Source organism: Peromyscus maniculatus, chromosome 13 (assembly GCF_049852395.1).
Source record: "Peromyscus maniculatus bairdii isolate BWxNUB_F1_BW_parent chromosome 13, HU_Pman_BW_mat_3.1, whole genome shotgun sequence".
In the NCBI taxonomy this organism is placed as follows: Eukaryota; Metazoa; Chordata; class Mammalia; order Rodentia; family Cricetidae; genus Peromyscus; species Peromyscus maniculatus.
This window is the reverse complement of record NC_134864.1, coordinates 66,367,923-66,440,011: the sequence shown is the minus strand read 5'-3', so window position 1 is coordinate 66,440,011 and position 72,089 is coordinate 66,367,923. Positions and strand designations below refer to the sequence as shown.

The following is a 72,089-nucleotide window of genomic DNA, read 5'->3' as shown; positions in this document are numbered from 1 at the left end:
GAGAGATGAGGGCTACAGTTCTCCTCTTGCAGGTTGTCTCACAGTCGTGTCTCCAGTTCTCCTCTGGTGCAGGTTGTCTCACAGTCGTGTCTCCAGTTCTGCTCTGGTGCAGGTTGTCTCACAGTCGTGTTCTCCAGTTCTCCTCTGGTGCAGGTTGTCTCACAGTCGTGTTCTCCAGTTCTCCTCTGGTGCAGGTTGTCTCACAGTCGTGTTCTCCAGTTCTCCTCTGGTGCAGGTTGTCTCACAGTCGTGTTCTCCAGTTCTCCTCTGGTGCAGGTTGTCTCACAGTCGTGTTCTCCAGTTCTCCTCTGGTGCAGGTTTTCTCATAGTCGTGTTCTCCAGTTCTGCTCTGGTGCGGGTTGCCTCATAGTCATGTTCTCCAGTTCTACTCTGGTGTGTGTTGTCTTACAGTCATGTCCTGTTACTACTGTTTTCTGCACGGTATTCTTCCCACAAAAGTGAGGCTTTCCTATCTTAACAAAGAGATCAAAGAAAATTCTTTGTGAATTTTCTCCATAGCATCAGATATGTGCCCCTAGATGTCATGGTCTCTCACTTTTGTCAACTTTTTTAAAACATTCAAATGCTTCTAACAAAAAAAAAAAAAAAACACAAAGAAAAGTCAGTTCTATCTGTGACGACATTTCATAAGTTTAAAAGCCCAATGATTTTTTTCCAGTCTTCAGATCTAATTATGTCTATTTTATTCTTTTAACATTTAAAAAAATAAGTATAAGATGCCTAAATAGGAGTAGATTTCACTCTGGAAATAGTTGGGAAAATTCATCCTGGAAGTAGCTGGAAAGACTCAATTTTTAGCAATTTTATTAACTCACATTTAATATTTCAATAAGCTCAAACACTGGCTAGAGGAATGGCAGTCTATCTGTTTGGATTCTATTTCACATCTCAACTTGGTTTTTATGTGACTCCCATTTACAACCAGAGATAAACAGGAGTCACTGTGACTTACTATCTGTCTGCTGTCTGCTGAGTTAAGGGAGCTTGGCAAGAAATGCTGTGTAACTGGAAAATCCAAAGTGGAGTCCCCTATACTATGCCAACACAAATAAGCTCCTAATCTACAAAGAAGGATTAGCCAGAGACTAAGAACTGGACCCTTCAATAAGTAGTCCTTATTCTTCTAGCCCTGGAACTTCACTTTGCTCTGCTATTTCTAGCCCAAAGATAGTATAGTTTCTACGTGCTATTGCTATATTGAAGGATCCTCTCAATGTTTCTGTTACATCCTAATCTCTGACTCCTCATGAAATGCAGGACTCTCACCACAGCACAAGCTCCCTGATGCCCACCTGCCCTTACAACCTTAAAAGACATTCTATTCTATATGCTGAATTTTTACTCTTTTCCAGCCATATCTGCTACATTCCCTATCTTTGAAGGCCATTTCTCTGCATTCTGTATTGCTAGTCAGAATTGCCCTTCTTGAGCATATTCCTAATGACAAGTTCCCATGACAAGCAATCCTATATAATTGTTTAAATCCTTACTGATTATTACTGTATTCTCTTCTCAAGGGCAAATCCTGTAGCAAAACATTAAGATGTTCCTGAACAATGAATGTAGACCACCAATATGGTGGCTTGTAACCAGCCCAATTCCAGTTCCAGGGTATCTGATGCCCTCTTCTGAACTCTGAGGGATTTCAGGCACATACATCCTGCACATACATAAGTGCAGGTAAAACAATCATAACACATACAATAAAAATAATAATAATAAATTTTAAGGGCAAACAAGACTGAACATGTATTAACTAGCCAAGTCTGTGTTGGTGAAGGTCATATTCAGCAGAAAAAAACATGTTTGGAGATTCAGTAATGTCTACATTAAAAGAGTGTTTTCAGCCACTCCAACATTCTTAAGAGGTTAATGTTTCCCGACCATCTTTAGGCTATTGGTCTTAAGTGTAAATTGAAATTCATTTTCTTTAAAAGTGCTGGTTGGCTGGAAAGGTAATGGCCGTGAACGTGCATGACAAGAAGATACTACTAAGTTTTTTAATCCTTTGCCCTGAGTCTGGAAAGTGTAAGAAGACAGGGAGGGAGGTGGGGGCAATGTCTATGTCACTCAAAACAGGGCTGCAGCTGTTTCACATCAGAGAAATGGGTTTTAAAACTGTACAAACCTTAGTTCAAAATACCTAAAAACTGGCTCCCTGTGCACTGAGAAGGAGCATCCACCTTCTTAAAACTGGTTTAAGTTATTTACTGACCAATTTTTTATTGTGGCCATGATCTAAAGTTTTAGTCACTAAAGATAAGGCTCTTGATGCCTTTGAAAAAAGTCCAAAATCCTCCAGCAACTGAGCAGCTGGATATGATTAAAAATGTAAATAGGCTCAAGAGATGGATTCCATTTCCAGGTCCTCTGTTTATGAATCACCCACCCAGAGACATAATTTAGTGGAAAGAGAATTTCCTTCTAAAGCAAAAAATAAATTAAGTCCCAGGAATACTGCACAGTCCCCAGCCCTCGGCTGCACTGTTCTGTGGCACAACCAGGCTCAGCCTTCTTTGCCATAAGACATTTGTAATGTTGATGTGTAATCAGCAAATGTGGGTTTCTCTGGCTTTCATTTTCATGAGAAAGGAAAATATTAAGGCTGCCTTTCCAGTAATTGCAACTTAAGCTCCAGATCTTGTTTGGCAGATGAAAGATCATTTACCCAGGAAGCAATATGCTTGGTGGTAAAATTGAGCACGTTACTTATGGGTGCTCAAAGCAAGAGTAAGCCAGCCAGCTGTTTACTTGACCTCTGTGACCCAGATGCAAGTGTTTGCTTTAAGGATCAAGATAGAATCCACTTTGATCTGGGTGGCACAGAGACTGCACAGGGTGGTACAGGAGTCACCCAAGTCACCTACCACCAGTCACCAACCCTTAATCTTTCTACCTGATGAGAACAAAGATAAGTGAATATTAACCCAGATGAAACTGAGTTTCCTGAAACCAGGGGCTCTGGTTGAAGCTGAAGAGAAAGTTACTTCAAACACAAACAGTACCTCAAATACACTGCCAAATATATACCTGCCAAACATACACACACACACACACACACACACACACACACACACACATACACGCTACTGTCCTGGCCATGACTGTTTTTCCTTACCCTCTCAGATAGTGTAGTGTTGAGAAAAGCAAATACTTAGATAGTATTAATATGTAAAAAGAATTGACATTCAAATCAGACTTGAAAGATCTGTTAACTATTAATTCCTTAAACTACTATGAATAACATATTATATGAAACATAAAAAGAATAAACTCTAGTGACTACAGTGGTCTTTATTGATCATACCTGAATTGAAATAACATGACTTATATTACTTCATCTTTTTATTGCCACCCTTGCTATGCATCATCTTTCTGGACAATGAGTAGGAGCCATGAAGGATAGGCAAGCCATCACCATCCCCACCACTTCACTGACCTCCTATAGAACAAGATCACAACTGTACACGTGACACAGCCAGCTACTCAGACTGTCCTGAGATATCCAGGTATATCTGTGAGTCAGCAGTGTGTTTTGATATAAAAAATTGAATTATTTATTTAGCTGGTCCTTTTAAATTTTGTTGCAGAAACCTAACCTAGAAATAACAAAGCAAAGTAGAGTAACTGAGCAGAGTCACAACCAAATACCCTGCAAAGTTAGTTTTCACAACTGCAGTCATTTACCTGGAAACCTTCTTCTTTGAAGTCTTATGTATAAACTTTTACTTCATGGTGTCTTTTCTTACCCAGAGATATACTTTCCTTGTTTTTCGGTCTTGATGTTGTGTTTGCTTCAAGACAAAATTATGATAACAAAGTGACACCAGATGGATTCTGCTGCGGTGGAATTATAGAGGCACCTCACACGTTGACTTACTGGGCTACCTTTGCTACTAAGCCATGAGCCCTAGCCATTGGGAAATATATGCCCAATTGCCCAACTAAAATTGAAAGATTAAAGAAGCAAAAGGTCATTGCTGATTGGGTAATACTAGCTCTGAGAAGTCACTAAAATGAGAGGTAAATTTCTACTCCTATTGGGAAGGAGAGTAGCAAGCTAATAATTGTAAAAATTCAGATTTAACTACCCCTTAATTGCTTTAAACTTTTCCCTTACTGCTAAAATGTAAAATTATTTTCATGAAAAAGTAAAACGTAAGTTTTAAAATACCTTTTTACAGGACTGAATTTGTACAAGATGACTTAATTAACCAATTACTTTTTAAGAGGCTTTCATAAATTAATTGGAGCTTTGGTGGTTATGAAATCACTGAAACAGATTAGAAAACCTAAAGAATTTTAAAATCATTTTCTCTCCACTCCAAACCACAGTTTTATGGAAACTTGAAACTTTGAAATGGCAAGGGTGTATAGAGTAGGTTTATTTTGTAATTATAATTCAAGCAGAAAATACAAAAGCTAAACCACATTCACTATCAGGCACAAAATGAAGCTGAGCAAATGCATGCTTCCTTTCCTGTCTTAGGAGTGACTATATACAATAACATAAGGATGGGTTCCCAGTGCTTTTAAAGATGCTCAGACGGATCCCAAACAATAACTTGTTTTTCTTTCATGCATTCAAGACCAAAAGATACGTGATTTGAGACTGAAATAAATACAAAACAAGCAATACAAAACCTAAGTTTAAATTTAGCAAATGGTACATTCCATTGGTGAATCTAAAATCTAACCAAATTAATACAATTTATTTTTGAACATTTTTAACTTGGTTTTACTTTGCAAGGAACATTGTGTCTGAGTAATCAAAATGTTCCTCAGTTGTGTAGCAAGCACTACCATGCACTCATCAAACCGGACATTTAGAAAGGCCAAATGGTCAATTAATCACTAATAGAGCATTATCACTGAGTACCTGCAACATCTTTTACTAAAGCTTAGCTTCTTGATTAAGATAAATATGAATGTGAATGACTAATTATAAATGAATGTTGTTTTCAATGTTTATATAACAAAGCAGCCATTTCTCAGACTTTGGGATATGATGAAGTGTATAACAACACAAAACTTCTGTTAATACACATGATAATGTCTAAATCAGAAAGTAACTCCTTATTGATAAAAAATATTTAAATTTTCATTCTGGAAAACCCTACATTATCATCTTAAAATAATATAAATCAAAGTACTTCAAAGTCATAGTTCTTTGTTTTTAATTAAAGAAAGTTTTATCTTCCTATTTCCAATCTTTTTCAGCACGACTCTTGGCCTCGTCTGTCTTTCCGCTCTTATCACCCAATCTCTATGGAGCCCTCAGAGCTTTAGGGAACGAAATCAGAGCTCCATCTGTGTTCCACAAGCTCCTGCACATTCCATTCGTCTACCTGGAAAATATGCTGCCCTTTCAGCTCCCAAGGCAGCATCAACCTCTTCCAAAGCCTGACCACAGCATCACTTGCTCTGTTCACGCTTCTCAGTCCCTCAGAACATGGGCTGCTGCTTCTTTGCTGTCCGAGATTTGAACTGTAGTCCATTGCCTGTGTTTCATAATTGCTACATTTAATATTCTTTAAGAATGAGAAACTTTTCTCCAACCCAAGGGTCAGCCCTAAGCACGCATACATTGGAGCAACACTGAAGGTCACACACACACTCACACATACACATACATACAGACACACATACATGCATATACCCATATATAACAATAATAATTGCAGAAGATGTTATGGATGTTCAAGGGAATGAGTGGACATTTTGGAGTGGAGGGGACAGAGGGAGTGTGGAAATAACACAAATATAGTACTCATGTATGAAATTCTCAAAAAATACAAAAATTTTAAAAAGAGTAAGAACCTTTAATTACCTTTCTTATACCAGAACTGAAGACTGACCCTAGGATTTCCAATTTGTAGGCAAATATCCTACCACTGAGTATCCTTATTTAAGACAGAGTTTCATTACATTGTTCAAATAGGTTTTGAACTCACATTGTTGGCAGCCTCCCAAAAAGCTTCTACCAACATAGTCCATGAGGTGCATATCTCAACAAATATCTCTGAAAAGAGAATGGAATGGGGGGGGGGGCAGGAAGAAGAGAAGGAAACCAAGAGAAAAGAAGATAGGTAGGTAGTCAAGCTAGTGGCTCAGGTCTGCCATCCCAGCTCTTCAGAGGCTGAGTCAAGCAGGTCCTAAGGCTGGCAGATCACAAGTTCTAGGCCCACCTGGGCACCAGCATCAGTTAAGATGAACCTAGTTACCTCAGTGAGACCTTGCCTCAGAGCAAAGGCAAAGAAGGGGCCGAGGATAGAGCTCAGTGGTGGAGCTCCTGCTAAGCGTGCCCATGACCCTCCTTCATTCTCCAGTACCCTAACATACTAGTTCCAATAATTTTTCTTTTGGGGGAAAATTACTGGAAATATAAATCATCACAAGATTAGAAATGTATTTATATTGATCATCAGCAAAGTATAGACACCGGAAGACACTTAAAATACACATACCAATATAAGTCCTTAATATTTGCAATGGGAGCAATTAAGTCATGTACATATTGATAAACACCTATTCAAACTAAGCATTGGGAAATAGGAATCAGAGCTCTTAAAAGTGACAAAATCAGAAAGATTCAGTTTGTGTTTTAATAAAACTTGCATTACTAGGCTTCCTAAATAAAAACTAGATACAGCCAAAAGTTTATGGAGATGGAAAGAAAGCCATATTAGTATTAAGGATGTTCCAAACAGATTCCAACATTTATTTGGGGCAACTGTTTCCCAGGGATGAATTGCTTCACAATAATGAGGTCAAACACACTAGATGGTTCTCTAGAGGCCTTTTCTATTCAAAAGGTCTTTCAAAATGAAGTGGGAGTGGAGGAAGAGGCTAGGGAATGATTCCTTCATGAGCCAAATGCATTCTCAGAGCACTAACATCTGTTTCAGTTTACATAGTTGAAGTATGACATTGCACATGGAAATTAAACCCAGGCACCATGCCGAAAACTCAGCCTGTCTGCAGAAGAGATGCATCTACAGCTGGAATTGGTATGTCCACCTCCTACAGAGCATAATATCCTGTGAGCCACCAATGACCCCACTCTAAAAACTCCAAATGTCACAAAACATCTTCCTAACTCTCATGAAATTTTTATAGTAGAGAAAGAAAAGGAGAGGAATATGGTTACAATATGGAGGCATAGAATTTAAGATACTTTTCTCTAGAAAGAGGATTTTAAAACAAAATATCTTTACTCATTACTTTAGACTAAGAAATTCCCAGTCTATTTCATTTCATCAAGTTTGTTTATAAATTGGGTAAATAATCATACTTTTCAGCTTGATAATCAGATCATTTCCGGTAGATACAGATATGCAAACCTTCCAACACAATGATGTGCCTCTACTGCCCCCATGTGGTAGTCTTATATTTCTACAGTTGTAGTTCAAGTTTTTTAAACAATAGCTTCATATTTGATTCACATTTTTGTCACCTCAGACTTCAGATAGGAAAGGACTGCTAAGGACTTGAAGAACATAGGATCTATTCACAGATAATTTTATAGTAAAAAATAATTAATAAATTAATAGTAAATAGGAGTCAACAGCACATATTATCTTGTCTCAAAACATGAGCAAATAGAGTATTAATGTGTAGCAATTCAATATTTACTGTCAAATTGGATGGCAATGGGTTACCACTCATTGAAAGTATTTCAATGTTGTGAGCAGAAACTAGGAAGGTTCATGGAAACATTCACAGAAGAGAACTGAGAAGCCATGCACATACTGGAAAGCTGAAGAGAGCACTACAAGTTGCTAAATAAAGGTAGACATCTTGAATCATCATAGAAACTCATTAATCAAGAAAAAGAAAAGATATTACAAAGGTAAATCAAAATAGTTTATGGCAGGCTCTTATCGCCAAGGCAATGGGCCTTAATTAAGTCTATTACCCTAGTCATAGTCAAGCAGCATGCATTTGTTCCAAGGTAGACCTTCTCCCTCATCCACATGGGTATGAATTTGCATGAAAATAATTTATCTCCAAAACTAGAAATAACCTAGTAGGCCATGTCCTCTAACATTTTACTCTGGCGAGATAACTTAAAACTACAGAGCCCTGGAATCAAAACCAGCCAATGACCATGTCTCCAGGAGAAAAATTAAATAGACATCTAGAAGAACAAAATGGAGTTTGCACGGATGAGAAGCCTTCTCTTGGTGTTTTGCTGAGGCATTCTGTTCTGATGAAGCGCACTTTGAGAGTGAGAACTTCACAGAAAGCAAAGAAACTCAGCCTCACACAGTTTCAACACAAGCTCTACTGTAATCATCAGGGAAATGCAGGGTTATGCAAAGGGCTGAAGACTCCGGCCTGCTGCCAGGGGAGTGAGTCTCAGAGGCAAACATGAACCTCCAAAACTTTATCTCTGTTCTCAAAAAAATGATTGATAATTTTAATCACTTAATGTGAGCTGGATTTTATTGGATGCCATTTTTTTTTTAATGGAGTCATGGAACACCACAAAGAATAAAGAATCTGTAAAGTGAGGCTTAATAACAAACAGCTCCTCAGTCCTCACACACATGGAGTGACCGGAAATTTACACATGAGAAAATGACAATTCTAAAACGAGCAGTAAAGGCTCACACTGTCATTGAACTTGTTTTCCTCATTCTAATGCTGTAGGCCCAGAGTTTACTAATCGTGATGAAAGCAGAGCTCCCATCCATCGCTCTTCAGAAGGGCACAGAGCCCTCCGACTAACTGCTTCCTGCCACCTTAAAGATCCCTAAGAGCGATTCAATGGCCTCCGCGTCTGCACCAGCCGTGGGAACAAGGCTGCAGAGCCTGTCCGGAGAGGTCATGTGGGAGCTGTGTTCTGCCACTGGGCAAGTGCTCGCAGGCCGAGTGGGCCGCAGTGCCCCAGCTGGGTTGCAGGAAGCCTTAAACACAGCCGGGGTGTCCCAAGTCTGGGAGGCCAGCCAGCTCTTGGAGGAGTCAGGGTCAGCGCGCTCACTGAGAGCTTGCTTCAATTTTGGACCCCAGACGAGTTAGCGGGCAAGTCAGTCGCAAGAGTACCAGTTAGTGACCAGGGTCACGGATGAATGTCAGACCCAAGTGTCTTTGAGGCGTTAAAGACGGAGAATGGGGTGACCCAATATCCCTTGAGCTTCTCTTGTGAAATGATGGAAGGAAGATGCAGGACTGAGGAGGGTGCGGATTGATAGTCAGAACGGTCAGAGGAGACGTGCTTAGTTAAAACTGGCTGGTGAGGGTCAGCCGGCTCTATGGCCTTCACCTCGTCCTGTCTATGATCAGTCATCGATCTAGTCGTCTGATCTAGAGCTGTTCCTCCTGCAGTCGTGTGGAGCTCAGGCCCAGTGCCTGGCACTGAACCAGGCCCTTAAATGTCTTCTCATACCAACCAATACGTCCATTTCACAGACAGGGAAACAGTACACAGAAGTGAACTATAATAACTTGTCTACGGTCCTGCAGGAAGTGAGGAGGCTGAGAAGGGTGTTGAGCCACTGGTCCAGTGCTAGGAAGACTAAACATTCCCAGTGCCTTCCCAGCTTCCGGGAGAGTCATACTGATTATCCCATGTTCACAGGGGACACAACAGTTCTCCAGCTGGGACTGCTGCCAGAGTCTTCCCCGAGGAAGACACAGTGTTCTCCAAGACACCATGCTCCAGTGCAAGCCTCTGATAGCTGCAGAAAGTTGGGGATGGACCACAGGGAAGGTTTCCAAATGGGTGCAAAGGATGACAAGAAGCCAAAGGCCTCCCTGCCCCTGGAGAACCTCATAAGACCCCGGGACTCTCTGTCACCTGAGCTCCAGCCTCCCAGAAACTGCTATATGAGTGCTAACTGTGTGTGTAGATTATGCAGAAGCTCTGCTGAGGCATTACCAGGATGATGGGGAGAAGGCCCTGGCCATTGTAGAGGACCATGTGACTGATGAGAACCTCAAGGCCCTCCTCAGAATGGAGATCTGGCTCTGCACACAAAGTAGAGGCTGAGCCAGTTTACCAGGGACCCCTTCCGTGGATAGGCACCACCCTTTAGAAGCAGAAGGGCCACTTTTTTCTTGAGTCTAGAAGACTCCACATGTCTGCCTGGAATAGGAATTATTGTGTAACAACTTCACCTCCGAATAAATTCTCTGTTAAAACTAGAAAAAAAAAATAAATAAAAGGTCTCTAAGAGCCTAAATGGGTTCAATCCAGACAGAGCCCTGAGGAGCTATTTGCGATTGATAGCTACTTTTCAATTTTCCCCAACTGCTTGTCTCTGGGTGTATCAACCACACTCCAGGGTGGGGCCCATGCCCAGGAATAATTTGCCAACATAAACTGAAATGAATGTTTTTGGGGGAGAGGAGTTGTTTGGTTGGGGGGGGGGTATTTGTTTTCAAGGGTGCTTTCTGTTTGTATATTTTTTGTCTTACTGGGTTTTCGTTTTGATTTCCATTTTTTGTTCTGTTTTGGGATTTTTTTTGTGGAGGAAGGAAGCATGAAATTGGGTGGGTGGGGAGAAACAGTGAAGATCTTGTAGAAGGGGAAAATGTGATCAAAATATATTTTTTAAATGCAGAAAAATGACGCCTGAGAAATTTTCTTTTAAGTCTTTTGCCCCCTAGTGGCCACTGCTTAGCCAAAGGAAACAGCCATGTTAAACAGAAAAGTCTTTTTGTTTTCTTTTTTTCATATAGTATATCCTGACCTCAGTTTCCCCTCCCTCCTTTTCTCCCAGTCCCAGACACACACACTTTCCCTCTCCCCCAGATCCACTCCTCCTCTGTTTCCCTTCAGAAGAGGGCAGGCCTCCCAGGAATATCAACCAAACACGGCATAACAAGTTACAATAAGACTAGGCACATCCCCTCATATCAAGTAAGGCTAGGTGAAGCAACCCAGTAGGAGGAAAAGGGTCCCAAAGCAGATAAAAGAGTCAGAGACAGCCCCCTGCTCCCACTGTTAGGAGTTCCACAAGAAGATCAAGCTACACAACTGTAACATATATGCAGAGGGCCTAGGTCAGTCCTGTGCAGGCTCCCTAATCACTGATTCAGACTCTGGAAGCCACCACGAGCCCTGGTTAGTTGATTCTGTGGACCCTGTTCTTGTGCTGTCCTTACTCCCTCTGGCCCCTACAATACTTCCTCCCCCTCTTCCTCAGTAGTTCCTCAGCTCTGCCTGCTGTCTGGCTGTGGGTCTCTGCATCTGCTCCCATCAGTTGCCGGATGAAGCCTCTCTGATGATGACTATAGTAGGTTCCTATCTATGAGTATAGCAGAGTGTCAGGAATCATTTCATCCTTTTCTTTTTTCTTTCTTTTTTCTTTCTTCTTTCTTCTTTCTTTCTTTCTTTCTTTTTCTTTCTCTCTCTCTTTCTTTCCTTCCTTCTCTCTTTCTTCCCTTCTTTCTTTCTCTTCCTTTTTTTGCCAGTCATATGTGGTTCTATTCTAGGTCTCCAGGCTACCCACCCTCTGGATCCTGGCCCTCAGGGTGGGCTCCCTCTAGTGGCATGGATCTCAAGTCGGACCAGACATTGGCCACTCCCACATTTCTGCACCATCCTTACCCCCAGCACATCTTGCAGGCAGGACAAATTGTAGGTCAAAGGTTTTGTGGCTGCGTTGGTGTGTTAGTCAGGGTTCTCCAGAGTCACAGAACTTATACAATGAGTGTGTGTGTGTGTGTGTGTGTATGTGTGTGTGTAATTTATTGGAAAAATGTACAGAGTGCAGTCCCACCAATCCAGCAATGGCTAGCTGTGAATGGAAAGTCCAAGAATCTAGTTGTTGCTCAGTCCCACAAGGCTGGGTGTCTCAGCTGGTCTTCTGTATATACTGGAACCCCTAAGAAATAAGCTCCAATGCCAGTGAAGGAACTGATGTGCTGGCAAGGCAAGAGCATCAGGAAAAGAAAAAGGAAACCTTCCTTCTCCCACTGTCCTTATATAGACTTCCAGCCAAAGGTGTGGCCTGGATTAAAGGTGTGTTATCCCATCTCAAGATCCAGATCAAAAGCCTGTGTCTTCCAGCCTCAAGATCCAGACCACCAGTGTGCCCTGTTGTTTGAATCTTAGATGGTCTTATTAATAGAAAACCCAGAGCCAGATATCAGGGTGAAGGCTAAAAGATTAGAGAAGCAGAGCCAGCCACAGCCAACCTCACCTCGCCAACTCCATAGCCGATCCTGTTTCCACGAATCCTCAGATTGAAAGCCTCTGAGTCCTCACCCAAAAGGGTCTCAGCTGAACTGCTTTAGTTCCTGTTTCCTCATGCCTTATATACCTTTCTCCACCCTGCCGTCACTTCCTAGGGTTAAAGGTGTGTGTGATTCCCAGTACTGGAATTAAAGGTGTGTGCCACACAGCCTGGCTCTGTTCCCAGTGTAGCTTTGAACTCACAGAGATCCAGATGGATCTCTGCCTCCCCAGTGATAGGATTAAGGGTGTGTGCCACCACTGTCTGGCCTCTATGTCTAACCTAGTGGCTGGCTCTGTCCTCTGATCCCCAGGCAAGCTTTATTAGGGTACACAATATATCACCACAGTGCCCTCCATTTCTGGATTGTAGTTCATTCCAGATATAGTCAAGTTGGCAACGAAGAATAGCCATCACAGTTGGTGTCCCAATCACTCCCCTGGAAGCCTTACCTAGTTACAGGAGATGGCTGGTTCAGGCTCTGTATCCCCTTTATAGAAAAGTCTTTTTAAATACATAGGCAACACTCAAATGAACCTCCTGCCTTAGCCTCCTACCTGATGCTTTATATAGAGAACTTGAGCACTCAGGGATTGTTGTATATATAGGGGGATCCTAGAACTACACCCCGTGAAGACCCAGAGACAACTGTAACCTATTTCATGTGAATAAAACCTGCTAAGGGGTATTTCTCTCTCAGGTCACATGTAACCTCACTTAAGAAACAGAGCACTCGCCGGGCGGTGGTGGCGCACGCCTTTAATCCCAGCACTCGGGAGGCAGAGGCAGGCGGATCTCTGTGAGTTCGAGGCCAGCCTGGGCTACCAAGTGAGTTCCAGGAAAAGGCGCAAAGCTACACAAGAGAAACCCTGTCTCGAAAAACCAAAAAAAAAAAAAAAAAAAAAGAAACAGAGCACTCACCAGACAGTGGTGGCACACACCTTTAATCCCAGCACTTGGGAGGCAGAGGCAGGCAGATCTCTATGTTTGAGGCCAACCTGGTCTACAAATCGAGTTCCAGGACAACTAGGACTGTTACACAGAGAAACCCTGTCTCAAAAGAGAAAGAAAGAAAGAAAGAAAGAAAGAAAGAAAGAAAGAAAGAAAGAAAGAAAGAAAGAAAAAGGAAAGGAAAGGAAAGGAAAAGAAAAGAAAAGAAAAGAAAAGAAAAGAAAAGAAAAGAAAAGAAAAGAAAAGAAAAGAAAAGAAAAGAAAAGAAAAGATATCAAAATATCTAATGAGGAAGCTGCAATTTTGGCTTTCCTGATTTGTGTTATCTCTTTCATAATTGAGTATGTCCTCCACATGAACCCAAAAGAAGGACCTCCAGAGCTCTTTAAGAGAGTGCTTCCTGTGCAAGTTAGATAAGACAGATAAAATGAGCAATCAAACCAAACCAAATCAAATTAAATTGATAACTTTCAAATCTCAAGACACCCAGGCAGTATCTCAAAGTGAAATTGTGTGGAAATGTCTGAGAGAAATCCCAAGTAACTGTAGAGGGTTTCCGAAGCCTGGAATTCACCAGAACCTCTCACCTAAGACTTAGGTTACAGGAACTGAACCTACAAGCTACAGTGACTTGTTAATAGATATTGGGTCTGAGTGCTGTGAAGAGACACTGCATTCCACTCCCTGGTCCCCATAGTCTTGTAACCATAGCATAACACAAAAATGCATGTGTCCAGCTTTAAAAGTCCCCATAGTCTATCATAATCTCCACACAGAGACCCCCCTGCCACATACCTGGCCTCAGCAGCTTTCCTTAGTCATGGAGGGAGCCCACAACCCTTTTTTTATATCCTTGACTCTAAAGTTAGAACCACATGGCAGAAGCTGCCAAGTTCTGTTGCTTGCTAGGGCTAGAACTTGGCCCCTCATCCAATTACATCTTCACCGGCTTTCTGTTTTTGATGGTTTCCTTCGCTGCTTAAGCTTTTCTTTAATTCCTTTTCATAAACTGGAAGCTTGGCTAGGTAAGATCTTGCCCTGAGGTCACCACTCCCTTTATCCCATTTAGCATCAGGCTTTTCTCTAATCTTTTTATTGTCTTGACCACTGGACTTAGGTCTATTATACTTCCTGGTGCTCATTTTCTTCTCAAACTGTACATCTTGTATTTTTTTTCTTGCTCAGCTTGCTCCTTTTCATTATAGATCTGCATAAGAGTGACCACTGATAACCACATGGCAGAGTCAATGCTAGGCTGTCTTGAAATTTTCTCTGCCAGCAAACACTATTAATCTAAAAACTCCTCAATTTAACCTCAGGCAGACTTTTAGGACAAGGGCAGAAAGCAGCTAATTTCTCTACCAAAATAGCACAAGAATGGCCTCTAGGCCACTTGCTAATATTCTTCTCCTCTGAAACATCTCTAGCTGGGTCCCCACAGCTCAAAACACCCTCAGCACCACTGTCTTCCATGATCCTACTAGTATGGCCCATTAAGTCCCACTTAAAGCATTTTCAGTGCTTCCTAATCCCAAGTCCCAAAGTGCGCATTCTGCCAAAAAGAAGCATGGTCATGCCTGTCAAAGCAACACCCTGCTCCCTGACACCAAATTCTGTCTTAGTCATTGCTCCGTTGCTGTAAAGAGACACCATGACCACAGCAACTCTTAAAAAGGAGAACATTCGATTGGAGCTAGCTTACACTTTCAGAGGTTTAGCCCATTGTCATCATGGCAGGGACCCTGGTTGCATGCAGGCAGACATGGTGCTGGAGGAGTAGCCTGAATAGCCTATGAGTTCTACATTGGGATCCAAAAGCATCAGGAAGAGAGAGACACTGTGCCTGGATTGAGCATTTGAAACCCCAAAACCCACCCCCAGTGACATACTTCCTCCAACAAGGCCGCATCTCCTAATCCTTTCAAATAGTGCCATTCCCTATGTGCCTATTGGGGGCCATTTTCACTCAGACCACACCAGTGATGGATGTTGAGATAGTTGGCATTCTTTTTTTTTTCAGTCTAGTTTCCAACAGAGCATCCATAAAAAATTAACATAGAAAGATCACATACTGAGAGCAGAAGGGAAAAATGCTCAATTATTTCTTTGCCCAGAGACTTTACAATATGCTTGTTAATGTATTTACTACAGACACTGATAAATTTGATTTGAGGTTGCTCTACGTAAACTAAATAAAGTGTGATCCTCCTGCCTCTGCCTCTACAACATATCTGGCCTGCTATTTGCAGTTGATGCCCACTGGCAAAGGAAGAATCAGCTTTCCCCAATGAAGTGTCACTGGGTATATTGACCACATTTCAGGACAAGCCCTATGCCCAGGAGCAGCTGGCCAACACAAGACAAACCCCCATGGTACTTTTTTGTGGACTTTTTGTTTCGTCAATTTTGTATTAGCATTTTTGGTGTTACTGGTTTTTTACTTGTGTGTTTGACTTTTTGTTTTTGTGGTTGTGTGGGAGGTTGTTTTGGTTGAGAAAGAAAAAGAACATAGAATTAGGTGGAGCAAAGCATGATGGAAATATATTGTAAGAAATGTTTTAATTAAAAAATGCATATAAAGCCGGGCAGTGGTGGAGCACGCCTTTAATCCCAGCACTCAGGAGGCAGAGCCAGGCAGGTTTCTGTGAGTTCAAGGCCAGCCTGGGCTACCAAGTGAGTTCCAAGAAAGGCGCAAAGCTACACAGAGAAACCCTGTCTTGAAAACAAAACAAAAAAAAAAAACATATAAAATGTGTATTATATAAGCCAGTTAATCAATTAAACTGACCTTTGATTAAAAAGAAAGAAAACAATAAAAAGTGGCCCATCATATATCAGTATACTTCACCCACCCCCAACTCTCCTGTCCAAGAATGTCAAGAGAATGTCTCAATTTCCCAGAAATATTTCAATTCTCATGAGACAATTAAGTTTTGTGGAAAAATGTTACCCAGCCCCAAATTGAGTTGAGATGTAGATATCTAACTCAGACATTCCAAAGAAGGAGACTATTAAACACAGTCATGGTGATGCATATGGTGATATTTTATTTGTACTGAAATGTGATTTTATTTGTATGTTAATAAATAAAGTTGCCTGGGGGTCAGAGCTAATAGCAAGGCATAGCAGAAGCCGGGTGGTGGTGGCACACACCTTTAATCCTGATCACATGACAGGCAGATCTCTGTGTGTTCAAGGATACAGCCAGCATGGAGACACACGCCTTTAATCTCCTATACCAACCACAGAGACCTAGAGGTCTGTATAGACAGGCAGTGATGAGGAGGTCATGTGGTTGGGTTTACAACCAATAAGAAGGCAGAACAGAAAGTCAATGAACAGACACACAGGAAGTAGGTCTCTTGCTGAGGGGAAGGACAGCAGTGGCAGGAAGGGTAAGAAGGCGGTTTTAAGTCTCAGCTCTTAGCTACTGCTCTGACCTCTTGAGCTTCAACTCTGAATTTGGCTGTGTTTCTTGTTTAATAAGACCCTTACATCTACAGATGCATGCCTGCAATTCTCAGGAGATGGAGGCGGGAAGACCAGAAGTTCACAGTCATTTTCTGTTACATAGTGAGCTCAAGGATATCCTGGGTTATATGAAACCTTGTCTCAGAAAAGTGAAAACAAAAAAATAGGAAAAGGTAGGGAAACAAAGGCTTCTAGTCTGAAAGGAGATTCAGGTACATCTCTGAGAGAAAAAAATCACCAGATACAAGAAAAGTTTGTAATTTTTTTCTTTAATTAAAACATTATGAACTTGCCGGGCGGTGGTGGCGCACGCCTTTAATCCCAGCACTCGGGAGGCAGAGCCAGGCGGATCTCTGTGAGTTCGAGGCCAGCCTGGGCTACCAAGTGAGTTCCAGGAAAGGCGCAAAGCTACACAGAGAAACCCTGTCTCGAAAAACCAATTAAAAAAAAAAAAAAAACATTATGAACTCATTTCCCCCTCCAACCCTCCAGTGCCCCCTCTGTTCCCGTTCAGATTCATGGCCTCTTATTATTTAATGATTATTGTTACATGCATATATACAAGTTAATAAATGTATAAATTCAACCTTCTGAGTCCAATTAGTGATGTTCACATGTAGTTTTTAAGGGTGACCACTTGGAATTGGATAACCATTTAGGGGGCTCATCTCTTGGGAAAACTAATTCTCCCTCACTTAGAAGTTTTTAATTGCCTGTAGCTCTTCTGGGAAGGTGCTCTATGTAATTTCCTCCATTAACATTGAATGTCAACTGGTGTTTTCATTGTTCAGGTCTTGTTTAGATAGTATTCTTGAGATTTTATGGGTATAGCTTCCCTGTCATATCTAGAAGACACAATCTTGCAACTGACTTTCTGGTCCTCTGGCTCTTAAATCTTTCTGTCCCCTCTCACATCATGTTCTCTGAGCCTTGAGTATAAAAGTTACATTTAAAAGCTATATCAGCTGGGACCAGGAACTCTGCACACAGTTGTTCTCTGAATTTTGACCAGAGGTGACTTTCTGTAATAGTCTCTGTCTGCTTCAAAAGGAGGCATCTTTGATGAGGGAGAAGAGCTACATATATCTATGGATGTAATAACTTGTACTTAGAATGCAGCCAGGAATTAAACTGGCTTAGGAAAGTGACTGTAATAGATACTCCTCCAAGATCTAAAGCCTGGTTTACAGTGCCAGCATGATTGTCCTTCTGCTGAGTGCACCTTAAATCCTGTGAGACAGCTGTTGGTTACCACCAAGATGTAAGGCCACCATTGCACTTTCATCTGTCCATGATGGCATGATGGTCATTGTTGTGGTTTGTAGGCTTGACAACTGGTTAGGACTACTGAATACTTTCCTCCCCTTGTCACCCTGCAAAGCACTGTCTGGGGTGATAAAAGCTAGTCCTTAAGAAGGAGGTTTTTCTGTCAGATCCAGCTTTATTCCTCTGTAACCTCCACCCCAAGTGTATGGTGTATGTATATAGCAACAGGGATTTACCTCCAACTTTTAAGAGGCAACCAAGGGCAATGGCAATAGCCTATGTTGTTTTGGAAGTCTCCTGGACTCCCTGATCAATAATAACTTGAAAAGAGATTTCTTGTGCATAGCACTGAAGTTTTTGTTAGATAGTCTATGACTCTTGGGGGTAGTGTTGTTATCTCAAGTGGCATGGTCTCACTGAAACTATATACATACATCATACACATACATTTGTATATATTATATGTAATTTTAGGTAAAAATAATATACTCCTTATGGCTTTTTTAAGCATCCTCAGTGTAACGAGAATTTTCAGGCACAGGGGTCATAGCAGTGGTTCCATAGCAGGGGTCCTAGCACTATTTTCAGGCTGTTCCTAATCACATGTCCTTCAAAAACCCTTGACATTGAAATTGCATTGTTATTGCAGATTCACTTATTGGCCAGAGCACCACTGACAGCTCAGAAGACTGTTTTTCTATAGTGTGAAAGGTCAGGAGATCATAGAATTTCTCGCCCTTGGCCAATGTGTTGATTAGTACTGTTGTTTTCTGGCCTGCCCTTTACTGCTTTCCTCTTCCGTCTCCCTCTTCACATTGCCATTGCACTTACATGTCACACACTTTCTCCACTGAGACCTTAGCATTAAAAAAATCCTGTTTCGCCGGGCGGTGGTGGCGCACGCCTTTAATCCCAGCACTTGGGAGGCAGAGCCAGGCGGATCTCTGTGAGTTCGAGGCCAGCCTGGGCTACCAAGTGAGCTCCAGGAAAGGCACAAAGCTACGCAGAGAAACCCTGTCTCGAAAAACCAAAAAAAAAAAAAAAAAAAAAAAAATCCTGTTTCTGCCCCGACTTCCCTTCTGGACCAGAGGTGAGTACCCGAGTCCAACCCGGACCCCATCCCTGGGCACCAGCCACTCCAGGGAGGCCTGCCCAGCTTGGCGCCGGGTTCTGGCCACCGGGCAGCTCCCCTTCTAGCCCCACCGGGAGGGATCCCCTTTTCCAAGCCCCCCGGCAGCCCCTGCAGTCTCCGCGCCCTGCCCCCACGCCCATCTGCCCGAGACACCAGCCACTTCCTGAGACTTAGAGACCGGCCCCCAGCTCCCAGCCTGCCCCCGACTTCCCTTCTGGACCAGAGGTGAGTGCCTGGGTCCAGCCCGGACCCCATCCCTGGGCACCAGCCACTCCGGGAGGACCTGCCCAACTTGGCACCAGGTTCTGCCCACCGGACAGCTCCCCTTCTAGCCCCACCGGGAGGGATCCCCTTTTCCGCCCCCCCCCAAGCCCCTGCAATCTCCGCGCCCTGCTCCCACGCCCATCTGCCCAAGACCCCAGCCACTTCCTGAGACTTAGAGACCGGCCCCCAGCTCCCAGCCTGTCCCCGACTACCATTCTGGACCAGAGCCTGCCCCTGACTTCCCTTCTGGACCAAAGAGTTGGACAAGAGAACTCCCTTTTGGACAAGAGAGAGAGTCTTCCTGAATCTGTCAGCTCTTTGTGAAACAAGTACACTGATAAGACCAAGAAGGAACCACAAGGAGATGGGCAGACGTCAAGGCAGAAGTACATACAGCAAAATAAAGAGCAATACAGCATCACCAGAACCTAGCTCGCCTCCAACATCTAGACCTAAACACCAAAAATTGGAAGAAGCAGAAGAAAGTAGCCTTATGAGTAACTTCATGAAGAAGGTAGAGGCTTGTGTAGAGGAAAAGACAAGAAAATTGGAAGAACACTGTAAACAACTAGAGGAAAGGGCAAACAAATTAGAAGAAAACAATAAAGCCCTCCAAGAAAACAATAAAGTCCTGGAAGAAAACATTAAAGTCCTGGAAGAAAACAATAAAGCACTGAAAGAAAATCATGAAAAAGCAATGAAACAAACAAAGGAAACAGTCCAAGAACTGAAAAGGGAAATTGAAAAAATAAAAAAGACACAAACAGAGGGAATGCTGGAAATAGAAAACCTGAGTAAAAGATCAGGAACTTCGGATGCAAGTATAACCAACAGAATGCAAGAGATGGAAGAGAGGATTTCTGGCATTGAAGATACAGTAGAAGAAATAGTTCCATCAGTCGAAGGAAACACTAAAGCCAACAAAGTCATGAACCAAAATGTCCAAGAAATCTGGGACACCATAAAAAGACCAAACCTACAAATTATAGGGATAGAAGAAGGTGAAGAATACCAACTCAAAGGCACAGAAAATATATTCAACAAAATTATAGAAGAAAACTTTCCCAACTTAAAGAAGGAAATGCCTATGAAGATACAAGAAGCCTATAGAACACCAAACAGACTAGACCCCCCAAAAAAAGTCCCCTCGACACATAATAATTAAACAACTAAATGTACAGAATAAAGAAAGAATATTAAGAGCAGCCAAGGAAAAAGGCCAAGTGACCTATAAAGGTAAACCCATCAGAATAACACCCGATTTCTCAATGGAGACTTTGAAAGCCAGAAGGACCTGGACAGATGTAATGCAGACACTAAGAGACCATGGATGTCAGCCCAGACTAATATACCCAGCAAAACTTTCAATCATCATAGACGGAAGGAACAAGACATTCGAAGACAAAGCCAGATTTAAACAATACCTATCCACAAACCCAGCCCTACAGAAAGCACTAGAAGGAAAATTCCAACCTAAGGAAGTCAGATACACACTCGAAAACACAGGCAATAGATAAAGCCACAACAGTAAACCCCAAAGAAGGGAAGTACACACACACTACCACCAAAAATAACAGGGATGAAGAATCACTTGTCATTAATATCCCTTAATATCAACGGACTTAATTCACCTATAAAAAGACATAGACTTACAGAATGGATACGAAAGCAGACCCCAACTTTCTGCTGCATACAAGAAACACATCTCAAATTCAAAGACAGACACTACCTAAGAATAAAAGGCTGGGAAAAGACTTTCCAATCAAATGGTCTTAAGAAACAAGCAGGGGTAGCCATCCTGATATCCAACAAAATAGACTTCAAGCTAAAATCAATCAAAAGAGATCAAGAAGGACATTACATACTCATCACAGGAAAGATCCACCAAGATGAAGTTTCAATTCTGAACATTTATGCCCCAAACACAAGGGCACCCACATATGTAAAAGAAACATTACTAAAGCTTAAACCACATATAAAACCCCACACATTAATAGTGGGAGATCTCAACACCCCACTTTCACCACTGGACAGATCTCCCAAATCGAAACTTAACAGAGAAATAAAGGACTTATCTGATGTCATGACCCAATTGGACCTAATAGATATCTACAGAACATTCCATCCTAACAAGAAAGAATATACATTCTTCTCAGCACCCCATGGAACTTTCTCTAAAATCGACCACATACTTGGCCACAAAGCAAATCTCAACAGATACAAAACAATTAGAATAACCTCCTGTGTTCTATCAGACCACCATGGTTTAAAGTTAGATTTCAACAACAACAAAAACTACAGAAAACCTACAATCTCATGGAAACTGAATAATGCTCAACTGAATCACCAATGGGTTAAGGAAGAAATAAAGAAAGAAATTAAAGACTTCCTAGAGATCAATGAAAATGAAGACACCACATACCCAAACTTATGGGACACTATGAAAGCAGTGCTAAGAGGGAAATTCATAGCACTAAATGCCCACATAAAGAAGTTGGAGAAATCTCACACTAGTGACTTAACAGCACACCTGAAAGCTCTAGAACAAGAAGTAGCAAAGTCTCCCAGGAAGAATAGACGCCAGGAAATTATCAAAGTGAGAGGTGAAATAAATAAATTAGAAACTAAGAGAATAATACAAAAAATTAATGAAGCAAAGAGTTGGTTCTTTGAGAAAATCAACAAGATAGACAAGCCCTTATCCAAACTAACCAAAAGACAGAGAGAGAGAATCCAAATCAACAAAATCAGAAATGAAAAGGGGGACATAACAACAGACATTGAGGAAATCCAGAGAATTATAAGGTCATATTTCGAAAACCTCTACTCCACAAAACTGGAAAACCTAAAAGAAATGGACATTTTTCTGGATAAGTACCACATACCTAAATTAAATCAAGACCAGATAAACTATTTAAATAGCCCAATAACCCCTAAGGAAATAGAAACAGTCATTAAAAGTCTCCCAACCAAAAAAAGCCCAGGACCAGATGGTTTCAGCACAGAATTCTACCAGATCTTCAAAGAAGAGTTAATTCCAATACTCTCTAAATTGTTCCACATAATAGAAACAGAAGGAACATTACCAAACTCCTTCTATGAGGCTACAATTACACTGATTCCTAAACCAAACAAGGATACAACAAAGAAAGAGAACTACAGACTGATCTCCCTCATGAACATTGATGCAAAAATACTCAATAAAATATTGGCAAACAGACTCCAAGAACACATCAGAACAATTATCCACCATGATCAAGTAGGCTTCATCCCAGGGATGCAAGGGTGGTTCAACATACGAAAGTCCATCAATGTAATACACCATATAAACAAACTCAAAGAAAAAAAACACATGATCATCTCATTAGATGCAGAAAAGGCATTTGACAAAATCCAACACCCCTTCATGATAAAAGTCTTGGAGCGATCAGGAATACGGGGAACATACCTAAACATAATAAAGGCAATATATAGCAAACCAACAGCCAACATCAAATTAAATGGAGAGAAACTCAAAGCAATTCCACTCAAATCAGGAACGAGGCAAGGCTGTCCACTCTCCCCATACTTATTCAATATAGTACTTGAAGTTCTAGCCAGAGCAATAAGACAACATAAGGATATTAAGGGGATACAAATTGGAAAGGAAGAAGTCAAGCTTTCCCTATTTGCAGATGACATGATAGTATACTTGAGTGACCCCAAAGATTCCACCCAGGAATTGATAAAGCTTATAAACACCTTCAGCAACTTAGCAGGATACAAGATCAACTCAAAAAAATCAGTAGCCCTCCTAGATACAATGGACAAAGAAGCTGAGAAGACAATTATAGACACATCACCCTTTACAATAGCCAAAAATGACATAAAATACCTTGGGGTAACACTAACCAAGCAAGTGAAGGACCTATATGACAAGAACTTTAAGTCCCTGAAAAAAGAAATTGAAGAAGATGTCAGAAAATGGAAAGATCTCCCATGCTCATGGATAGGCAGGGTTAACATAGTAAAAATGGCAATCTTACCAAAAGCAATCTACAGATTCAATGCAATCCCCATCAAAATACCAACACAATTCTTCACAGACCTGGAAAGAATAATACTCAACTTCATATGGAAAAACAAAAAACCCAGGATAGCTAAAAGAAACCTGTACAATAAAACAACTTCTGGAGGCATCACAATCCCTGACTTCAAGCTCTACTATAGAGCTACAGTAATAAAAACAGCTTGGTATTGGCATAAAAACTGACATGTGGACCAATGGAATCGAATTGAAGACCCTGACATTAACCCACACACCTATGGACATATAATTTTTGACAAAGAAGTCAAAAGTGTACAATGGGAAAAAGAAAGCATCTTCAACAAATGGTGCTGGCATAACTGGATATCAACGTGTAGAAGGCTGCAAATAGATCCATATCTGTCACCGTGCACAAAACTTAAGTCCAAGTGGATAAAAGACCTCAACATAAATCCAGCTACTCTAAACCTGCTAGAAGAGAAAGTAGGAAGTAGTCTTGAACGCATTGGCATAGGAGATCACTTCCTAAATATAACACCAGTAGCGCAGACACTGAGACAAACAATCAATCAATGGGACCTCTTGAAACTGAGAAGCTTTTGTAGAGCAAAGGATATGATCAACAAGGCAAAGCGACAGCCTACAGAATGGGAAAAGATCTTCACCAACCCCACAGGTGACAGAGGACTGATATCCAGAATATATAAGGAACTCAAGAAATTAGACATCAAAACAACCAACAGTCCAATTGAGAAATGGGCTTTAGAATTAAACAGAGAATTCTCAACAGAGGAAACCCAAATGGCTGAAAGACATTTAAGAAATTGCTCAACATCCCTAATCATCAGGGAAATGCAAATCAAAACAACTCTGAGATACCACCTTACGCCTGTCAGAGTGGCTAAGATCAAAAACACTGAAGACACTTTATGCTGGAGAGGTTGTGGAACTAGGGGAACTCTCCTCCACTGCTGGTGGGAATGCAAGCTTGTACAACCACTTTGGAAATCAATATGGCGCTTTCTTAGAAAATTGGGAATCAATCTCCCCCAAGATCCAGCTATACCACTTTTGGGCATATACCCAAGAAATGCTCAATCATACCACAAGAGCACTTGCTCAGCTATGTTCATATCAGCATTGTTTGTAATAGCCAAAACCTGGAAACAACCTAGATGCCCTTCAACTGAAGAATGGATAAATAAATTGTGGCACATATACACAATGGAATACTACTCAGCAGAGAAAAACAATGACATCATACGGTTTGCAGACAAATGGATCGATCTAGAAAAAATCATCCTGAGTGAGGTAACCCAGACTCAGAAAGACAAATATGGTATGTATTCACTCATAGGAAGATGCTAGATGTGGAACAAGGATGACTGGACTGCTACTCACATCACCAGTGAGGCTACCTGGAAAACGAGACCCAAAAAAAAACACGGAGAAATGGATGAGATCTACATGAACAACCTGGTCATGAGTGGGAACAATGAAGGGCAACGGTCGAGGGGAAGAGAGTGGGAGATCCTAGCTGGATCAAGAAAAGAGAGGGAGAACAAGAAATAGGAGACCATGTTAAATGAAGACCACATGAGAAGGGGAGGAAGCAGAGAGCTAGGGAGGCCCACAGAGATCCACAAAGATACCCCCACAAAAGACTGCTGGCAATGGTCGCGAGAAGGCAGGAACTGACCTACTCTGGTGATGAGATGGCCAGACACCCTGTTAGTTGTGCCATAAACCCCATCCAAGGAAGGTCTGAGGAATCTGGATGCAGACATCCACGGCTGTACCCCTGGTGGAGCACTGGGATTCTAATTAGTGAGAAAGAAGAGGGTTTATATGAGCGAGAATTGTTGAAGCCAAGGTTGGATAAAGCACAGGGACAAATAACCAAATGAATGGAAGCACAGGATCTATGAACCAAGGGCTGAGGGGCCCCCAACTGGATCAGGCCCCCTGAACGGGTGAGACAGTCATTTGGCTTGATCTGCTTGGGAGGCAGCTGTGTGTTGGTGCCGGGTCCTGGGCTCGTTGCATGAGTTGGCTGTTTGAATCCTGGGACCTATGCAGGGACGCTTGGCTCGGTCTGGGAGGGGGGGACTGGACCTGGTTGGACTGAGTCTACCAGGTCGATCCCGGTCCTCGGGGGAGACCTTGATCTGGAGGAGATGGGAATGGGGGGTGGGGTGGGGGGAGGGGGAAGGGGGCGAGAGTGGGAGAACAGGGGACTCTGTGGCTATTATGTTGAACTAAATGATGTTGTAAAATAAATTTACAAAAAAAAAAATCCTGTTTCTTACTGATAAGCCTATTATTCCTGACCCTTAGTTTAATAGCGCTGTACTAAGGCAATTGAAATAGCATATTTTATATATTTTAATCTATTACCTTTAGCTCTGTAGCTACATTGTAGAGAATTGCTTCTTAAGCACTAAAAAGAAATATATTCTTCAATGATACTTTTAAATCTTTTGTTTGAATTATAGATTCAGTTATCTGAAACTGTAAATCAATTCCCCACAAATCTCAGTGGTATAAAATAATAACCATTACCTTACTTACAATTCTAGATCTCTGTAATGTGTGCATTAGAGTAGCTAAATGTGATATTCTCTTGAACAAGAATGAAACATCCAGAATGATCTTGTCACATGTCTGGGACCTTGATGTTAACTATTAGATGGGATTCTTGGTGTTCTCCCTTATGTCTCTTTTCTAACGTGGCCCCTCATCAGTCGAGAATTTGAATAACCCAGAGATTGTTTCTGACTTAGAAAAGAAGAAAAGTAAATCTTATGCCATCGGCTCCAAAAAGAGTACCACCTTATGCTAATCAGAGCAGGTTACAGGATCTGAGCATGATGTTCACACCTGTGATCCCAGCACACAGGAGTTTGAGGCAGAAGGATCTGGAATTCGCTGTCAGCGCTATATATGAGACCCTCTAAAAATGAAATCTTTCTAGAAAGCAAATATCAAGGCAGCCAACCTCAATTCAAAATTAATGAGAAAGGACTCCTGTTTCTGGCTCTTCCAGACAAAGCTTCCTAGTCATATTACTATAAAAAACAAACAAGAAAAAAAAAACACAGGATATTGAAAGACTTGCTTCAGATATCTTCAGAAGCAACACAGTCTTAATATACAGCTGTTTCACATCTGATTTTATTAAACTTTCATGATCATATATTAAAAGGGGAAAAACAATAAAAGTAAATCATCTAAGACATTCCTTAAACTTCCTCACATCCAGAGTCAAACTCATCTGTATCACCTTTCACCTCAGAAACACCAATAGTTATATTTTTCTTTTGATTATAACTAATAGTCTAAACTGAAAGCTGAAACAAGTTAGTCAGGCCAATGAGCATTATATATGTCCCTAAACTGAAAAATTTGTTGACTAAAATAGCAAAGGTTTATAGGAAATACAGAAGACACAGCCTAAGCAGTCAATAACAACAACATGACTTCTAATCTTAAAAGACAATGAATGAAGATGCCATCAATTAAAGATACCATGATTGTAAGATATGACCAGACATGTGGAGCCATTTCTTAGACTTAATGAAACATAGTAATGGTTTTAGATAGAGCATCCTACAGCTCTGCTTTAGCCAACCAGCACATACAGCTGAAACTTTTTGTTTTAATGGAAATGTTTTGTTGTGGAACAATCTTTTTGTACACTGTAAAAATGTGTCTCTGCCAAGTCACCTTCTGATTGGTTTAATAAAGAGCTGAATGGCCAATAGCTAGACAGGAGAGGATAGCAGGACTTCTGGGCAGAGATAGGAACTCTGGAAGGAACCAGAGAGGTGGAGATTCACCAGCAAGATATGGAAAAAGTTGAACATAAGGTATGGAGGATAGGTAGCAGAATGCAAATGTAACAAGTCACATAGTAGAATATAGATTAGTATTAAGGGGTTAATTAAGTTATAACAGCTATTTTGAACAAGCTTAAGCTAAGGCCAAGCTTTTATAATTAATAAAAAGTCTCCATGTCATTATTCAAGAGCTGGCAAGCCAAAGAAAGACCTGCAATGTATTCTGATTATGGTTTCCCCTCCCCCAACTCTTCTCAGATCCTCTTCACCTTTCTATCCAAATTCACACCTTTTCTTCCTCTCACATTAGAAAATAAACAGCCCAGGGCTGGAGAGATGGCTCAGTGGTTAAAAATACTGACTTCCAGAGGTCCTGCGTTCAATATAGCAACTACATGGTGGCTCACAACCATCTATAGTGGGATCTGATGCCCTCTTCTGGCATAAAGGCAAACGTGCAGATAGAACTTAAACAGAAAAAATAAATAAATCTTAAGAAAGAAAAAGAAACAGGCATCTAAAAATAATGATAATAAAAGATTTAAACAAACCAGAATAGGACAAAACACAGAAAAAAGAATCAAAGAAAAAGCACAACAAACATATATAGATGCAGACCCACACATATACACAACACATTTGCACATTCTTTAAGTCTCATAAACACACAAAAATCAGAAATAATAGAATAGTAAGCAAAAGACTTGTAAGTGACAAAACAAAGTATTATGAGACAAAAAACTTTAAAAATACGATTGAATTTGTTATGTGTTAATCATCTATTGCTTTAGCAGAACAGTAGTATTTGATTTTCCCCTATGTCCACAGTCCATGTAGTCTCAGGTTCTTGGCTACCCAAGCAGTACTAGACATGGATTCCACCTCAGGGAGTAGAATATATATATGTGTGTGTATGTATATATATATATATATATATGTATATATATATATATATATATATGCTTGTGTATATTGTATGTGATTTTAGGCAAAAATAAAATATATGCCTTATGCTTTTTTTTCAAGCATCTCAGTGTAACAAGAATTTTTAGGGCACAAGAGTCATAACAGTGGTTCCCTGCTGTGGAATAATCCTCTTATACACTGTAAAGATTTGTCACTTAAATTGGTTTAATAAAACACTGATTGGTCAGTAGCCAGGCAGGAAGTATAGGCAGGGTGAGCAGACTAGAAGAATTCTGGGAAGAGGAAGGGCCGAGTCAGGAGTCACCAGTTGGAAGCAAGATGAAAATGCCACACTGAGAAAAGGTACCGAGCCACGTGGCTAAACATAGATAAGAATTATGGGTTAATTTAAGTGTAAGAGCTCATTAGTAATAAGCTTGAGCCATAGGCCAAACAGTGTGTAACTAATATTACACCTCTAAGTCAGTTATTTGGGAAGTGGCTGCTGGGTATTTGGGAATTGCTGGTGGGACAGATACACCCTCCCCATCTACAGGTACCCCCACATGGCAGAGCATAAGTAAGGAATGTGGGTTAACTTAAAATGTAAGAGCTAGTTAGTAATAAGTCTGAGCTATTGGCTGAGCATTTACAATTAATGTAAGCCTCAGAGTGATTGTTTGTAAACAGGCAGTCAGGACAAGAAACTACTGTTTCCAGTTCCCGGCACTATTTTCAGGCTGTTCCTAATCACACAGCCTTCAAACACCCTTGACATTAAAATGAACAGACTGCATTGCTGTTAAATAAAATCTAAATCCAATTAGAGAGTTACCCCCACAACGTTTGTGGCACTGTTGCGCCAGGCTGTCTTGCAGACAGGTCACCATTGTAGCTGGATTGGTGCTCACATTTCTCCTCTGGTAGAGTGGGGTGGGCCTTCCAGTACCGTAAACACTAGTCAGTAAGGGTGAAGGCTCCAGGCAGGCCCCAGCTTGACTTCTCTGTGTTCAGTATGCTATGCAAGTGTTGTCTTCAGCAATGGGACCTTACCATCAGTCTGGGGAGAGCAACCAATATAGAGCTGAAACTCTTAAAGGGAAGAGCTGGAGACAGAATGATGATGGTGTGTTTATTGTTTAGCCCAATCTAATTTTGCCACATTAACAGTCTGCCTTCCTGGCCTTCCTCTCTTCATTTTTCCCTCTCTGACTAAAGCGATCCAGTTTTTCTAAGTCTATTCCTATCCTGCTTTCAACTGAGCTTAATTTGGTTTGAATTCATCTTTTTCTTGTGGGATCTTGCAGATGGCTATAAATCTAGTAGACGGTGCTCTTCCACCTGTTGAATTAACACTATCATATAGTTGCATGAGTAAGTGATAAGCATATGTCTGACCCTCAAATAATAATCATTTACCTGATTTTTAAAATACTCTGAGTATTGTATTCTACTATGCAGTATCTATTGATCACATTGGCACTAGACCCATGGGAAGCTTGTCTCTTAAGTAAACCCTAACTCTACTATTTTGCCCTTAGTTGATTCATAATCTTTTTACCGTTAATTATGCCAGGGAGAACCAAGGGTCAGATATTATAAATAGTCAATATGTCATCCAGTTGTCTTAAAGTAGACTTACGATTCCTCTTTCTTTTATTAAACTTTCCTGGAATTTATTTGTTAAAGAAATCAAATTTACTCCAATGGAATTGCCCTCTATCTGATTTTCTCAACCACATTCTTAAAACGTCATCATACTTCTCCATCCCTCATATTTTTGAAAACTGTTCAGTGGTATATAGACTTCATCAAATTCCAGTTTTTAAAATTTATTTTACAAAGTGAATTTGAGGTCTTTATAGGAAGTGCATAGTGTCTACATGTACCTTATGATATTAACAGCCATGACCAAGGCACTGATGAAATAGTGATGTCATCATCTGTCAGCTCTTCTGTACTTATTATCTATAAGACCTATATGCTGTATAAATAGAACTTTGCTTCACCAAATTTATTTACCCAGAGAAAATTTTTATGGAAAAGGTAGAATAGATACTTGATTCTGATTTCTTTTTAAATAAGTTTTTGGAAACAATTCCTTCATTTCCTGGAACCCTCCAAAGATAATCAATGAGTTTGCTTTGTTTATATCATTAGGAATTCATGAATGTGAGCATAATTACCTGTGTTTTGATCCATTTAATTGTTGTTCTTTGAAATGCCTCTGAGCCACAACAATGACCAGCACAGCAAGATATCCCTGGAAGTGGCACTTACATCTTGGTGGTAACTTGGATTTGAACTTTCCAGAACCACGGGCCAAATAACTTCTCTTTCCTTCCTACATACTGTGTGTAGGGTAAGTCTTTCTAGTGACATTAACACTTACCAATAAAGAATTTATTCTTGCCAATTAAGAATATAAAGTTTCAATTAGAATATTCTTAGACGCTAGTTGATACTTTTCCCAGCATAACCAGGGTAGCAGTTATAGGTGTAGTCCATAGACCCAAGCCCTTTACTAGATTATTTTTGTAAAACGTCAAGGTAAGAGCGTTCATCTTGTTAAATGGTTGTAAAGTTCACGATGAGTAGCACGTGCTGAAGACTGCATGTAACCCACCAAGCCAGCGACACTTGCTCTCTGGAGTTTTATAGAAGTTACCCACCCTCACCTTGTCACTTACATCAGGGTTTGAGCGTTCCACTCCCACATAGTGTCATTTCACATGTGTCACGCCAATTGTTCGTATTCATTTATATCTTTTTATTTTAACTAAAAAGACTATTGAATGAAAATGAGTACATTGTAGCCGGAGTTTTCTCCAGTCCTGCCCGGCCCTGCAGTCCCGCAGCCACTTATAAAATAATTATTCAGAGGCTTAATATTGTTTTTTACAAACTGCATGGTTTATGGCAGCCTTCCTGCTAGCTAGCTCTTATAACATAACTCAACCCATAACTATTAATCTGTGTACCGCCATGTGTTCTGTGGCTTTACGGGTCTGCTGGCATGTTTCTCCTTGGGCGGCAGGCTGGCATCTCTCCAGACTCCACCTTTCTCTTTCCTGTCTCTCTCCTTGGATTTCCCACCTGCCTCTAAGCTGCCTTGCCATAGGCCAAAGAAGCTTATTTATTAACCAATGGGAACAACATATATTCATAGCATATAGAAAGACATCCCCCAACATGACAACTCCTAGGTTTGGTTGAGAAGGGTTTTATTGTAGATGTGAGGAAAAGTACAATCAGAAGCAGACTGAACCAGGACTGGGATGTGGGGAGAGTGAGAGAGGAAGAGAAGAGAGAGAGAAGAGGAGTGAGGACAAGAGAAGGGACCAGGAGCCAAGACTGGAGGACCAAGAGAGGAACCAAGGATAAATAGGCCAAGAAAGCTTATGGCCAAAGTGACTGGATTATATAGCGACCAGAAACTGGGGAAAGGGAAGCCCAGCCTCTGGGCTGGAGAGGTTTAGGGTATGGTGCTGTGGATATCGATCACTCTGTATGCTGTGAGTGTGTTGCTCTGATTTGGTTGATAAATAAAATGCTGATTGGCCAGTAGCCAGGCAGGAAGTATAGTATAGGCAGGACAAGCAGAGAGGAGAATTCTGGGAAGTGGAAGGCTGAGCCAGGAGATGCTGCCAGCTGCCACCACCATGAGAAGTAAGATGTAAAGTACCAGTAAGCCATAAGCCATGTGGCAAGGTATAGATTAATAGAAATGGGTTAATTTAAGATATAAGAACAGATAGCAAGAAGCCTGCCATGGGCATACAGTTTATAAGTAATATAAGTCTCTCTGTGTTTACTTGGGTCTGAGCGGCTATGGGCCTGAGTGGGACTGGAGAAAATTCCAGCTACAGTATGGGGTGGGAAAGAAGCCTGAGGAGAAGTGGGGGGAGCCACAGGTCCTGAGTGAGCTTTGTCTCCAGTTTCTTTGGGATTTGACAACTATAATGAGGTCTTTATAGTAATAGAGACTGTCTGGTTCACTGAATCTGCCACATATGGAACAGTATAAGGAATTCAAAAGAATACACAGTCTTTATCCTCCAAGTTTTATCTCTGTGCATCATGACAGTCCTTACCATGGCACACTAGAAAAGAAAGGTAACTTGATAACCACTAAATTTTCATAAATAACCATGTTACATGAACTAGTAGGCAATATTAATGGATATCATATGTTACACATATTTCAGGGATCCACTAACATATGCACTGAAACTATAATGCATAGCACTCACTCTCAGCATGATAAGGAAAGCAAAGGAGAACATGTGATGAATGCTACCTGTGAAAAGACATTTTGTTTCTTTTTTCCCTAAATCAGTTATATTTCATTGAAAGCCCTAAAATGTTTAACTATTGTAATATCAATGTTATGTGAGTCAGGTACACGCTTGTAAAACATCAATTTTATTTTCATTTATATATTTTATTCATCATTATACAAGCTGATTGTTAACACTGGGAATAATTTTTTTTTCAAAAAAAAGATGAAAATTGGGGCACTCTTTTCTTTCACTGAAAAGAAAGTTTAAAAACATGGTGGCCATAAGATCTAGAACAGAAAAATACATGATATTTAAACACGTTGTATGTAACTGTGACAATCAGAGTCATCCTTTTCTGGAAACATATATTACACAAAAGAAGGGCAGGTGTCTTAATCTGTGGCTGGTACTATGAGGCACCCCAGTTCCTTGGACAGTCTGTGGGTTGGCCTTTTTTGGGTTAGTTTTCTTTTGCAATAATTGTTCCCATCACCAAGTCAAGAAGCCTCATTCCTTCCTAAGCAATTTTTTTAAATTTTTTAATTTATTTATTTATTTTACATTCTGACTGCAGTTTCCCCTCCCTCCTCTCCTCTCATTCCCTCTCCCTACCTCCCCTCTGCATCCCCCATCCACTTCTCCATTTCTTTTCAGAGAGGGCCTCCCATGGATATCAACCAAACATGGCATATCAAGTTGTGGTAAGACTAAGCACCTTGTATTAAGGCTGGGCAAGGCATTCTAGTATGAGGAATAGGTTCCCAAAAGCCAGCTGAAGCATTAGGAACAGCTCCCTGCTCCTACTTTTAGGAGTTCCACAAGACCAAGCTACACAACTATCACATGTATGCAGAGGGCCTAGGTCAGTCCCATGCAGGCTCCCTGGTTGTTGGTTCAGACTCTGTGAGCTCCTATGAGTTCAGGTTAGCTGATTCTCTGGGTTTTCTTGAGATGTGCTTGACCCCTCTGGTTCATACACTCCTTCCTTCTTCTCTTCAGCAAGATTCCCTGAACTGTGCCTAATGTTTGGCTGGAGGTCTCTACATCTGTTTCCACCAGTTGCTGGATGAAGCCTGATGACAACTGGGGTGGGCACCAGTCTGTGGCTATAGCCGATTATTGTTTGCCATCTGTGGTAGTTTCAATGTAATTGGCCCCCCGTCATCTCACAGGGAGTGGCACTGTTAGGAGGTGTGGCTTTGTTGTAGTGGGTGTGGCCTGGTTGGAGGAAGTGTGTCACTGCTGGGGTGAGCTTTGAGGTTTCCTATGCTTAGGACACTGCCCAATATCTCAGTCGACTTTGTGTTGCCTGCAAGATGTAGGACTCTCAGCTACTACTCTAGCACCAGGTCTGCCTTTGTGCTGTCATGCTTCACCATGATGATATTGGACTGAACCTCTGACACTGTAAGAGAGCCAATTAAATGTTTTCATTTATAGAGTTGATGTGGTCTTGGTGTCTCTTCACAGCAATAGAAACCCTAACAAAGACAGCATCATTACATTGACTTTTTATTTTTCTCCAATCATGTTTGGATCTATCCTATGTCTCTGGACCATCCAGCCTCTGGGTCTTGGCACTCCAGGCGGTGTCGGGGGTGGGCTCGTTCTCCTGGCATGGGTCTCAGTCTGTACCAGTCATTGGTTGGTCACTTCCACAATCTCTGTGCCACCTTTACCCCAACACATCCCTAGGCAGGAAAAACTGTAGATCAAAGGTTCTGTGTCTGGGTTGGTATCCCAATTACTCCACTTGAAGTCTTGCCAGATCACAAGAGATGTCCAGTTCAGGCTATGTATCTGCTCTAGATCCCTGGGAGTTTCCCTTGCACCAGGTTTGTACTTGATCCCAAAATGTCCTCTTTCTGGTCATCTGTTTTCAGTACTCTCCCCCACCACCCACCCCCAACCTGATGTTCTCTCATGTTCCCATCCCCACCCTCCCATAGCCCAACCATGATGTCTCTTCTTTTTCCCCTTTCCAGGGAGATCTGAGCATCCTCCCCTGTTTGAACCCTCATTGTTATTTAGCCTCTTTTATCCTGTGGATTGTAGCATGTCTATCCTTTACTTTACAGCCAATATCCACTTATAAGTGAGTACATAGCATATTTGTCTTTCTGGGTCTGGATTACCTCACTCAGGATAATTTTTTTTCTAGTTCCATCCATTTGCCTTCAAATTTCACAATGTTATTTATTTATTATTTTTTTACTTTTTTTTTCAAGACAGGGTTTCTCTGTGTAGTTTTTGGTGCCTGTCCTGGATCTCACTCTGAAGACCAGGCTCGAACTCAGAGAGATCCACCTGCCTCTGCCTCCCAAGTGCTGGGATTAAAGGCATGCGCCACCACAGCCCAGCAATCTTTTTTAATGTTATTTTTTAAACAACTGAGTAATACTCCATTATGTAAATGTACCACATTTTCTTTATCCATTCTTCAGTTGAGGGGCATCTAGGTTGTTTCCAAGTTCTGGCTATTACAAATAAAGCTGCTATGAACACAGTTGAGCAAGCGTCCTTGTTATATGATTGAGCATCTTTTGGGTATATGCCCAAGAGTGGTATAGCTGGGTCTTGAGATAGATCAATTTCCAATTTTCTAAGAAACCACCATATTGATTTCCAAAGTGGCTGTACAAGTTTTCACTCCCATCATCGGTGGAGGAGTGTTCCCCTTACTCCACATCCTTTCCAGCATAAGCTTGTGGTTTTGATCTTGGCCATTCTGACAGGTGTAAGATGGAATCTGAAGTCATTTTAATTTGCATTTTCCTGATGACTAAGGATAATGAACATTTCTTTAAGTGTTTCTTGGCCATTTGAGATTCTTCTGCTGATAATTCTCTGTTTAATATCTGTACCCCATTTTTAATTGGATTATTTGTGGGTTTTTTTTTTTTTGATGTCTAGTTCTTCTTAAGCAACTTAAACAAAGCTCACCATACAGTAAAATAATTGAAGTCAAAACTGATTTGGTCATTTATTTTCTTCATCGTCTCAGAATGTAATAAGCACATATCAGATTTCAAAGTTTCCAAGGAATCTTAAAGGATTTATTACACAGACATCAAGAGGCTGGGGTGGGGGGAGGAACGACGGCACTAAGTTCACTGTGCTCTTCCTCTAAGAAAAGGTAAATCATAAATTATAAAAAAAGAAACTCTTTAAATCTGAGATAAAACGCAATAATCAGTATCTTTCTCCGTAGCTCTGACTCCCAAAATAATGAAGATTTTAGTGTTTCTCATGCGCTTAACCCAACAAAAAGTAAATTTGTTTTTTTGCAATTGCCATGCCTAAGGCTGTTTTGACATTTGAGAATGTATTTTCTAGCTATGAATAAACATGAATTTGTGGTGAATTTCAAATGTACTAAGCCGCTGCTCCTGTTAAGATTAAGGTATCTGTGGCCAACACAAATGGGAACTATTATTGACAAATGAACGGCTCAACATACAGACATCCCCTAATATGAAGGAACCACGAACATAATGCATATGAAAAATGTTAGAGAGGCATCAGCATCCTCGGAATTCAGGGCTAAAGCCAAAGGAACTGAACAACCTTAGCGAACCTGATGACCATTACAGTAGTCCTGACACCAGGGTGCACGTTTTTTGTTTTTGTCTTTTTGTTTTGTTTTATTTTGTTTTGTGTGTGTGTGTTTGGGGGCGGGGTTGGGTTTGGTTTGAGACAAGGTTTCTCTGTGTAACCCTGGCTGTCCTGGAACTCGCTTTGTAAACCAGGCTGACCTCAAACTCAGAGACCCGCCTACCTCTGCCTGCCGAGCACTGGGATTAAAGGCGTGCGCCACCACTTTTAATCCTGGACTTCGCCAAAGAAAAGAACGTGGCGCTGAGAGTTGCAGAGATGCTGCAAGAACTTAGCGATGCTCACAAAAACGCCGCAGAATGACAGCTAAAAGGCCACTTTAGTTACTACTGCGTCTAAAGAAAGCGCTCTTTCTACCAACAACAACAACAAAAAAAAAAAAAAAAAAAAAAAAAAAAAAAAGGCAAGCGATGTAAACTTGGCGCGGGGTGATAGCGTCATCTCCCTGTCGCTCAATCATAGAGACAGAAATAGCGAGGCCTTCAGGAGGCGGAGTGGTGCTCACTTCCGCTTCTGGCCGAGGCCATAGAGTCGGGTTGAAGAGACCGACGAGAACGCGCTTTGTCTTAAATAGCCCTGGCGGCATCTGGTATGATTTAAATTTCTATGGGTGTCTGTTTGGCTTCCCTCTTTCTACAAGCATCTTCATTGGACCGTGCCCGGACTAAAGATGGCGGCGCGGGCGCTGAGCTGACCATAGAGCCTCGGAGCTAGAGCGGCCGGGGGCGGACCCCGGCGGGCCGACACGCCCAGGCTCGCCGGCTGGGGAAGGAAGTTCGCGGTGGGGCCGGCGCTCGGCGGTTCCTGCGACTGCGCGAAGATGGTGGAGGGGAGCGTCCGCGTGGTGCGCTGCGGCGGCAGCCTGCTGAACTTCAGGAGGGCCGTGTTCTCGGCCGATTCTAAGTACGCGGGGCGGCCGGGGTACGGGGCCCCGCGGGCGGGGAGGACACTGTCAGGCGCGGCCCGTGGCCCAGTGCGAGCCTGGCCTTGCTGCAGCGCGGGTGAGCCTGGGCTCCCCGGCCGGACCTGCCCAGGCATGGGCGGTGCGGGGACAGGTCGCGTGTCTGCACTCGGCCGGACCTGCCCAGGCATGGGCGGTGCGGGGACAGGTCGCGTGTCTGCACTCGGCCCGCGCGGCTGGAAATGGTCCAGGCTGTGTGTACCGTTCGGCCCAGACTCCTGCTACGAAACGTTTTAGATCTCTGCACGTTTAATGATTTCGCCTTCTCCCCTCTTCCCGGAGAAAGACGTCATTATTACCAGCCTTGTTCTTTTCTCTTTTCTGGAACTTTACATAAAATCCGATGTTAGCGCTATGGGAGGTAATCTGTCTCACACAGTTTGGGAAGAATGAAATGTCTGTACGTACGCAACTTCCACAACAGTGCCTGGCCTCAGTAGCTCACTGCATGTCATGGTATCATCTAGAAGAGATGCCTACTAGTAACTACTAAGTATTTACTCAGTATTTTTTTTATTACTTAGTATCCATTTATTCAAAGCGCTCGATGACTAGATTGTTACTAAAAACCCATTCTATTTTAGAAGGGTGTTTTATGGACGGTGTACTCTCCCGCAATACCATGCCTATGGGTGTATGGTAGCTGGTTGTTACAGTGCATTCATGATGAAGGGAACTTAACACACAAACGTCAAGGGTTTTTGTAAGATAATCTTTATATAAAGGATTTTGTTGGCTTTGTTTTATGAATTAAAGAGGGGAAAAATGGGCTTAGAGGAGTTGTCACAGTCCTGCCCCTTCAGACTCATTCTTGATCAGTTTTTACCTTATCTGTTAGAATGAGGTGAATGGTCCATTTCATTTGCCCAGTCTGATGGTTCAGTTTGTTGTTTTGTCAACTGTTTTGTGTACAACTAGCTGAGCTGACAAAAACAAGACAAGAAACTCACTACGGTGAAGAAGAGTTAGTAGCAGATGTTTCAAACCCAAGGTGCTTTTAAGGCTCTATTTCTCAATAGAGAGAAAGATGGAGAAGATTACAGAGGGCTACTGTCTAGGTGTCATATATACTTTTCTGTTGTTGTTACAAAACACCATGACCAAAGCAACTTATAAAACAAAATGTTTAATTTGGGGCTTACAGTTGCAGAGGGCCAGAAGTCCATGACCATCATGGTGGAGAGCATGGCAGAGGCGGCAGGCATGGTGTTGGAGCAGTACCTGAGACATTCCCAGGCAGAGAGAGCTAACTGAGAATGGCATGAGCTTTTGAAACCTTCAAGCCTGCTCCCAGTGACATACCTCCTCCAACAAGGCCATGCCTCCTGATCCTTCAGGAACAGTTCTTCCAACTGGGGACCAAGTATTTAAACATCTAAACCTATGGGAACCATTCCATTCTCATTGACACTACCATGCTAGGCTAGACTGAGAAGGTTGTTTATTAAGGATATGAGTGGAAGGCTTCCCTTTCAGTAAGATCCAAAAGGGTAGCTTTGTTTGTGCAGATTGGACCTAGGACCTTGCACATACTAGGTAAGCACTATCACTGAGCTCTGCCTCCCAGCACTCCCCACCAGGTGCATGTACACACCTACTTTTTGGTTTTGATAGGGTTTTTTTTGGGGGGGGGGTTGTTTGTTTGTTTGTTTTTCTTTTGAGACAGTGTCTCACTAAGTTGCCCTGTTTGGTTTTGAGTTTGCTGTGTAGTAGATAGCCTTTATAATTGTGATGCTCCTGCCTCAGCTTCCAAAGTGGGTGGAGTGATAGCCTTGGGCCATGAGGCCCAGCTTAGAAATGTGTTGGTATTGAAGAGATGGGTATGGTTACCATTGGTATGTGATGAGAGCTGGAGGAGAATGAGGTTGGAAGGGAGATTATCCAGTTCTTTTTTGCTGTTAAGGGGAAAAACTTGGTTTCATTGTATCTTTATTTGAGGATGAATAAGGTCGTTTTGCAGAATTAACTTGATGTGACTATGAAGCCTGACTGTATCAACCACTCATGGAAGCTAAGAACACCTTAGGAGTAGTCCAGGCTAGACACATTAGCCTCTGAACTAAGATACTCAAGGTCTGGGTCTAGGCATTAAGAAGATCAAGACTGTAGGTGCTCTGTGCTGATCCCTTTCTTGAGGCTGATCACACACAGAGCCACCTGTTGGCCAATAGTTCGTAGACATACCATCAATTATGAACCACAGTCTTGCTTTAAAGATGAGAACAGGTAAGCAACTCTGTGTCATAGATTTGATAAAGCAGGATAATAGCAACCCCTCAGCATCACATTTCCTCTTAGGATATTCATATGCAGGTGCTTTGGGAGCACGGGGAACAGTCTGGCTGGTCCTGCTGGCTTGAGCCTTCCACTGTGTGAGAAAAGCGTGAGATATAATTGGCACAGGGCAAGTTTCTTTTCTGAACTTTCCTTATGATAAGTTCTATTATGAATATGAAGATTATGAAGGAGCATCTGCTTTGTGGGAAGTCATAACTCCAAAAGGTGTAAACAAAATTAGCATTTCAGCAGTTGGAAAAGAAACTGATATTAATACAAGATTAACCCAGACCTCACCATTGAGAACAGAGCATCTAACTCACATTTGTGAGCTGACGTCTTCAGTCGGTCAACTGTGGAACATTTTGGAACACGGTGCACATGCCGCCAGTGAACCACTGAAGAATAATTGGATATCAGTGTCTGCAGCCATTCAGCAAGGGAACAATTCAGTTGTTTTGGGGACAATTCCATATTGCGTCATAGTCTTTTCTGTGTTAATAGATGAATCTTTCTTTGATCTCCTAAGTTTAACAACACATGCATTTGAATGTACAGTTCTTAAACTATTTTAAAAGATATTTGCATGTTGTTATCTTTATAATAGGCCACAAAAAGATTATGCCATCTTTGTAATATGTGAGACTTAGATTTCTCTCTCTTTTCCAGGTTTATCTTCTGTGTCTCAGGAGACTTTGTTAAGGTGTATAGCACTGCCACAGAAGAGTGTGTGCACGTTCTGCATGGGCACAGAAACCTGGTGTCTGGAATTCTCCTCAACCCCAACAACCATCTGCAGGTGCCAGTCTGTAATGGAACATGCTAGCATTGGTCTTTCTGTGGACAGAAACATTTAAGTTAAATTGCAGGGGCTACTTTACAGATTGTAACCAGGAAAATAATCTGTTGATTCTCCTAGTCAGGGTATTTTTCAGTTATTCTTAGTGGAAAGGGACCACTGCCCAAAACTACACTACCCATATTATATTCTATGAACCATTTCAGCCACATGATGCTAATGATGTTACTTGGGAAAAATGTTCTACATGTGTTTCTGAAACAGAGATGCAGTTAAATCAGTTTCTTGATTAGATGCCTTCTCAGGTCCCCATATAGCATTGGCATTGTGAATATCCAAACACATGTCCATAAGTTTCAACTTTAAAAAAATTAAATTTATTTTAATATTTTGCTCTTGCTATAATTTTTAACAAGTTCCTATTTTCTGCATTAGTCATAGCAACATGGAGGCTATTGCTTGGTTTAGACAGGATTTGTGTTGTCGCCCGCCCGTGATCTTGTCACAAAGTAGGGCTTCATGTAACACTCTTAAGAGAGCTACTCTTAAAAATAAGTCAACTAAGTCTTCCATGTGGTCCAGGTATATTTTTAATCCTGTCCTCTAAGAACTTGACAAACTGTATCATCATATGCATCCTTTGCAAGCTTTTAATCAAAAAAAGTGTTTGTCAGTTAAAATAAAAAACGTATTAAGTGTGTGCTACTAACCTTTGTCAAAAAACTATATGCACATTTTTATAAGAGTTTTGTCTTAATGATAAAATCAGAAGTATTTTTCTTTTTAAAAATATTTTATTAAGCCGGGCGGTGGTGGCGCACGCCTTTAATCCCAGCACTCGGGAGGCAGAGGCAGGCGGATCTCTGTGAGTTCGAGGCCAGCCTGGGCTACCAAGTGAGCTCCAGGAAAGGCGCAAAGCTGCGCAGAGAAACCCTGTCTCAAAAAACCAAAAAAAAAAAAAAAAAAAAAAAAAATTTTATTAATTCTTTGAGAATTTTATACATTATATTTTTATCATCTTCACCCCTCTCCTGTCTCCTCCCAGATCCACCCAACTTTGTCTTTTTTTTTTTTTTTTTAAGAAAAAAATTTCAGTTATTGCTGCCTGCATAATCCATCGATGCATGTCCCACCTGCTGCAGGCCAGACAGACAAGGGCAGCTTTATCATCAGCTTGGGATGAGGTTGTGGGACAAAAATTGTGTGAACCTGAAGAGTTCTCTGTGGTTTTGACAGTGCTTATATTTTTAACTGTTTTACTAATCCATATGTATGATTCTTAGATAAAATAACTGGCATTTATTTTTTACCTAACCTAATTATTTTACCTGAATAGATACTATCTTACTCAAATACTTTTTATTTTTAATCTCTGAATTCATGACCCAGTTCACAAAAGTTGTCAAATTGGCACTTTCTTTCAAATTGAAATTATTTATAAACCTTTCATACAAGCTATTTTCACCTACAACACAAAATCTGTGTAACCATATAAAGCTAAGCTTACTTAGCAGTCATAATCTCACGTGTTATTAAGATGATCTTTACTCACCAAGAAGGGTCCACAGACTGGTCTAACACTGTTGTGCCGTCTGCGGTGATGTGCGGCAAAGACAGAGTCCTGGAACTTGCTGGCACCGAGGCATTGCCGTAGAATAAGAGTGCTTAAGAATTCCTACTGTGTTTCTGAAAGTATTGGTTCTTAATGAATTGGATTTTAAAATTGGATAAAAAAAAAAAAAACAGATGTGTTATCTGGTCATTTGAGGAACTTTTTAAAATACTTACGTTAGATGAATGCCATGACACAAATATAAAAAAAAGAATTGGGCTTTAGAGAAAGCAGAATGAATTCTTGAGCGCTCCTACTCATACTGTTCCATATCCCATGTCAGAGCAGAAGCTTGATTCCTGCTCCTTCGTCTCCACTTGAGACTTGGAATTGCTGTTGCGGTAGTTAGATTTTCTGCAGAGAGCACTGGTTGGTTTCCTTCATCTCAAATACTCAGGGCTGAAGTGTTTCAGATTCTGGAGCTTTGGAATCTGGGGACATTTGTTTCACTTTGCTGGTTGAACAGCCCCAAATTCCAAAGCTGAATCTTTTCAAGTGTTGTGTTGGGGATCGGGAAGCTTTGCACTTAAAGTTTTAATAGGGATATTCAAATTTTATAAATTCTGCTGTCCCTTAAAGGCTAGCGAGCTAATGGACAGCAAACAAAAAGCGGTTCTCTAGGCCTTAGTTACTCATCTGACCTCTTTGGAACAGTGTTTAATCTGTTTCCTGCTGTTGACCCTTCTAGCTCTACTCCTGCTCCTTTGATGGCACAGTTAAGCTGTGGGACTATCTGGATGGCATTTTGATAAAGGTACCTGTATTACTCTTTAGTTTTCTTCTCATATGAGACTTAATCTTAAAGGGACTTCCTGAACAAGTTAAGAAATCTACATTATTAAAAAAGATGCATGATTTTGACTGTAAAAATTGAAGATTATATCATAAAAAGACGAATTAAAGCACCGAGAGAAAATACTTTAACCACCAATAAGAAACAACTAGTTAGACCAACAGGATGGGAAATAAATGAGCATGGACCCCGAGGATGTAGCTCAGTGGTGGTGTGTCTGCGTGAGGTCCTGGGTTCTGTCCCAGCATCTCAGGGAAGGGGAGGGGAGGCAGGCGTAAGCTAGGAATTACACATAACAGGAAAAGTAGCACCAGTTACCATGATGAGATGGTTCATCCTATTAATTTTAGAAGTGTAAATTTAAACAGATAGTAGAGTGTGTGTCGTTAACTCCCCCGCCTCCCCACGCACGCACGCGCGCCAAAATACACATTATAGAAAGAAATGCAAGTAAGGAGTACAGTCTAGAGAGGCGTTCATACGTGCAGTCAGTGCAAGGAAAGCCAAAGATACAGTACTCTTCTCTGTAAGAAAATGTTTTCTCATTGAAAATGTCTTATACATGTTTGTAGACCTTAAATTACTTATGGTGGAAAAAATTCTGTATAACCCTGATGTTACAATTATGATAGGTTTAGTTAGTGAGATACTGCAATCATTGAAAAGTCAGGAAGACATATAAAGGATTATTCAACGAAGAGTGTGCATGGCCTCTATAGACAGGTGCTCTCGTGCAGTAGGGAAACAGCATTGAGAAGACCTTGAACTCCGCACTGTGAGCTCCGTGTTCTGCTGCGGGAACTGGACAGTGCATAGTGTGATTCCTTATCTCTTTCAGACGTACGTTGTTGGACCTAAACTCCATGCCCTCTTTATTCCTCCCTGTGCCGAAGAGTCCATCTTCCTTACAATAAGTAAAGAGGAACCAGGTACAGCATAGTGCACTTCATTGTTTTTGTGGACATCAAATGGATCTTTACAGTTTCTCAAAATTAGGTTTCTCAACACTAGTTTTAATCTCAGGCTAGCAGCTTTGAGTTGGCATTTAAATTTCTGTCATCTTTATATCGGGGGGAGGGCTCCTGTTCTGTGGTCTTCAGTGGATGGTGATTACTATATATATATATATATATATATATATATATATATATATATATATATATATTAATTAATAGTGGACTCAGAGCTGAGTGTTAGAGCCAAGCTAGAATTTGTCTTTCTGCTGAGTTTTAATGTCATTCTTAATATCACTGTCCTTTTATTTGTTGATCTTGAGCCATACCAAATAATATAAATTGATATTAAGAACCACTAGTGTGTGAATGAATTGTTAATTCCATTTGCTTTTATTGAAACTATCATATATCAGCATTTCAGGAATATCTATAGTATTGTCAGTAATTACAGATAATTATTCTCCATCATAGAATTTGATATAACAGAGTACCAATGTGGAGTTACCCAAAAAAAATGTCAAATACTGGAATTCATGAGTGCCACTCACTCCATAAGATACAGTTGTATCAGAATTAGAAGTTCAAAGCAGCTTTAATATAGTTACTAGACAGTCAGCTAGACTGCCGAAGATTTAATTCTTTATGTAAAATACAAGCACATGTATCTCCTTAGTATAAAAATGGTTTTCATTTTTCACTAAATGATATAATTATATATATACCAAAGAATTGCTTTAAAATCGCTTATGGTTCAATATCAGTAACTCTTTGGTTTGTGTGCCTGTTTTATGCTGATCTGTGGATGTTATAATAGGACATAACTGACTGACACACATACTCACGTACCCAAATGTGCACATGCAGACTAAAGGTCAGCTCCAGGTGTCTTCTGTATCTCGACACTTAATATTTGAAACATCACCTCTCTCTGTACCTGCAGCTCTCTGACTCAGCTAGAGTAGGTGCCGATAAGTCCCAGGGATCCTCCTGGGCAACCACCACTGTGCTTGCTTTTGTAATTGGTGTGAAGACCTGACCTATCTTGGGTCTTCATGCATTCATGGCAAGCACCACTGAGCCATCTCTCTAGCCACATATTTCAGGAAGTTCTCAGGTGGCTTCTTACTTTTAGTTGCTTAATTCACCAGTAGTGTATTCAATTTTCAGTTCCATTTTATTTATTTAGTTAGTTAGTTGTTGGGTGTTTTGTTTTGTTTTTTGAGACAAGGTCCTTATAGTCCTGGCTTTCCTAGAACTCACTGTGTAGACCAGACTGACCTCAAACTCACATAGATCCACTGCTTCTCTCTGCCTCCAACTTAAAGGGCTGGGATTAAAGGCAAGTGACAGCTCAGACCCATTTTAAACTTCAGCTTAGTCCTTTGGAACAAAAGTATACCTGTGTAAGATTTCTATTTCTGTAGATATAGCCAGGAGTGTCAAGGAGTTGTGGCTTTAGACTTTATTCAAATGAAGAGTCCAGGGACTAGAGAGAGGGTTCAGCAGTTAAGAGCATTTGCTGCCTTTGCAGAGGACCCTGATTTGGTTCTCCTCACCCAAGTGGCAGCTTCCAGCTCCTGTTGCCTTTCAGCTCCTGTGGGTCCAGGCTGTACACAAAGTGCACTTTATACAAGCAGGCAGAACTCACAGACATAAAATAAGAATAGAGAAATCTGTTTGTTTATTTGTTTGTTTGTTTTTTAATGGAGAGTTCAGCATGGATCTCTTGAGTCAGAGGCCAGCCTGGTCTACCAAGCAAGTTCTTCTAGGACAGCCAGGGCTACATAGAGAAACTTTGTCTCCAGAGGGGGCAAAAAAAGGGAAGAGTTACTTTAGGTCCATTTTGTTTAAGATGACCTACATTTACAGTCTTGGCATTTGATTTGTCTGATTCAATGTACTTCTTTAGAGAAACTTTGTAACAAATGACTTCCTCTGGCTAGACATATTCCAGCTGGTTTCTGTGAAACTGCCCAAGTCTTCAAGCCAGGACGTGGAAGCTAGGGAGCTGTCCTTTGTTTTGGATTATGTAAACCAATCACCCAAGTGCATTGTCTTCGGAAATGAGGTATATTTGTTTTGTTAGTTTCTGCTTACAGTTAAGATCTATTCCCTGAAAGTTTTCCCTCAACACTGATGATCCTGTGGTACTGTGTTTTCGTTACTAACTAAAAATCTATGACATTGTTTTAACAAGTATTCCTGGAGTATGGTGTGTGTATTTTTAGAATCACCTCTATGATATATATTCTGTTCTTTGCTCTTTTATAATTCTCCCCCAAAATAACAATGTCTGGTATTTATACTCTTCTTTGCCTGTTTCATATAAGAACCACTGATATTGTTTCATTTTAGGCTTTCTATCTCTAGACAATATGGGCTCTGTATCTATAATTAACATACCCATTATAGGAAATTCAGATACTACAGAACAATATAACGAGGAAAGAAAATATTCAGTCTCACCAGTGATGATATTTAAAGACTTTTCTAGACTTTTTGAACACATGGAAGATGACAGTTCCCAAAGGAAGAAGGATCAGAAATATTTTTTTCTTTTCAACTTAGTATTGCAACATTCGTGAATGCGAACATGTTTTTGACAGATACTTTATAATATTTGTACCATTATTTAGCTACCTGTTAATAATTTATTATTTTAAAATAAAAGGCTACCAAAGACCTATTGCATTGGCCTTGGGGTCTGTAGAATTATTTCATCATTCTTCTGGACATAGTTAATGCTTCAAGGAGAGAAGATGGCTTTATTATTGTCAGTTCAGTATTCAGCTTCATTGATCATCAGTGTGGGTCAAACCATAATTAGAATCCGCTTCACTTCTGCTACATCCCCTGGCCCTAGATTCCACTTGTGTACAGAGACAGAGCATGACCACAGAGTAGTATGTCTAGGAGTGACGACTCTTCTCCAGAGCTCTGAAACATAACCACCACCCAGAGCCAACCAGCCAGACAACAGAATTCTGGTGTACTTACTCAGCTGAATGCTACTCAACGGTGAAAAGAAATTGATAGCACACCTAAGGTGAACTTCGGAAGGGTAGTGTTGAACCACAGTTGCGATGTACAGAGTAAGATAAGCTGTGATGATAAAATGACAGTTGCTGGTGAGAGTTGGGACTTTGAGGAAGGACAGATGGGGAAGGGACATTCTTGGGTTGAAGGAACAGTTATGTAGACAGAGTCAAACCTGGCACGGTATTATATGTATGCCTAATGGGGGGGGGAATGTAAATCGCTACACTTAAAACTAGAGAGTGTAGAATTTAGGGCTTAATTCTTAATTTTAAAGGCAAGATTATCTTTTCCATGGCCAAAGTATAGCATATCATTTCACAGTAATATAGTTTTACAGAGATTTTTTTTTTATACTTGGTATATTTGGAAAAAATACTCCATTATTTATTGATGAGTCCAAGATTTTTTTTTTTTTTTTTTTAATGTTACCTTCTGCTTAAATCACCAGGGAGAATATATTGCTGCAGTGCGGGACTTTTACTTATCTGTTTACTTTCTCAAAAAGAAAAAAACATGCAAGTAAGATTTCCCTTTTGTTAAGTTTATTATGTTACCAGAACATTTATCACAGTGTTGTCCAAACCTGTTTCCAGAGTTTCGTTTCAAGAAGTGGGACCATCGTGTCCAGCTACAAACGTTTTAACCCCACCGTGGTCGGGAGGATCTTAGCACAGGGTCTCCTCCATCCCAAACCCCATATAGACAATGCACTAAGTGTGGACTTGGTATAAAAATCGAGTTTAGATTGACAAGGCTTGGCCTGATGATTCTCATTGGCTGTAGGAACTGAAATAGGCATTGGGTTACTGGGGCTTTGCTGCAGTTTGCTGTTCTATTGCTGTGATAGATAAGACACCTTTACCAAAAGCAGCTGGGGAGGAAAGGGTATATTTGCTAACATCTTGATCTCACAATGCATCATAAAGGGAAGTTAGAGGAGAAACTCAAGGGAAGAAAAAGCAGAGGCCGAGAATGCTGTTTATTGGTGCTCTCTGTGGCTCACTCAACTTGCTTTTTATACTTGCAGAACGCACTTATCTAGTGGTAACATCACCCCTAGAGGGCTGGGCCTCCCACATCAATCTCAGTCAAGAAAATGCCCACAGTCTTGCCAAGAGGCCCATCTGGAGGCATTGTCTCGATTGAGGTTTCTTCTTGGTGGATGACCCTATCTTGTGTCAAGTTGACAAAAAATTTTATTTATATATAATAAATATATACATATATTATATAAATGTTTAGTGCATTTCAGCCACCATGTGCTTCAAATTAATATGTTAAGTAGAGACAACATCTGAGTTGTGAGGGTAAATAAGATGCCTGTTAGAGAGGCTGTGGTGCTGAGCTGAGCATCGTGTAGTCAGTCTCTCCTAGTCACAGTCATCCTCCCAGCTACCCTCTTAAGATTAGCATCATGTGTTATATAAAGATCCTCACTTCTTCAGAAGTGGAATAGGAACCAACCTAGACAGAACAAGTCATTTGTCCCCCTCTATTGTTTAGGACACATAAGGTCGCTTGTTTCAGTTAGAACTTAATAAGCATGGCCATAAGTTTATGCTGAAATTTTGGTTCAGAGAGAAAATTGAATCTCCTGTCCCCAGGCCAGAAAAAGTAACTAAAAGGAATGTCTTCATGACTTAAATCGTAATAGCTTCCATTGACCAGTTCTTGTAATATGAGTCACATATAGTTTGTACTGTGTATTGGTAAATGTTTACCAAACAAAATGCTTGATTCGTAACCAAGGGAAACTTGTTTTTCTTTTTCCTAGTTTCACTTTACCATCAACCAAAAATAAGAAGAATGCTAATAACAAGTTCACCTGTGTAGCCTGCCACCCAAAGGAAGACTGCATTGCATCCGGCCACATGGATGGCAAGATCCGCCTCTGGTCAGTGAGCTCGGGAAACGTGGGGTCACTTGCACACTGCTTCACACTCACCCTGCAGAGCAGCACTGTCTCTAGGTCCTAAAGGAGGCAGTGCGAGCTCAGTGCTGCTGCAGGGCTGGGCTGCCTCCTCCATTCCTTGTTGTGCTCTCCCTTCAGGCTGCTGGGTAGGGTTCCGAGAGGGAAGCATTCCGTGTCACCCGGAGCTGTTTTATTGGAGAACTTAGCTCTCAGCCTTTTAACTAGGACAGGAAAGCGAGACATCGCTTAGTACCTAGTGGGTGGTATGATGGCACCATAGTAACATTGCCTGTAGACGTGGTTCTGGTCAGGAATAACAAGGTATTTCTAAATACTGATGTCAGAACACGTCAGACTGCGATGTGTTGGACTTAGCATGCCGTTGTTTTCTATTCTGCACCTGAGTCAAGTGAAGAATTCTGTTTTCTCAGCCCTAAGTCCATGTCTCCATCAAATCACTTTGCTCATGGCTAGGGAACCCTGTGGGAGAGGAGGCAGAAAGAATGTCCTTTGCCTGTTTACTATAGTGTGGCTTCCAGTTTAATGTTCCTTTGGGATTCCTGAGCACCAAAGAGTAGGTCTCTGTTCCTTGTGCTGTCTATTAGACTTTTCTCCTTCACACTGCATTGTTTATCTGTTTTGTCCAATTCTGATGTGTTGGTTTTTGTTTTACTATATTTTATTACTGTCTCAGAAGCCTGTTTATATTCTAATCAGAGACAGAAAGGTCTAGATGGGAGGGGAGGTGGAGAGGAACTGGGAAGAGTTGACAGAGGGGAAAACCTTAATCAGGATATATTATGTGAGGAAAAAAACATTAAAAAAGTATTTTGTTTTTTCCAACAGGAGGAGTTTTCATGATGATAGGAAGTACACATACACGTGTTTGCATTGGCACCATGATGTGGTTATGGATTTGGCTTTTACAGTGTCAGGTGGGTACCACTTTGATAACTAAAAGGAAATCTAGAAGTATCTGTATCAAATGTTGCGGTTCACGGCATTTACAGATTTAAAATTGAGGCACCAGGTGTGGTATACAACAATAATCCTCTTGCTTGGGAGGCTGAGGCAGGAGGATCACCATGAGTTCAAGGCCTGCCTAAGGTTTGTAGTGAGACCCTGTCACAAAAAACACATTATGGGAGTCAAATCGTCAACACTTTTCATAACCCTTTGTTGGGCTTTACTCACCACAGTAGTTTGTAGTTTAGCATTCAGGATTCCAGAGTATACATTTGTGCTCGTCTCTCTTAACATAAAGAACCTATGTAAAGTGTATGCCAGTTTTTTAAATAGTCTTATTATAAAGATGTAGTCAACAACTGCTGCTATTTACCAGATGCAAATAATTCCAGTGTTTTCCATTCTCTGTCTTTGGACCAGTGAAGTCCATCATTAATTGTCCTTTCACGGATGAAGGAAGTGAGGATTTGAGGTGGTGACTAGCTAACATAAAGTCTGATGGCTAGTAAGTAGAATATGGGCGTGGGTGTAATTTAGAAGCCTGTATTTGAATTGAGAGATTGTGAGTGTTCCCTATTTCATATTTTTGGTTGTGAGCCTAACCTTTAACAGCTGCACTGTCTCTTCAGCCCAGGTATCCCCTACTTTAAATTCAGACCCTGTTTTGGATGTAAGGCAGACATAGGAAGTCCATACGTCTTTTGTTTTAATGCCCTCACACCCATGTGCCTGCAGAGCAGGAAGGAAAGTTATTGTCCTTCACTTGTTCCTCCTGGAGACTGACAGGCAGGTGTTAGGTGCCGTGTTCTCTGGATGCTGGAGGTATACTTAGGGTTAGCTCCATAGAGCCAGGAAGTAGAAGGTAAAGTCAGCCTACTGAAGCTTTGGACTTGGGGAACCATGCCAGTGTCTGCAGGAGTATTATTGAGACATAAAAGAGAAAGAAGGGAATTAGCCCTACAGGTGAAGAAGTGTGGACTGTTTGTTTACCTTTACCCTCTTTCCCACTCACCTCCAGAAATAAAAACTAAGTGCTGTGTGGTTTTGGTATGCTGGTGTATGTGCGTGTATATTTTATTTGTATGTTTCAGGAAATGTCTTTGTTTTCTGCTAATCTAACCTATCCTAATCTATCCTTCCTCTTCATTCCTTTCCCTACTGTGGCCTCTGCCCATCTCAGGGCAAGGAATGATCACAAACATACAATAATACACACTATAAACTTAAGGTGACTAAATCCTATCATATCTCCTCCCAAAGCTGCTGATGCTGTATTGTTAAATTGGGCTGAGCACAGCTAGTTCATATTGTTGAGCCCAAGTTTTGGTGTGTGATACTAATATGTTACTTCTTCAGCATGCTGGTTTCATTTCACTTGTGTTTATATCCAGAGTGAGCTTGCTAAGTACAGCGTAGACTCTGTTTTCTGTAACGACTGTGTAAGAATCCCTTTTCTCCACAAGCTGGCAGAGTGAGGCTCTGCCTCATTTTGAGTGTTTGTTTGCATTTCTGATAGTTACTGATGGGGAGGATTTTTTTTTTTATGCTTTTGAATTATTTGAGTTCTTTATATCTTATAAATATCAACCCCTTATCAGATGTGTGGTTGACAAATGTTTTATATGTAGGTCATCTTTACTCTGTTTCCTCTGTTGCACAATATAGTGGCTGTAGCTATTACGGTTATAACTATAAAAGAAGATTTTGATTGTTTCATCACAAGGAATGGGTAAATGCTCAAGGTGCTAGATGTTCAAATTACATTCTTTGAGTGTTACACCATATATATATGTAAGCATCATGGTATATCCTGTATATCTACACAGCTATGTCAATTAAAAATAAAATTAAAATGATAGGAAGACACTTTGTAAGTTTCCAAAGAATTCACTTAAATGCTGATTATATTTGTCTTTGTTTTTTTGTTTTTGTTGTTTGTTTGTTTGTTTTCCCTCCACACTCTGCCCATTTGGTTTCTTTGGTTGTGAAGGCACTAGTCTGCTGAGTGGCGGGCGCGAGTGTGTGCTTGTAGAGTGGCGGGACGGATCAGAGAAGAACAAGGAGTTTCTCCCTCGCTTAGGATCCACTATCGAGCACATCTCCGTCTCCCCTGCGGGAGACTTGCTCTGTACGTCTCACTCAGATAACAGTAAGTCTCAGTTTCTCACTGTGAGGAGGTAATGTTAGCTACCAGCTTCTATATAGAAGACAGAGGGACCTGAAACTAGTGAAGAGCAGAAAGCTTTATTAACACGTGGGTTTTTCTTCACTCTTATGCTTTTCTCCACCCTCTTAGTCTCATATGCCACCAGATCCATCACTTTCAAAATTGTTTTTATGAAAGTATAAGACTAAATGTGTTTGTTTATTTCCATGGCAATTATATTTTCAGAATCTTTTGAAATAGAAGGCGGGTTTGAAGTGGGCCTTCCTACTTTCATAAGGAATGGCATTTTCACGAGCGCTGTGAGCGCCATTGTTGCGGCTCTAGGTGAATGTGGGAATGAGCACTAGGAGGAGGAGCACCGGCTCTTCTTCCCATTCCTTCTCACCTGAATCAGTTTGTAAGCTGCCATTTATTCATGAGCACAATCGATAAAAGCAAATAATAGATCCCCTACTCTTACACAGAACCCCACTCAGTTCCAAGTACTCCCATAAGGCAGCTCACAACCACCAGTAACTCCAGTTTTGGGATACCCAGCATTCTTGGATAGCTTCCCTGAGTACCTGCACTCGCATGCACATATCCGCCCCCCCCTCCCGACACACACAAACACATCAACACACATAATTTGAAAGAAAAGATTAAGACTTCAACAGGCACATCTGTCCCCATCCCTAATTGTTCAACTAACTTGTAAAATAAAGCCCTGATTTTCTAGTAGAACTGACTTAGTTGAGCTTACTGGATTGTCTTGTGTTCCAGCATATCTCAAAATGACGTAAATGTCTGGTCCTTGATACTCTGACCTGTTTATGTTTAATTATTTTCTTCTTGCTTTAATAGAGATAACAGTTATTCACCGAAATCTCGATGCATCTGCAGTAATTCAAGGCCTAGTGAAAGGTACGGTGGACTCCAGGGGATGTAGGACTACACCTGATGAGTGGCTGCTGCTCCCAGTTTAATCACTGTCTGTCGCTTCTCTTGCAGATAGGAGTATATCTACTGGCTTGATGATTGACCCAAGAACCAAAGCTTTAGTTCTAAATGGAAAGCCTGGTCACCTGCAATTTTATTCTCTCCAGGGTGATAAGCAATTATATAATGTAAGATTTTGATCCATAAGCTAAGTTTTAAAACAAGTGAAAGGTCTTTTACCACTGGTCATGGGGTTATTTGTAAGCTCCTGGTATTGATCCTATGCTTTTGTATTTGAAGACGGCTGATGGTGTCTAATTTCTGTGCAGTTGTTGCTGCCCACGCATGTGCTTTGAGTCACAGTGAAAGGGAATGCGCCTGTGTGATTGACAGTACAGATCGGGGTCTGCTGTGTAGTAAAACTGTCACTCACATGCTAAAGTTCAGTGCACATTAAACAAGAACACTGCATTCCTGACAGATGCAATCCCACCTTTGTGCAGTGCTCTTTCTACATTACTGCCATAGTAACTAACGTTTTCTTTCTTTCTTTCCATATCCTATAAACATCTTCTGAAGGGGCAGTTACTATACTTAATACAGTTTGAGCATTCCCAGTCTCAAAATCCAAAGTCTTTCATTTTGTTTTTGTTTTTCAAGACAGGGTTTCTCTGTATAGCTCTGGCTGTCCTGAAATTCACTCTGTAGACCAGGCCAATCTTGAACCCAGAGATTCACCTGCCTCTGCCTCCTGGGTGCTGGGCTTTAAGGCGTGCGCCACCATGCTTGGCCAAAATCCAAACTCTTAAATGTTCCCAGATCTAAAAATTCTGAGTACCTCCCTGAAACTACAAAAGGAAAAATTTCTTGCCTGACTTCATGTGAAGACATATCTCAGCACAATGCTAAAACTATTATATAAAATCACCCACAGGCTGGCTGTAGATCTTAAGTGCACGTAAAACAAATGGATTTTATGTGTAGACTTGGATCCTAGCCCCAAAATACTTCCTATGTCTATGTAAACATTCTAAACATCGAATGAAATTTGAAACATTTTGGATCTATAGCTGTTCAACCAAAAGGAAACACTTAATTTTCTTAGCAAACACAAGACAACCCATTTTAAGGGATTAAGAGATCAGTCATAAATAAAAGGTAGCCTACTTAGAGCATTGCTTATCTTTTTTTACTTTCTTACTCTCTTAAAGTGGTAGAGAATTTAATTTATACTTGAAGTTTCCTTAGAAAAAAGCATGACTGTAAATTAAAGGTACTTATATTAATAACATATTGGGCTCTTTAACCTTGTCAGTTAGATATCATACAGCAAGAATACATCAATGATGACGGCCTAATCCAGATTGAATTGACAAAGGCTGCCTTCGACTGCTCTGGCACTTGGCTGGCAACAGTTGAACAACGGCAAGAAGATGAAACTGAGTTTGAACTGCAATTGAAGCTGTGGACCTATAGCAAGAAAACCCAAGGGTAATCCTACTGTATGGCCACCCCATTTGAGCTTCTGTTTACAGCTAAAACGGTCAAGTCTTGTTTCATTTTGACACATGGAAATGGGGCTTGGGGTATTAGTCTAATAAGAAAGCTTTATTTTATCTTTCCATTTTGAGAAAGCATTGGTGTAATGTAGGTCATGCTGTGTCATCACAGAAGAGATGAAACATGAGAAAGAATTGTAACCCCACAACTTAATACACATTCCAGGCAAATCCAGAATTAGAATCCAAATGTGTCCCTAACTGTCAAAGTAGGAGTATAGACATGTGTCATGTTAGGTAAAGAACCCAGTGCTTGTTTGCAGAACTGCTCGTTTTTGTGTTCCAGCCCACCACCACCACCACCACCCACCTTCTTATTTTTTATTTTTGGTGGAGAATGGATCTCTCTGCATAGCCCTGGCTGTTTCTAAACTTGCTATGTAGACCATGCTGGTTCAAACTCAGAGTTGCCTGTCTCTGCCTCCCAAGTGCTGGGATTCATGTCATGCACCACCATTCCTGGCTTGGGGGGGTTCTAAAAACATTGTGACCTGAGCCTATTCCACACGTTTCCCAGATGAGAAATGTAGACCAGAACTGCGTGATCCTTCCTAGTCCTCTCTTGTAACATTTACTCCTGGAGGTGCTTGCTCTGGTGCTCTCTAAGGACACAGAGCAAGCAGTGTCCATGACTGGGGCAGTTTGAATAGGTCATTTTTATCCCATATTTTCACAATATAAATATAAGTGGAACCTTTCAGAGCCATTCTTTTCCTTTTTTTTTTTTCTTTTGTCTGTTTTTAGAAAAGACCAGGCTTCTAAGTTCTGTGTCATTAGCCAGCAGAGTCTGGTGGAGTCGCCTTCAGCCATGAAAGCCTTCAGTTTGTTTTGTATTAGGTTCCTTTTTACCAACAGGCTGGCCACTGTATATAATCAGTATTTGAGTCACCCCAGATGCAAGTGACGTTAGAACTTGTCCTGTGATTGTTAGAGTGTGTGAAGTTTTGCCATTGTGGGTGACAGTCCGTCACCGGCCCGTTTTAAAGATGGTATTGAATGATGTACAGAGCCTGCCGTGTTTTTCTGAGAGTAAATTTGTGATTTTCCTTCTACTAGGTTTGTTCTTAACACAAAGATCACCATGCCACATGATCACCCCATCACAGCTCTCCGTTTCAATAATGCAGAAAACCATGAAAAACCCACCCTGGTCACAGCTAGCAGAGACGGCCACTTCAAAGTGTGGGTGTTAGCAGATGACTCTGATATCTATAGTAAGTTAACACACAGATTGTGTTGAGAAATTACAGCTTTAAGAAGTGATATATTTGTATCATCGTCAATATCCTCTTTGAGGTGTTTTCTAAAAATCTATAAACTATTGCTTAATTTCAACACCTTTTTTCCTATTAAATATATACATGCCCTTTCACCAGAATCGTGCCTTGGGGAAGTAAATGAATGACATTGTGTCTGGTGCAGCTCAAAGGGCTGTTGCTGATGGGTCTTTCTCTTCTCCACTAGAGGGAGGTCAAGGTCTCCAGGAAGGGGAAAATACCAGTCAGTATTTTGCAACACTTTTGACTTAGCATAGTTCTGGTGAATCTGCTTTTTGTTATGTTTTATTTTCCATGCTTAACTTTTTCAACTTACGATATGTCTCTAATGTTATTTATTAATATTTATGCCATTTTTGTTATGGCTTGTTTTTCCACAGAAAAAGCCATTGGCTGGACTTGTGACTTTGTGGGTAGTTATCATAAGTATCAAGCAACCAACTGCTGTTTCTCTGAAGATGGCTCCTTACTAGCAGTTAGTTTTGAAGAAATAGTTACAATATGGGATTCAGAAACATGGGAACTAAAATGTACATTTTGCCAACGAGCTGGGAAAATCAGGTAAGTAAATTAGTTTGTATTGCTACCAAAGTCTGTATAGCTTTGTAATTTAAACAAGCCTTTAAACTTCAGTAATAATGTATGTTTCCCCAGTAGAAGTAATCTATAGGTTGCAGGGGATAGGGTAAAAAGCTAATCAAAACGTTGGAAAACTGTAACTTGTGAGTACATGAGCAGTTTACAAGCATTCTTAAACTAGGATTAACATTGAGTTATCGCATCCAGCTTTGTTCAGTACAGTAAACAATTGAATGGGGTGTCATGTAGCAATTAAAGCTATGCCAGCCTTGGTTGATCCTGACGTGCCAGTCTGTGTTCCCATTAAAAACATGTTAGACTCAAACCAGACCTGAGGACAATTCTGACAGGTGACTAATTTCATCTCATTTTAAATATATCTGATTTTGAATTTACTTTGTAAAACTTTAAAATTCTGAGTACGGATTTCCTCCTGTAGGTAAAGAACATAAGGTTTTGTTGTCATTATATATTTTACATAAATTGTTCTGTGTTCTGTGATGATTGCTCCATGATGCTGCATATAAGAGAGTTGATCATCAAAGTTTCCTGAAGAAATACAAGCACCTAAATAACCCCTTTGCATTCCCTTAGTACCTTTTCCATTGAGGTCAAAACAATCGGGAACACAAAAAGGAAAACCCATGCCTGCTTGCAAGTCTGTACCAAGTAGAACCAAGCCCTGTGGGCACAGCCTGCAGTTGTTTGCAGGTAAATGTGCTTATGCTGCCTGCTGCTCACCCTGGTGTGCTTTTCACCTAGGCACCTGTGCTTTGGAAGAATGACGTGCTCCAAGTACCTTCTCGGCACAACTGAGAATGCCATTCTCTGCTGTTGGAACCTGCTCAGTTGTTCACGTAAGCTGCCGCTTTACTCTGAGGTGACATGGAGGGCACATGTGGGTCAGTAAGCTGCTGCTTTACTCTGAGGTGACTTAGGAAAGCACATGTGCAACACTGCAGTTAGACTATGATGTTTTAGGAATTAAGGATCCTGTTTCCTTTTCTTTCTTTTTTTCTTCATTTTACACACCAATCCCAGTTCGCCCTCGCTTCCCTTCTCCCACTTTCACCCCCACCCTCCCATCCACTCCTCAGAGAGGGTAAGGCCTCCCCCTCTTTGGGAGTCAACAAAGTCTGGCATACTAACTTGAGGCAGGACCAAGCCCCTGTGTCAAGGCTGAGCAAGGTATCCCACCCTAGGGAATATGTTCCAAAAAGCCATTTCACGTACTAGGATAGGTCCTGGTCCCACTGCCAGGGGCTCCCCTAGCCACATAACTGTCACCCACATTCAGAGGGTCTAGTTCAGTCCCATGCATGTTCCCCAGATGACAAGCCTGAGTCCATGAGCTCCCACCAGCCTAGGTCAGCTGTCTCCATGGTTTTCCCCATCATGATCTTGACCTCACTTGCTCCTGTGATCCCTCCTCCTGCTCTTCAGATGAAGTCTAGGAGCTCAGCCCAGTGCTTGGTTGTGGATATCTGCATCTACTTCCATCAGTTACCGGATGTACTTCCTATGATGACAATTAGGGTAGTCACCAATCTGATTACAGAAAGGCCAGTTCAGGCACCCTCTCCACTATTGCTAGGAGTCTGGGCTGGTGTTATCCTGTGGAGTCCTGGGGATTTCCCCAGCACCAGGTTTCTCCGTATTCTCCTAATTGTTTCCTCTACCAAGATACCTCTTTTCCGTCCCTCCCTCCACTCTGCCATTTCAGTCCCTCCTAATGCCATCCCCCATCCTTCCCTTCTATCCCCTGCCCCTCCTAGTTTACCCAGGAGATACTAACTAGTTTCCCTTCCTGGGCCCCTCCATATGTGTCCCTCTAGGGTCCTCCTTTTTACCCAGCTTCTTTAGGGTTGTGGATTGTAGCTTGGTTATCCTTTGCTTTGCGTCTAATAGCCATTTAAGAGTAAGTACATGCCATGCTTCTCTTTCTGGGTCTGGGTTACCTCACTCAGGATGATTATTTCTAGTTTCATCTATTTGCCTACAAATTTCATGATGTCATTGCTTTTTACCACTGAGTAATACTCCATTGTGTAAATGTACCACATTTTCTTTATCCATTCTTCAGTTGATGGGCATCTAGGTTGTTCCCAGGATCTGGCTATTACAAATAATGCTGCTATGAATATAGCTGAGCATGTGCCCTTGTGGTATGATAGAGCATTCCTTGGGAATATGTCCAAGAGTGGTATAGCTGGGTCTTGGGGGAGATTGATTCCCAATTTTCTAAGAAAGCGCCATATTGATTTCCAAAGTGGCTGTACAAGCTTGCATTCCCACCAACCGTAGAGGAGAGTTCCCCTTGCTCCACATCCTCTCCAGCATAAGCTGTCTTCAGTGTTTTTGATCTTAGCCATTCTGATGGGTGTAAGGTGGTATCTCAGAGTCGTTTTGATTTGCATTTTCCAGATGATTAGGGATGTTGAGCAATTCCTTAAATGTCTTTCAGCCATTTGAGCTTCCTCTGTTGAGAATTCTCTGTTTAGCTCTGTAGCCCATTTCTTAATTGGGCTGTTGGGCATTTTGATGTCTAATTTCTTGAGTTCTTTATATATTCTGGATATCAGCCCTCTGTCAGATGTGGGGTTGGTGAAGATCTTTTCCCATTCTGTAGGCTGCCATTTTGTCTTGTTGAGCATGTACTTTGCCTTAGAGAAGCTTCTCAGTTTCAGGAGGTCTCATTTATTAATTGCTGCTCTCAGTGTCTGTGCTACTGGTGTTATATTCAGGAAGTGGCTTCCTGTGCCACTGCGTTCAAGGCTACTTCCCACTTTTTCTTCTATCAGGTTCAGTGTAGCTGGATTTATATTGAGGTCTTTGATCCACTTGGACTTAAGTTTTGTGCATGGGGAATAGATATGGATCTATTTGCATTCTTCTACATGTTGACATCCATTTGTTGAAGGTGCTTTCTTTTTTCCATTGTATAATTTTAGCTTCTTTATCAAAAATCAGGTATTCATAGGTGTTTGGTATAATGTCAAAATTAGGGTCTTTGATTCAATTTCATTGATCCACGTGTGCTTTTATGCCAATACCAGGCTGTTGTTTGTTGTTGTTGTTGTTGTTGTTTATTACTATAGCTCTATAGTAGAGCTTGAGGTCAAGGATTGTGATGCTTCCAGAAGTTCCATAATTGTCCAGGATATTGTATTGTTTGGGCTATCCTGGGTTTTTTTTGTTTTTCCGTATGTAGTTGAGTATTGTTCTTTCGAGGTCTGTGGAGAATTATGTTGGGATTTTGATGGAGATTGCATTGAATCTGTAGATTGCTTTTGGTAAGATTGCCATTTTTATTATGTTGATCCTAACTATCCAAGAACACAGGAGATCTTTCCATTTTCTGATATATTCTTCAAGTACTTTCTTCAGAGACTTAAAGTTCTTGTCATACAGGTCTTTCACTTGTTTGATTAGAGTTATCCCAAAATATTTTATATTGTTTGTGGCTATTATAAAGGGTGATGTTTCTCTGATTTCTTTCTCAGCCCCATTTATCATTTGTATATAGGAGGGCTACTGATTTTTTTTACTTAATCTCATATCCTGCTACAATACTGAAAGTGTTTATCAGCTATAGGAGTTCCCTGATAGAATTTTTGGGGTCACTTATGTATACTATGATATCATCTTCAAATAACAAAAGTTTGATTTCTTCCTTTCCAATTTGTATCCCTTTGATCTTTTTTTGTTGTTTTATTGCTCTAGCTAGAACTTCAGGTACTATGTTGAATAGATATGGAGAGAGTGGACAGCCTTGTCTTGTTCCTGATTTTAGTTAGTGGAATAGCTTTGAGTTTCTCTCCATTTAATTTGATGTTGGCTGTTGGCTTGCTATAAATTGCCTTTATTATATTTAGGTATGTTCCTTGTATTCCTAATCTCTCCAAGACCTTTATTATGAAGGGGTGTTGGATTTTGTCAAAGGCTTTTTCAGCATCTAATGAGATGATCATGTGGTGTTTTTCTTTCAGTTTGTTTATATAGTGGATTACATTTACAGATTTTTGTATGTTGAACTATCCGTGCATCTCTGGGATGAAGCCTACTTGATCATGGTGGATGATTTTTCTGATGTTTTCTTGAATTCAGTTTGCCAGTATTTTATTGAAGACTTTTGCATCCATGTTCATGAGGGAGATTGGTCTGTAATTTTCTTTCTTAGTTACGTCTTTGTGTGATTTGGATATCAGGGTAACTGTAGTCTCATAAAAAGAGTTTGGTAATGTTCCTTCTGTTCCTGTTGTGTGGAACAACTTGAGGAGTATTGGTATTTAGCTCTTCTTTGAAATTCTGGTAGAATTCTGTGCTGAAACCATCTGGCCCTGGGCTCTTTTTGATTGGGAGACTTTTAATGACTGTTTCTATTTCCTTAAGGGTGATAGGTATATTTAAATTGTTTATCTGTTCTTGATTTAATTTTGGTATATGGTACCTATCCAGAAAATGTCCATTTCTTTTAGATTTTCCAGTTTTGTGGAGTACAGATTTTTGAAGTGTGACCTAATGATTCTCTAGGTTTCTTCATTGTCAGTTGTTATATTCCCATTTTCATTTCTGATTTTTGTTAATTTGGATGTTCTCTCTGTCTTTTGGTTAGTTTGGATAAGGGTTTGTCTGTCTTGTTGGTTTTCTCAAAAAAACAACTCTTTGTTTCATTATTCCTTGTATTGTTCTCTTTGTTTCTATTTTATTGATTTCAGCCCTCAGTTTATTTCCTGTCATCTACTCCTGGGTGAGTTTGCTTCTTTTGTTCTAGAGCTTTCAGGTGTACTGTTAAGTTGCTAGTGTGAGATTTCTCCAACTTCTTTATATAGTGTTATGAACTTTCCTCTTAGCACTGATTTCATAGTGTCCCATAGGTTTGGGTATGTTGTCCATTCATTTTCATTAAATTCTAGAAAGTCTTTAATTTCTTTTTTTATTTCTTCCTTGACCCAGTAGTGATTCAGTTGAACATTGTTCAATTTCCATGAGTTTGTAGACTTTCTGTAACATGTGTTGTTGAATTCTAACTTTAAGGCATGATGATAAGATACAGGGGGTTATTGTGTCTGTTGGTTTGCTTTGTTACCGTGTATATGGTCAATTTTAGAGAAGGTTCCATGAGGTGTTGTAAAGAAGGTATATTCTTTTGTGTTTGGGTGAAATATTCTATAGATGTCTGTTAAGTCCATTTGAGTCATAACATCTATTAGTTCCCTCATTTCTCTGTTAAGTTTCTGTCTGCAGACCTATCCAGTGGTGAGAGTGGAGTATTGAAGTCTCCGACTATCAGTGTATGGGTTTTGATGCGTGATTTAAGCTTTAATAATGTTTCTTTTACAAATGTGGGTGCCCTTGTATTTGGGGCATAGATGTTCAGAATTGAAATTTCATCTTGGTGGATTTTTCCTGTGATGAGTATGAAGTGTCCTCCATTTCTTTTGATTAATTTTTAGTTTCAATTCTATTTTGTTAGATATTAAAATAGTTATACCAGCTTGTTTCTTAGGTTCATTTCATTGGAAAATCTTTTCTGAACCCTTTACTCTGAGGTAATATCTGTCTTTGAGGGTGATGTGTGTTTCTGGTATACAGCAGAAGGATGGATCCTGTTTTCACGCCCATTTGGTTAGCCTGTGTCTTTTTATAGACAAATTGAGTCCATTGATACTAAGAGATATTAATGACCAGTGATTGTTAATTCCTGTTATTTTTGGTTTTATTGGTGGTGGTGGTAATGTTTGTATGTTTCCCTACTTTGGGGTTTGTTGGTGTGAGGTTATCTATTGGCTGTGCTTTCATGAGTGCAGCTAACGTCTTTGGGTTGGAGTTTTCCTTCTAGTACTCTTCTGGAGGGCAAGATTTGTGAACAGGTATTGTTTAAATCTGGTTTTGTCATGGGATATCTTGTTTTCTCTGTCTATGATGATTGAAAGTTTTGCTGAGTATAGTAGTCTGGGCTGGCATCCAAGGTCTCTTAGTGTCTGCAGAATGTCTTTTTCCAGGACCTTCTGGCTTTCAAAGTCTCCATTGAGAAGTTAGTTGTAATTCTGATATGTTACTTGGCCTTTTTCCTTTGCAGCTCTTAATATTCTTTCTTTATTCTATATGTTTAATGTTTTGAGGGAACTTTTTTTTGGTCTAGTCTATTTGGTGTTCTGTAAGCTTCTTGTACTTTCATAGGCATATCCTTATTTAGGTTGGGGAAGTTTTCTTCCATGATTTTGTTGAATATATTTTCTGTGCCTTTGAGCTGGAATTCTTCTTCTATCCCTATTCTTAGGTTTGGTCTTTTCATGGTGTCCCAGATTTTCTGGATGTTTTTTATTAAGAATTTGTTGCATTTAACATTTTCTTTGACCGATGAATTTATTTTTTCTATCGTATCTTCAACACCTGAGATTCTCTCTTTCATCTCTTGTATTCTGTTGTTTGTGCTTGCATCTGTAGTTCCTGTTCGTTTTCCCAGATTTTTCATTTCCAGAGTTCCCTTAGTTTGTGTTTTCTTTATTGCCTCTATTTCAATTTTCAAGGCTTGAACTGTTCCTTCATCTGTTTGATTGTTCTTTTTCTGACTTTCTTGGCTTTCTTTAAGGAATTTATTGATTTCTTCCAGTTTTTTGTTTGTTTTCTCCTCCACTTCTTTAATGGAGTATTTCATTTCCTTTTGGGGACCTCTGTCATCTTCATAAAGTTATTTTTAAGGTTGTTTTCTTCGGCTTCTTCTATACTGGGGTGTTCAGGTCTTGCTGTTGTAGAACTACTAGTTTCTGGTCGTGCCTGATTGCTCTTTATGTTGTTGAATGTATTCTTACACTGTAGTCTACCCATCTCTTCCTCCACTTGCTGCAGGTGGGCCTGTGACTTACGGGGTCACTCTTCCCCCAGATGCAGGTGGGGCCTGTGGCTCTGGTGATCACTGATGCATCAGGGATTTTTGGGGGTGTGGGGAAGCTGCTGCCCGGTCTCTGGGGCTTTGGTGGGTTGGAGAGAGGTGGGTATGAGATGTGCCCCTGGGTGCTATGGCCGCATGAGCAGGACTGTACAGCCTGGAGCCCAGACACTCATGTCCTCCTCCAGGTACAGGTTAGGAAGTCTCCTATTTTCATGTCTTATTTTTCACTTGACCAAAAGTTTTGAATCAGTGGGCTTGGTAGTAAGTAGATTACATACTGTAAACAATAAGGCAGAGTACAGGACTGCATGTTCATCTTCAGAAGTTGAGAAATAGCTCTGTTGGTTGTAGAATCCTAGACAGTGTAAGATTTGATAGTCTGTCAGAGTACTCCTGAAAAATTAGACTTTGGTTGCATTTTACTGGTTTGCATGTAGGGAAAGTGTGATGTTATTTCGTCATGACTGTGTATGGTGGCCTCTTTCACCCACAGTTAGTCAGAGTAGAAAAGCAACCTCCAGAGCCTGAATGAGCCTAACTGTGTCACAGTGTGTGGAAGGACCTGAAGTTCGTTTTGCAGCTCTGCTTTCTCCTGCACACTTCACCAAACCCCTCCACAGAAAATGTCATTGTGTGTCTATTGTTATGGAAAGCATAAACTCCATAGAAGAATAATGTGCGGGGCGGTCCCAAGAAAGATGAAGAGCACTCATTGTAAAGACCGAAGAGCTTTTGGTGAGCGTGTTCTCAGAAGTGTGTCCTTTCCCACAGTGCAGTGGAGTGCGAAGTTAAACGTTAGCGTTTTGGAACCCGACCCTTACTCAGACCACGTTGCTGCCGTGTCTCAGTCTGCAGCAGGCTCAGATCGTAAGTACTAACCATGCTCTGATAGCGTGAGGCCTGATTCCTAAATTCTCTCTTTAATGTCTTTAGTATAAGCTGAAGCACACTCTCCTTGAATCAGAAATTCATGTGCAGCTCTTTGCCAGGGGCCCTGCCCTTCCTCTCTTGCCCAACACCTCTAATATCTGCTTTCACATTTAGTGCTAGGAGTGTCCTGGTTTATCCCTGACGTTTCCACAGGCCAGGTCCACTCAGCCTTCTAAACCTCCCTTGGATGTCTAACTGGACTTCGTCTGCTTCCGAGACAGTGTCTGCATCTTTCTTCTGATACTGGGCAGTATTCTGGTATCTCTTCTACAGATGCCCCTGGTCTCTGGGACAGAATTCCTTTTCTTTTTCAGATTCTAGCCCTCGTTCCTACCCTGTTTGGTGCATAGCAGGCACTCGGTAGATTAAACAGAAACAACAAGAGATTTGAAACAATCCTAAGCAGTGCATTTACCTGGTGGGCTGGGTACAGGATGAGTGTGATCCTGCAGCCTGAGGCTAGAACCAACCTCCACAGGTTAAATGCCCTCATGTTCCTGTTTTCCCCTGTAGTGTTTGTATTTAAACCCAGCGAGCCGCGGCCATTGTATATTCAAAAGGATGTCTCCAGAGAGGAGGTCCAGTGGGGTGTGTTTGTCCCACGAGACGTCCCTGAATCATTCACCTCGGAAGCTCACCAGTGGCTGAATAGATCCCAGTTTTACTTCCTAACTAAATCACAGGTAATTGACTCCCTCAAAAAAGGGTGACCAGTTTATAGACATACTTTTAGAAAGTTTGTTTCTAGGTAGGACTCTCATTAAATGTTTATTTCCCAAAAGAAGTAGTCAAATGTCAATACAACGGTGCTGTGAATGCGGTTGTCCTCGCCCTTTACCCCACATCTGTGAGGCTTTGTGTTAACTCTGCCACAAGAAAAGCACCAAAATTACTTTGTTGCATTTATTAGCATTTTCTCCTAATTTTAAGATTTGATTTGCTGTTGAAGAAACTGGAGGCATTTATTTTGTTACCAGGTCTCACATGCCTCTCAAAAAATAGTCTTTTAACTCTCACGGGACCATTTAATCAAATTTAAATCTTTTATAGCTTTTCTGTGAGCAGATTTAAATATCAGAATGAAAATTTGACATTTTAGAACCCATGTCATCTTATTTCATTTGTACCTCATAGTATTCATTTTCCTGCATTAACTGACCTGTCTTTTCAGTGTTTATTAACATTCAGTACAAAGTCTCCAGAAGAGAAACTCACACCAACAAGCAGACAGGTAGGCATTCCCTGCTGTCCGTGTGGAGAAAGTTAGCTTCTATATTCAGCTGTGACAACAGTGGCTAGCTGAGCTGTGAGAAGGAATTGTAAAGTGAATACCTATGAAGTGGTGTCCTGTTTTGACACTGTAGTGCTCTGCTGCAGTTTAGAGTACTGGAGAGAAGTATAATCTTGTGTGTTAAATAGGCAGTCAGTGGCCTGCCATGTGTAACTGTGAAATGGAATTGGCTGAATAACCAATGGTAGGTCAAGAATATTGGGATGGGGTGGAACATGCCAGAGTAGATGAGTGGAAGTGCTGAGCTCATAATTAAATGATACTCCAGCCCACTCCACTGAGGACCTTGGTTCTGTTGTTCTGCACTGTGTTCTGAAACAGGCCCCCCCCCCCCCCAATGAACATTAAGGAACTTTGATTATCATCATTACAGAACCTTTTGCTGTTGTGGTTAAAGTTCTGTTTACATGCTTGTACTTCATATCTCTAAGAACATGTTTAGATTATGGATTATGGATTTAGTTATCTGTTGAATTTATTGAAGTTCTTGAAGCTGAAAGTTTATATTATCTTTTTTTTTTTTTTTTTTTTTTTTTTTTTTGGTTTTTCGAGACAGGGTTTCTCTGTGTAGCTTTGCGCCTTTCCTGGAACTCACTTGGTAGCCCAGGCTGGCCTCGAACTCACAGAGATCCGCCTGCCTCTGCCTCCCGAGTGCTGGGATTAAAGGCGTGCGCCACCACCGCCCGGCCAGCTGAACTCTATATTATCTTAAGATATAAATGTATTCATAGCCAAGTAGTCCACATACTTTATGTTTGTGATCAGCTTTTTCCCCCTCCTGGAATTCATGACTGCCTCCTTTTTTGTAATTTGCTTATTTTTTGTTTCGTTGTTCTTATTCTACTCCAGCATTTATGCAAATTAAATTAATTCTTTCAGAATTTTCAGAGAACTTCTCTCTCTTTGGTCACTCCTTTGCTTTGGTGAAGCCTGTTCTGTTGAAGCAGGGGTTAGGACCTTGTAGACTGGGCAGTATTCTTTATTCTCTCCTACTTGATTGACTTGTTGTCTGTAAATGTAAACTGAAAACCATTTTGAAGATGGTGGCTTAAGATCGTATAGCTTCTGATGTTGCCAGACATCCAGGGCCATTCCTCATCTTTGATTGTGTAGCCATAGCTTGCTTAATTTCTTCTGAAAACTCATTGAATTTATTCATTAATTTTCATTTGTGGACCATCAATATGCCAGGGACTATTGTAGACAATTGGGATGTGTTAGCAAAACAACTTTGTCTGTGAAGATACAGATGCTAAACAACAGGTACCAAGTCAGTGAAGTGTGAGTACTTTAGAAAGTGGAGAGGGTTGAGATCGGGGTGGGTGAGTGAGGTACGTCTCAGTTTTAAGTCGGCCTTAGTGACTATAGCCATCTTTACTCTGCATGCGATATGGAGCTCCATGGAGAGCTTTGAACAGGGAACTGACTCAGGAAGAGCTGACTCCATCTCCCACACACCCCCAACTGCCCTGGGTTTTGTGTCTGTTTTGTAGGCAGTTATTTCATGTTTATCAACAACAGCGCGCACGCGCGCGCGCGCGCGCGCGCACACACACACACACACACACACACACACACACACACACACACACACCTTGCTTTTCTCACGGCTGCCTTAGAATCTTGCTTTCTTGGCTTTACTTCCAGGATGTCACCATGTGGCCTTTCCCCACTCTGCCCTTGGGAGTGTGTGCCCACTGTGATCTTTATACACCCCCAGCAAGGAAGCCATGGTTCTCTCATCAGTATCTGTGGTTAGCTTTCCCAGGTAGAAAGTGGGACACGAGTGTCAGTTGCTTTGTGACATGAGAGTAACTGAGTAATTTGTAACCTTTCACCAGAGCCATTTTACGGTTCAGTGGCACTGACCTGTTAAGTCAAAGAAGTTCCACCTTTTTATTGAAATATTTTCTTTTCCTTTTGCATCCACACAGCTGCTGGCAGAAGAAAGTCTGCCAATGACCCCATTTTCTTCTATATTGGGGAAACACAGGCAGCAACAGCAGGAATCAAGGTCAAATGACACTTCAGAGAGTGAGCTGGTGCAGCTCCCCCTAACGGAGAACATCCCTGCAATTAACGAGGTGAGTGACCAGGACCGCAGACCAGGAAACGGTCGGCACGGTGAGCACCTGAGTGCAGGTAAACTGTCTCAAGTAGCGTCCATACAAGCATGGTACCTTAGTGGGGTGATTCTCTCCTGAACCTGGGTGCACAGTGCGGGCTGCACAGGTGTGGGGAACTGGAAGGACTGTTTCCTTTGGCTTGGTTTTTCTCCAGGGAAGCCTTTTGTGTTTGGCTTGGCATTTAGAATAAAGGGTATTGGGAAGTGAAGTTACACTATGCTGAAGGATGGTCTTTCTAACAAAGTCCGCCTCTCCGTGTGCCTCCAGCTTCTCCACACCCCGGCCCACGTACTGCCCTCGGCTTCTTTCCTGTGCTCTCTGTTTGTGAACTCCTTGCTGCTGTCCAAAGAGACTAAAAGGTAAGAGTTCCAAGAGGTTTGTCTTCTGTGTCATTTGGGAAATGTCGTCCAATGTATTTGTATCTTAGCTTTGAGATGTGGCTAATGACATAAAATTATTAAGTTCAATACTTGTGATGAACTGAGAAAGATAGGTTGTACATGCTTAAAGACATGGTGAGAGTTACACGTTTCATAAGTTCACTTGCTCTTTCATGGCCCGTGCTCCTTGAGGATGCTCATCACAGTGTTTTCAGTTGAGTTACCTTCTCTATATGGTATTTCAATGTGAGTGTCTTAAAGTTATTATTTAGAAATATCTAATGATACATTGAGTTGAGGCAAGTCCAGGCCTGTCCTCCACCTTAGGCACTAGGCTCCAAAAAGCTGTCTCATGCACTAGGGACAGATCCGATCCCACTGTTAGGGGCCCCCTAAACAGTTCAAGCTCAACACCTGTCTCGCCTATCCAGAGTACCAGGCTCTGCTGACTCCCCATGAGAGACCTTGCCTTGGAGGAGGTGGGAGTGTGGGGTGGTTTGTGGGGGAAGACTGGAGGGTGAGGGGAAGAGGGAGGAGAGGGGAATCTGTGGTTGGTATGTAAAATAAATAGAAAATCTCTTAATAATAAAAAAAATGAAAAGAGCTATCTAATGGTGTTTACATTTTATTCTGTTATTGTCAAAGTACTGAAGAAATTCCTGATGATGTAGATATGGAAGAAAAAAAAGAAAGTGATGACTCAGATGAAGAAAATGATTTTACTGAAAAAGCCCAGGAAACAAATATCACGGATCTGGGGGAAGATGTTATACATCAGCTGTCAAAATCTGAAGAGAAAGAGCTGAGAAAGTTCAGAAAAGTAGACTACAGCTGGCTAGCTGCTCTGTAGGCTGCAGCCATGCACGACACAGAGACATGTTGTACTTAACTTTTTACTGTCTGTTAATACTCCAAAAAATTTTTAAAGTTATTTTATTCTTAAGACAAAATATTAAAAGTCTTTTGTTTATTTGCTTATTTGTTTAGATTCTTAATAAGTTGCTTAGGCTAACTTTGAACTTGAGACTCTCTCAGCCTCCCACGTCAGTAGGTTTATAGGCCTGCCCTGTCTGGTCAATTTTGTCTGTTTGTTTAGATTTTTTTACTTTATGTGTATGAAGGTGTTCCTTGCATGTATGTCCGTGTACCACTGGCTTCCCTGGTGCCTACTAAAGTCAGATCAGGGCATCAGGCCCCTGGAACTAGTTACCCATGATTGTGTGCCATCATAAGGGTAGTGGGAATCAAACCCTGGTCCTCTGTGAGGAAAACAAGTAGTCTAAATCACTGGCCCAACTCCATTTGTGTCAGGCTGTACAGTTGTGGGTATACGCTTTATCACTCCAGGTTTCTCTTGAGTCACAGAGGAACCTTATTCTTTGGTAGGTATTGTTTCTCAGTGAGGTGACAGAGCTGACTGTAATTTATCCGTACACTGTCGTCTTTAATTTGAAGATAAGAAAAGATGGCTTTGCTGCTGTTACTTTTATATTTGACACCAAAATTCATTGATTTGCCAGATGTGACTAATTTATTCGCACACCAGACTTGATTCTTTTTGGTTGAATTTCCCAGTCTCTACCACTCAAAACAAAGTATAAGCCACCCAGTTCAGTAGTATTGTGTTATATTAAGTACAAATGGCCTATATTTTAATCAATACTCAATACCAATTATACTGAGATATAACTCCTCACTCACACATGTAAAGTGAACAATTCAATGAGATCTGGTATATTTACAGAACTGTACACCAGCATGGAATCCAACTTTTGAGCAGTTTCATCTCCCCATCCCCACCAAAAAAAAAAAAAAAAAAAAAAAAACCCACCCAGTTCTTCCAACCTCCACACCCTGCCTGCTGGGCAACAAAATCTAACTTGACAGATTTGCCACTTACGAACCGTTCCTCTCGATGGAGTCATGCAATGTGAGCTCTTGCAACTGGCTTGTTTCACCTACTGTTCTTCCTTGTAGCATGGTTGAAAGGATGGAAGACTTTGTTTAGACTCACTATGTCCATGGCCAGCTGGGTCCCTTGCCACAGAACTGAGGTGAAGTAGAAGAACTTGGCTGAGGAGGGTGTGGAACAAGATACACCCTTCAAAGACACCTCAAGTAACTTCCCTCCAGCTGGGCCTCATCTAACTGGCCATTCAGCTGTTAATTGGTGAATTAGTTCATGGATGAAGTGAGTTTCAGGCCCCTTGATCCTGTCACCTAGATTGTTTCCCTGGCTGGAGAGCAGGCCAACAGGTGAGCCTGTCGTACATTTTCAAGCATGATCGTTGTCGTCCGTGTGAGAGCTGGCATTAGCACTTCATTCCTTCTGTGATGTTCAGTTTTCTTGCATAGAAATACTGGTTCATTCGTCTTCACGTATTTTGAAATGCCACCATACTAAACTGAAAAATCAGTTGTACCATTGAGCGTTGCTCATAGCCTGATCAGTTAATCTTATGTCCCTTTGGACAACAAGTTGTTCTTTGTTGTTTTAAGGCTTTTTAAAAAGTAATTGTGTGTTTACTGGGGTGCAGGGAGCTATGAATGCAGTGCCCACAGAGGCCACTAGAGGGGATCTGACTCCCAGAGCTGGAGTTACATAGGGTTGTGAGCAGCCTGAGAGCTGAACGAGAGCCCTCGGCAAGAAGAGCACACGCTCTTAACCACTGAGCCACCTCTCCAGCCATAATTTTTAAGTTCAACTTTAAGTTCAAAGCAAAACCGAGGAAAAGATTAATAAGAAATTTCCCCTCCCCTACACATGAATTAAGTTCTGAATTATCAACTTACTGGCAATGATAACATTTATTAGAACTGATGAACCTGCATTAACTATCACATAAAAGGCCCACAAGAATAACTCCTTCCTCTGCTCATCTTTACCAAGGCATGAACTCCACTCTCACCGTCGTGTCTGAGACGAAAGGTACAGCTTTTCATGTCTAGAAGTACGTGAACTGAACCTGATCCTTGCTGGCGGATGAGTCGCAGGCTAACCACATACACATGTGGCATGCACTTCACACACTCCTCTTCGCTTACAGTGCAGTGTCTCTGCTATTGCCTTAATTTGACGGGATGGAGAGTTGCTCCAGATCCAGAGATTAACTTACTTAGATCATTGGTCTATCAAAAGTGGAATTAAAGCACAAGAATTATGCCTGACAAATTCCAAGTGCTGAGCACTTCTAGAATAACTGTCTCCAAACACAACAGCCACCTATCATTCGGAAAGAGGTGAAGTAAACAAAGTGACCCAGATTTAGGGCTAATCCCAACTGAAAACAAGTGCTCCGTGTGGCTCTGAACCAGCTGAAGTCCTTTAAGCTGTCTGAGCCGCAACCCCTTTGTCTACAAAGAGTCCCCTCCCCAGGCAGATGGCTCTGTTCTCCTCATTAGTTGTGTCATATCGGGTTGCCGATAGGAAAGGGGAAAGTGTAATATATGATATTATGCACTAGAAAATAACCAAAAAATGTGATTAAAAAAGAATCTAAGCTTTTGGATAGTTGCACATTAATGAAAACAAGTTTTTTGTTAATATGCTGAAACACCATTCTTGCATTTTTTTGGTTTGATTTGTTTTTGGGTTTGTTTTCTAGCACCCACATAAAAACTACAAAGTGTGTTGTAATGTTGTGGATGTTTCCCAAGTCTTTGTACCATGACTGCAGAGGAATTTTTCATAGAATCCAAGTCAAATATAACCATCTGGTTGAAATAACCTAAGTCTCAATAAGGCTACCTTATTTGAACTTTTAGAAACTGTGTTTTTGTTTCTTAACTCTGTTACGTGGAGCCAAGAAAATGATCAAATTACCTTGTAACACCAAATTAAATTCTCAAAGTGGAGGTTTACAGAAAGGATGATTAATGGGCACAGATATAACTGGGGTGGGTGGAGTAACATCTAATGTTCTAAAGCACATGCAGATAACAATGATTGACAATGGTTGGTTGAATTTGAAAACAGCAAATAGTTTAAATGTTCCTAAAAGAAATAAGACCCAGAAAATTTAAGTAAAACGTACAAGGTGATAAATACATCAGTTATCCCAGTCTGGTCATTATACATGTATTCTGTATTGAAAAGTTACACCATGCCCACATATACAAACAACTGATTTGTGCAAGCTAAAAATAAAAATATATTAAGTAATGAAAGAGAAGGAAAGGGCAGAGTGGACCATCATGAAGGGAGAGCCACTTGCAGGAAGGTGCTCTTCCAGCCTGCAGCACTCCTGAGGTCTCCCTGCAGGGCCTCGAAGCTGGGTTTACCATGCTCTCTGCAATGGCATTTCACAGCGACTCTTCTTCCTTTCCAGACTTTTCCTTCCTTGAAGCCCCTCTGTCAATCACAGTGCCTTCTTGTGGCTTTCAAACAATTGAAACAGTAATTGAGATCATTTCAAATGACAGAAGTGAATATGTGTGTATAGTATCAAATATTTTTAGTTAGAAACATTAAGCCTAATTGGCTCAATAAGGAAAGTATCGCATTAGATGTCTTCTGATTTTTTGGAAGCCACACATACTCAAGAGCAAAGCCTTTAATAACCCCTTGTTTAATCTAGGTCGTTTTAAAAACAGGATTCTGTATCATCCTACGAGGCTAACTAAAATGGCAAGAGGTAAGACCTGGGAAGGACTTACGACCCAAGAGAATCGTCGCCGGAGAATGGCTCTGAG

General features: G+C 41.0%; 1 protein-coding gene and 1 pseudogene across 1 annotated transcript; both read left to right on the top strand.

Annotated features, from left to right (window-relative positions):
- The first annotated feature begins 8,131 nt into the window (after positions 1-8,131).
- On the top strand, positions 8,132-10,015 carry LOC102924291 (oxidoreductase-like domain-containing protein 1; annotated as a pseudogene).
- Positions 10,016-36,131: 26,116 nt separating this feature from the next.
- Positions 36,132-68,375, top strand: Wdr75 (WD repeat domain 75). Its single transcript, XM_006974841.4, has 21 exons — positions 36,132-36,863; positions 39,868-39,997; positions 42,298-42,363; positions 43,241-43,331; positions 45,302-45,426; positions 46,846-46,916; positions 48,172-48,291; positions 49,156-49,244; positions 51,266-51,424; positions 52,286-52,345; positions 52,433-52,548; positions 53,676-53,851; positions 54,976-55,133; positions 55,577-55,757; positions 56,538-56,632; positions 63,442-63,537; positions 64,114-64,283; positions 64,772-64,831; positions 66,826-66,975; positions 67,285-67,376; positions 68,043-68,375. Exons 1-21 carry the CDS (start codon positions 36,781-36,783, stop codon positions 68,245-68,247), a joined length of 2,493 nt encoding a protein of 830 aa, XP_006974903.1. The 5' UTR covers positions 36,132-36,780; the 3' UTR covers positions 68,248-68,375.
- The last annotated feature ends 3,714 nt before the right edge of the window (positions 68,376-72,089 follow it).

What these genes read in the sequence shown, in the direction of transcription:
- Wdr75 (XM_006974841.4), top strand. Translation starts at nt 36,781, where the DNA reads ATGGTGGAGGGGAGCGTCCGCGTGGTGCGCTGCGGCGGCAGCCTGCTG. An exon ending in TTTGGCTTTTACAGTGTCAG is followed by an intron (nt 49,245 to 51,265) that starts GTGGGTACCACT and finishes TTGGTTGTGAAG; the next exon opens with GCACTAGTCTGCTGAGTGGC. An exon ending in GTGATAAGCAATTATATAAT is followed by an intron (nt 52,549 to 53,675) that starts GTAAGATTTTGA and finishes TAACCTTGTCAG; the next exon opens with TTAGATATCATACAGCAAGA.